General features: G+C 32.1%; 2 protein-coding genes across 2 annotated transcripts; one reads left to right on the top strand and one right to left on the bottom strand.

Moving 5' to 3' along the window:
- The first annotated feature begins 262 nt into the window (after window positions 1–262).
- On the top strand, window positions 263–12,980 carry LOC143048865 (fibrinogen-like protein A). The gene is made up of 5 exons (XM_076222734.1): window positions 263–269; window positions 552–863; window positions 7,978–8,105; window positions 9,562–9,658; window positions 12,075–12,980. Exons 1-5 carry the CDS (start codon window positions 263–265, stop codon window positions 12,311–12,313), a joined length of 783 nt encoding a protein of 260 aa, XP_076078849.1. The 3' UTR covers window positions 12,314–12,980.
- Window positions 12,981–15,085: 2,105 nt separating this feature from the next.
- On the bottom strand, window positions 15,086–35,496 carry LOC143048864 (uncharacterized). Its single transcript, XM_076222733.1, has 6 exons — window positions 35,251–35,496; window positions 25,647–25,746; window positions 24,446–24,514; window positions 19,232–19,303; window positions 18,098–18,169; window positions 15,086–15,153 (listed from the first exon to the last, which is right to left on the bottom strand). Exons 1-6 carry the CDS (start codon window positions 35,494–35,496, stop codon window positions 15,086–15,088), a joined length of 627 nt encoding a protein of 208 aa, XP_076078848.1.
- Between the last annotated feature and the right edge of the window lie 25,452 nt (window positions 35,497–60,948).

The following is a 60,948-nucleotide window of genomic DNA, read 5'->3' as shown; positions in this document are numbered from 1 at the left end:
TTTGTTCTGCTTCCAATAAAGTTGACACGAGAAGTAGCGGCGCCATTACACTAATTGTACACAGTAAGTAAATTTTCCTCCCTCAATTTTAACTTTAATATTTGGAATTGAAATAAACCGGCCATTATTCTTGAATCTGAACGAGAAATATTAAAACATCAAAGTAAATACCACTTTTTAGGCATTTGTGGTGCTTCTCTATAAGGGTCAAGGCAAGACAATGTTTAATTTTATTATTATTATTATTATTATTGGCTCCACAATGGAAAGTTTATTATTTTCAGTTGCTTTCGATCAAAACTCAATTTTGGTTGTCACTGATACATAAGTTAATGCGAAGGCAATATCATTAAAAAGTAAAAACACTGAATTGTAAGTATACATACATTGGTTCAATAAGCTGCTCATTATTTCAAATGCCAACTGACAATGTATGGGAAAATATGAAAAATGATCATCAGAAAACAGATAACAAAACTTAACACAGAAAACTAAAGACTGAGCAACGTGGATAATATGAATTCATAATAGTGTTTGTAATTTAATTTTAGGTGTCCCTACTGTTTTTGTACACCAACTGTCATATGATGCTACCTTTAGTAGTACAGTGACTTTGCAGTGTACGGTGAGCACAACGACCTCTGCTACAATAACCGACGTTTTCTGGCAGAAACAGAATGAGTGTCAGACAAAAAACATTTCATCTTCAACAACGCCTGCCAAGTACAGCGGAGGTACTGTGAATACACCATCCTTAACAATTTTCAACGCTGACGGACTTGATGTATCATCTTATACATGTTTTGCATCAAATATTGCTGGAACGGGTCAAAGCTCAGCTTCGTTTTTTAATGTATCAGAAGGTAAAATATCTTTACTGTGAAAGTACTATTATTCGTGGGTACCAATTTGCGTGGTTTGAACAAAGGGAATATGCTCATGGGTTCTTAAATTTGTAGAATTTAGTTATGCAAAACAAAAATATTTGGTTAAGAACTTGAAGCTATCAGAAAAGATGTTATTGAAATAATTAACTTTTGATTTATATTGATTTATGAAATATTGCAACATAAGGTGTTCATATCCTACTACTTGTTCGTGTTTCATTATCTTCGAAATAAAGAATATTAATTACAACATTCATTACATATTAAATAAAATAATTGATTTCGGATATAAGTGATTCTTACAAATTGTCGCGGTTGAAAGATATTGCAAAGTAAACATTTTAAATGTTGCATGCGTGAAATCAGACGGGATGGCACTATTCCACTTGAGTTCAACAGATGAACGATCATCAATGGTGTTTATTGGGCCATAAACATGTCACCTAAAGAAAACACGTTCTTAAAAAATAAGAAGCTGTTTTTTTTTTTTTATTGATTTGAGAACATTGCAAACTAAGGTATTCCTTTTTGATCACTTGTTCGTCTTTTATTAATGACAACATTCATTAAAAATTTAATAAAATAATTTCTTCCAGATATAAGCTATGCTTACAAATTGTCGATTGAAGGACATTGCGAAGTTAACATTTTAAATGTTGCATAATTATCTGAAATCAGAAAAGATTACACTAGTAACCTGAGATCAATACATAAATGATCAGCAAAGGTTAAAATTGAACCCAAGACATTTCACTTTAAGAAAACGGTTACATTGATATAATTTGGATTGCAGAATTTAATGTTTTGAATTTGAAATAAGAAAATCAAGCCCAACATGATATTTTGTTCGTATTAGAATTTTGATCATTTCATTTTATTACTCGGCAAATCTGACGTTAAAAGAAAACTATAATTAATTGGCACGAAGTCGGCAATTCATGTTTCCTTAATGAATAAATGATCGAATGGGTAAATCCTCTCTGAAGATTTGACTAAAGGCCATAGTGTGTTATTTTGTATGAGATGTATTTTCTTGATTTAACCAAACAATCCCCGGATCCATGTAGTCAAACCTACATTGGGATCTTTCCATATATACATGACTTTTGAATGTCTTGGTTTGGACAACAGTTGTAAAATTTTATTGACTCTTAATTCAATGGATAAAGCAATCCCACAAAACCACGAAAATATGTATCCCACGATCAAAAGTACTGTCACAGTATATACGTTAATGACTTTTTGGTATGGTATTTTTTATAACGTGTTAATGGACATTTATTCAACATATACAATTACAGATATAACTTGATACACTCATAATTGTTATTGACCATGTTCCTTGGTTAAGAGATACACAAACATATTTTTCTACATAATTTTCATAGGTAGATGTGCACAGATATAGCAAAACTAGTCCAGAAGAAACTCTAAGTTTTATGATATTTGTACCACTTATAACGAAAACAAAGTTGACAGTTAAACATAATTTGAATAATGGTCATGACCTTAATCATTGATAAGAAATAATTGAAGCATTTGAAAGCAATATTGCTTCTCCTGCCTTTCAAGACCATTTACATATCAACAGAATTTTAATATTTAACAATATCTACATGACATTCAAGTAGATGGATTAAAAAGAAACTGTTTTTCTTTTATTCTTTCTTTCTTTTGGTTAACATTATTAAATATATTGTTTTAAGTAACTGTTGATATCAACAGGGTTTCCGCTAACGGTCACCATTTCGCAATTTGCGAAAAAAAAAACAATAATTGTGGCGATTTATATTCCTCATTTGCGAAAAAAATAAAGGCATCAGTAGTATAAATCGATAGACAAAAACAAATCCGGATGACAAACTATAACTGACGGAAACGCATTAAATATAAGAAGAGAACAACGACACAACAATAAAATGTAACACACACAGAACCGAACTGAGTATTAGACAAAATCCGATGAGAATAACAAATATAACATCAAAACTAAATATATGAATTTGGGATAGAATAAGATGATTATCGACAACAAAGGACAAACCAATAAAGGTGTTGATTGTATTGTTTGACAAAATTATATTGTTAAATGGCGTCCGTCACATAACGGATTTATTTACCACTTTGCGACGTGTTTGAAGCAAACTTTTGACGTCTTCTCTCCTTCTTTTAATGATAGTTTAGCATTTCAGAAAAGAAAACTATTTCTATGATGACAAATGTTCAAAAGCAAGAAATATTTCCGATTTAAAATTTTATGCTTTGACTTTGATATAGATTATTGATTTGAGAGGGAACTTTAAAGTGGTTTGAGTGACACACGTTTTTCAAGCATAGTTTTACGAATCAACTTTTTCATTTACGATGGTCTAGAAACCAAACCTGTAGTTATTAAGAAATCGATTCAAAAGGTTGGGAACAACCGCACGAATGAAAGTTACTTCAATGTAATGATTTCACCTTAAATGAGGGATTAATTTCAACTGTACAACCTTTTGGTATTATATGGTCAAAACATGTCCAGGAAGTTTGCTATATCCCGGACTTATTTCTTCTTTATTATTAAAAGTAAGTTGGTTCCTCTTTTAGAAAAGTAATTAATAATATAATGAATTTTCCCCTTTTTAATTTAAAACAAAGCTCTTCTCTGTACACGTAAATGTTTAGTGTTTATTCGTTACAATGTAGACTCTAAAATAGGTTAAAGAGAAAGATATGATAGACACCAATGGGCAAACTCATACTATTTAAGGGGAGTGGGGAGAAAAAAAGGTAACTTTTAAACAAAAATATATCAATGTTTCTTGGCGAAAGAAATAATAATAAAGTGGCGAAAAAGGTGGTGAAAAAAAAAATTGACCCAGTGGAAACCCTGGATACCAACATGTATTAAATATCTGCAAAAAGAATCAAAGTTTGTTGATGGCCAACAAAGTAAATATCTTAACCTTTTACTTTGTATCTTTAGTTATAATTGTTTAGCCTTCATTGATCGGATTCATATAAAATGTTATACATATCTCATCTTTTGACAAACAAAGATATGCCAATAATTCCAGTAACTTTGATAATTATTAATGGATTCCCAATGATCGAATTATTGTTTTAATACATTTAATGCTTCCATATTTTTATAAAGAAAATTATAAAGGAGATCTTTAATTGCAAAGTTTCCGTCAGTTTTAGATATAGTTGTGTATGCCTATTTTGTACGGTAAATTTCAGGCAACTGAATGGACTCATAGATCGCAATATGGTGCTTTTAAGTGTCCAAGACTTTTTTGTATACTTTAAAATTCTCTATATACATGATATAGGTCTTCTGTTTTAATAGGTTATTTTATATCTTACCACAACTTAAACATATTGAGATGTAGTTCTATCGTGAAGTGACAATAAATAAATACTAAAACCTTGATTTAACAAAATATATAGTTAAATAAAAAAAAGTATGTCTGCCTTAAAACGGCATTACTTTATCATAAAAGTATAAAAGAGTCAACGATCAATCTAACAGATATCAAAACTGTTTCTTTTTTCTATGCAAGTGACAAACCAGCATGTCAGTGAACAAAAATTATGTAAAAGATCTATAATTATAACGTTATACATCTTCGTATTTATATTTACGTAAAACATTTTTGAAAGCATCAGACGAAAAAACGACACGTCTATAGTCTCTTTTAACTGCGAAGAATAACGGATCCCTTTGGAATATTACTATTAAGATTAGTAAAGTAACTTATTACTTAGGTTAATTAAAATCGAAAGAAACAATTTAAATGCAAGGTTATTAATCCCTTATTCTTTTGTGACATGAACCTTATAGAAAAACCAATACGTTAACCAATTTAGTACAGGTATGAACTCATAAACTAGCAATTTTGACATGTTTATAGAAGCAAAGACGTTTGTAAAGATTAATCAGAGAAGTGCGTCACACACGTAACAATAATGACATAATACTGTTGTCCACTAAGTATGCCTTTTTTACATAAATAATCTTTGAAAGCATCAGACTAAAGAATGAAAGGCTTTACTTTCGATTCACATAAATGAGAATCATATCCCTTTGGAATAATAGTATTAAGACATTTAAAGAAATTTTTGAAAAATAGGTATTACCTTGGAAAATAAAAAACGAAAAAAAAACAATTCAATTTCATGCTTGTCAGTTAGATCTACTTTAATGACATAAATTTTATGGGAAAAACCAATACGTTCGTTAACCAATATGTTAGAAGTATGCAAAATAAACTATAAAAATACAAGAATGTGTCCATAGTAAACAGATGCCCCACACGATCATTTTCTATGTTTAATGGACCGTGGAATTGGTTAAAAACTTTAATTTGGCATTTAAATTAGAAAGATCGTTTCATAGGGAATATTTATACTAAGTTTCAATTTGATTCGACTTCAGCTTCATCAAAAACTACCTTGACCAAACACTTTAACCTGAAATTTGTACTATCATTTTCTATGTGCAGGGAACCGTGAAATTGAGATCAAAACTCTAAATTGGCATTAAAATTAGAAAAGTCATAGGTGACATGTGTACTAAGTTTTAATTTGATTGGATTTCAACTTCATTAAAAACTATCTTGACCAAAAAACGTTAACCTTAAGCGGGACAAACGGACGAAAGTACGAACGGACAAACGGACCCACAGACCAGAAAACATAATGCCGCTTTACTATCGTAGGTGGGGCATACAAATGTGGTATGATTGTCAATGAGTCAAAACAAATACAGGTTTCAAACTAAAACGAAGACAACATATCAACTATAAGAGGAAAATTTAGAAACAACAGGGACACTAAACTTAAACAAAAACAAACGACAAAATACAAAATACAATGAAACGAACTATTTGATAACAAGTATATAATAATATTTCATTACCAATGATTATATAAAAAAGAAGATGAGGTATGATTGTCAATTGAGTTTTTAATTAGGTATGTTATGTCACTTCTTAAATACAACCATGATCTGTATTTGAACCTTTTGAATCAAGAAGGTTAAATTTGGACTTAACGAGAAAAACCTGAACCGTTCATAGTGACTACAAATTCTGCGAATCCTGTGAATCGTTGATGGAAATTAAAAGTTGTAAACAAAAAAATAATAATAATCACGACAACAATCAGATATTGTTCAGAAAGTGTCGATATTCAACCGTTTCCAAGCGAATTTGTCCCGATAATCGCGTTCCCAATCCCCTTCTGATCAGATTTGTATCTTTCGCATGGTGGAATTCGACCGAGTCTGTCACGACTGCGTCCTGATTCTACCGAATGTAATCCTACAGAGATCAGACAGTGGCCAGACAGTGAACCGACGCTGACGGAAGTTATCCGTTCGGAAATCGACAAGATCTGGATGCAATCTGGACTCAATCGGCCAAAAAACAGCAATGAAAAATTTTTCCAGATCATTCCCGTTCCACCGGACACTGTCCAGATAACACTGAACATTGTTAGGATTTTGATCCGATACATCAGAATCTGCCACGACATAGTCACACTTGTAATCCGACTAGACAAAATCGGCTGAGTTTTCCCGAATGTAACTGTCTGGGTACTTCGCCGAACTATCCGGACCATTCCCGACCCGTATGAATCTGTTACGAACTTAAATGACTGCGTTCAGACAATGATAGGACATTCCAGATAATCGAGGATAGTAGTCCGACTTTTTCACTTTTCGTGTCTTATTGCTGCCTGATCTCAAACGGGGACATTAATCGGCAATGTGTGAACCCCGCATTACAAATCCTTTCTGGTCGGGATGAATAAAATTAGAAAGAACTACTTTTATTCATTTCGGAAGTTTTTTTGCTAAAATTATGCAATCAAAAATCAACACTGTAAGCGGACACCAGTTGTATTTATTTTCACGTCCCTGACCCTTAAATAGCAATACTGTAACTCCCTTATGAATTAGCCAGACGTTTTTTTTTAATAATTCTTGCAATAACGTACGTTATTATTATTAAAAAATATTCCCGAATATTATATAAAGCTCAGATATAATCCCGTCATCCCCTTTTGGTTTATTTGTTTTTATCAAATCTCTTTCTTTCCATCGATGTTATATTAGGGTTTTGTATTTTTCTGTCGTCTTCATTTATCTGGTTTTATATGTGACTTGTTGAAACTTAAATAATTTGCAAATGCCAACCCTCAAAGCTAAATTTTAAAAACAACTAAATTGTTCATTCATCATTTCATCTCTATCGTATTTGTAACGGCTATTTTGTCTGTTTGTATTCGACTTCATAATTTCTGTTGTCCGCTTTGCTTTTTCTGATCGAAAAAGTAGCTTCACGACTTTGTCACTCTTCTGGTTCATCTGACAGGCATTATAATTTTTGATGCATCTGATTTTATCTCATACGCGTATTTAAATTGTTGATTCTATTCTTGAAATGTATTTTTAACGTCCAATCAATTTTAACTTTTTTTAAACATAATGTTTTTATTTTTCCAAGTTCACTTCCAAATTTTGAAACATTTCTCAATTGTTCACTTTTTCTTGTTTTTATATATGTATTCATTAACCACATAACCAGTCCTCTTTGCATTTTAGTAAGCTTTTAGTTTGCACAATACAAGAACGTGTTCGCTTAAGGAACAATAGCATATGAATGAAAAGGGTTTCTATTCATTGTTTTGTCAAGTGTACAGTTAAAATTCCCAACCAAAGTATTGCACAGTGTAGTAATCAGTCCCAGCATGATTATATCGTTTTCGCTTTATGATAGTCAAACAAAACATCAGCGAGAATCTTTTTGATTTGTAAAATATCAATTCCACATCAATGTATTTCAGTATTTCAGCACTTCATCAATGAAACTCAATTTGTCAAATAGTTATTCACATTTTTTGCTGTTTCAAGTACTATTTGAAGATTGTTACTGTTTCCCTGTGATAATCCAAGAAATAATATCCGCATATGCAATTACATGTTTTAATTACTTTAGCATGAATTATGTTGCCAAAAACACAAAATGTTACACTTCATCTAACGTTAAATACAATTTAATCAATTTATTAATCAATATTTTTTTTACTTTTGACGCAGCGGATGTTCCCCGAGATTGCAGTGCTCTGCATCCTCTATCGGGATCAGGAGTATACAGAATATATCCGACAGCATCCGTGAATTTCAATGTGTATTGTGACATGGATACTCTGTGCGGAGGATGGACGGTAAGATAAATGAAAGGAAATTTTGTGCAATATATCCAAGGCATATCCGTATTAAGGACTATGCGGTATGGGCTTTGCTCATTGTTGAAGGCCGGAAGGTGACCTATAGTTGTTTATGTCTGTGTCATTTTGGTCTCTTGTGGACAGTTGTCTCATTGGCAATTATACCACATCTTCTTTTTTATATTCAGCACAACTTTTTTGAATTTTAGGTCCTCCTGCAGACGAAACGCGCGTCTGGTGTATTAAGGATGTTCGATACTCTGTTTCAAAATAACAAGCTTTTTAAAAGACTCTTATAAATTGAAAGTATATAATTAAAGAAACTAAAAGAGCAGAAAAAAATGAAGGGTCCGTGTGCTTGTTTTTGAGATACAATGTATAAGCAATTGAAAATGTGGCGGGAAATATTCTCTAGATTTTTTATATATTTAACATAGACACCTTTCTTCTTTCAAAAAAAATGAAAATAAGAAGGATTTTATAAGATCTTTAAAGATGACATTTTAAACTATATGTATTAGTGGGCATAATTTCTAATGGCACTAGATGGATAAAACCAGAAGATTCCGAATATCTGGCAACATTTCATAAACCTGAGGAGCAAACATCCTTTAATTATAATCCTGGTACCTATTTTTTACTATGTTACATGTACTATTTGGTGTTATTTAAGCATTTCACCTCATAGCTATTCATCCCATTAAAAAATTCGTTTGACATTATCATAAAACAATATTTTAATTGTATATTCTTTTGCGTTCACTTTTTAAAACAATTCAAAGAATTTAAATCAAATGGTAAAATAAATAGCTTAAACACATCCAAACGTCAAACGAATTGACAACAACGGTTATATTTCTGACTTTGTATACATGGTATGTGCACTTTTATGTATACATTTGAGGATTAAACCTGGTTTTATAGCTATCAAAACATCTTACTTGTATGATAGTCGTATAAGATTCCGCTCTATTAACAACGACGTGTGATAAAAACAAACACATACAATTGGTTAAATTGTCAAAATTAGGGATACAACAGTCAACGTTATGTTAGTATCTTAATCAATGTAAAAACAAACAGATATATAAAGAAACATTAACAATGACACAATAATGTCATTGATATTTGAACTCTTTGATTACTTATTATTTTTAATACATTGGCAAATGATTTTTTCATGAAAGTAAAGTAGAAAATGTAAGAGCTATATCTGTTTTCTACGCATTCACAATTTGTTTTGATCCGGCGTCATTGACAACATCTTGACAACGACTATTGGTATATGACGTCAGAGGAGTGAAATAACAACGTTTATTTCCAAGTGAAATTGTCGGTTTTTATTTTCTCAGGAAATCAATGTAATTCTTTGCAACCAATGTTATAATGTCCTATCAAGCTGATTGAATTGATAAATACATTTAACTTATTGTAGATATCTACATTATTGCAGGTGTTCCAAAAGAGATTCGACGGAACCTGTGATTTCTATAGAGTTTGGAATGACTATAAAACAGGTTTTGGAGATCTGAACGCGGAATTCTGGCTTGGTATGTTTTGATCGGATTTGATAAAAGTGAATTGAAAAACAAGATCCAACCCTTATACCGATTTATGAATGTGTCTTTTTATATAGAAGAAAAGTGTATTTAAGTAAAGCAAGCGAGTCACAAGAATACAAGAATCATACAGATAATAAGTTTTTAGAAAACTAAGGTTTTCTACCTCAGGAATAGATTACCTTAGCTGTATTTGGCAAAACTTTTAGTAATGTTGGTCCTCAATGCTCTTCAACTTCGTACTTTATTTGGCCTTTTTAACTTTTTGGATTCGAGCGTCACTGATGAGTCTTTTGTAGAAGAAACACGTGTCTGGCGTATAAACAAAATTTAGTCCTGGTATATATGATGAGTTTATTTAATGATAACCAATGGTTGATTGATTTGTTGGTTCGTTATTCATTGCTGCTTTTCATGTTTAAACGCACCTTTCTATACACTGTAATGCTTTAGATAAAGACTTGCAAGTGAATAATTCGTGTTATTTGAACACGTCTTCAGGTGACATTCAATTCTTCCCCTAATCCAGATAAAGTTAATGCATGCATTAGGCGTGCTCAGTTATTTAAAGAAATATAATGTCAACATTGAAACTACTCCAAGGGTACACCTTTCGATTGACTGATTTAAAAATTTGAAATCAAACATAAGTAGACAAATCTCATAACACGAGCTCACAATCTATTCATATCTATATCTATATTAATGACCGTCGATAGTCTTCGGTGGTTACTTTGATTGTTAATAAGATGACATCTATAAAACAATCAATACGACGTTTAATTGAGTTCATGTACCGTTTATTGCCGACAATTTATTATTTGAAAATACGTTTTAGTATGTTTTAAATTAACTATGAGGCTTACTTGAGTCATATCGGTGAACAAAGTTTTACAGATAATGCCCTTCAATTATTGAGCAATTTCATTATTTTTTCAATTCGTAGCTTATGTCTCTCTAAATAAAGGCAACAGTAGTATACCGCTGTTCAAAACTCATAAATCCATGGACAAAAAAACAAAATCGGGTTAACAAACTAAAACCGAGGGAAACGCATTAAATATAAGAGGAGAACAACGACACAACACTAAAATGTAACACACACAGAAACGGACTAAGCATCAGACAAACTCCCACGAGAATAAGGTTATCTACGCTCAGTTTCTAATTATACACTAAGCAGAGTTTCAAAGTCAATAAATCAGTAATCAAGGGTGTAAGCTGCCTAATTTCTATAGTTAAATGCAACATTTACAGGACAGAAACATCTGATGTGATAAACTATACTTTTTGAGATCAGAAACTTTTATTGACATGATAAACTTGAGGTATCTTTACAATAAAGATATTTTGTGCTACATTGTACAACAGAATTAATATATGATTTGTGTGCTAATGAAATATGTCGTATATCAATATGTGTACACGTATGTTTATCTTTCAATAGGGAATGACTATTTACATTACATTACGTCATCTGGAGAAAACAGACTATATGTAGATCTGGAGGCATATGACGGTTTAACTGCATATGCTGAATATGCCATATTTAGCGTCGGTAACTCGCTTTCGGACTATATTCTGAATGTCAGTGGATATTCAGGAATCGCCGGTAAGTTAAAGAACGTACAATAATGATTGCAATGGCAACCCAGTTTTGTCTGACTATAAAATTTGTAATGAAGGATTTGTTTGCTTTAAATTAACCAAGAATGTTAGAGAAGAACAATTTGGCACTAAAAAAAATATTTTCCTCTCACCAATACAACTATTTTCTATACGATGTGACAGCGCACAATCCGATCAAAACATACCAATATTGTATTGCCATATCATCATAATACATTGCATGTTTAAGTGTACACCTTGAGCAGGATCTGCTTACCCTTCCGGAGCATATGTCTGTCTCAAATGTTTTACGAATAAACAGGTCAAAAGGGAAACAGGTTAGCAATTTGAATATCCCAGTGTTATTTTTATTTAATTACGTAGTACTACTTGCCCGTCAAAATCTTTGTCAATGGAAGCTTATAAATTATAAACCATAAGAAATAAGAAGATGTGGTATTTGTGTTACTATTCATCGAATCAGAAAGTAACAAGGAAATAATTATATGCCAAAGAACGGATTTCAAGATTTTGCTCTGACCAACATTGCTATTAATTTTAAATCCTAAAATTGACAAGCAAATATTGACATGCTCCCACAAACATAAATCTTCTTAATATTCTCCTATATTCTTTAACTTGGAAATTGTTGAGATTGAAGTATTATTCATCGATTTCTTAATATCTACCAGTGAATTTTGCATTCAGTGTGCATTTAGAATCTCACATTAACATTATAAATACATAAGTAGTAAAAACTGCCGACACTCTAATTAAAAGTAATATTTATTTTATTTAGGAGACAGTTTATATGACCACAATGGGATGAAGTTTTCTACTTGGGACAAAGATAACAGTAAAGCGTCCTGGAATTGCGCAATTGATAACCATGGTGCTTGGTGGTACAATAAGTGTTACAGTTCAAATCTAAACGGGCCTCATGGAGTTGGTGATGACAACAAGGGTATTGTGTGGCGAGGATTTAAAAATTGGATTTCTCTGAAAGCGTCTAAGATGATGATGAAACGATACTATTGATATCTCAGAGCAGTTCTACTGATCGTTTATTTCCTACATATAACATGTATGTGTAAGCAATATTACTTGTGGAAGTTTTGATATATATGTAACACTCCCAAACGTGTCCTTCCCCCCAAACGTGTCCGATTCCCCCAAACGTGTCTATTTTCCCCAAACGTGTCCGTAATATTCAATTTCCCCCAAACGTGTCCGATTTCATAACCCCCAAACGTGTCCGATAATTGTTTTTCAACAAAACGTGTCCACGTATTTCAGCGCTAATACATGTACATGTATGTCCTAAATGAAATCGATAACGTTTACGGCAAAACGGGGAAACAGTTGATGAGCTACAGCCATTTATTAGCATTAGTTTGTTCAATGCCGGTTTTTATAATGTTTATCATAATTGCAAATTTAATCTGTATCATATGAATTCAATTTTGACTGACATTGCTCATTGTCCAGTTGCAAATATTTCATGCTTATTAAGAGCGAACATACAAAAAAATATAGTGTAGTTGAATTAATCGTTTACTGTGTAAATTATTTGTTTATTAAGAACTCCAGCGAGGTCTTTTATATAAGTCCGACGGCGATCTTTCAGCAAAATGTACTTATTACATTTTTTCAACAGTTCTGATATTTTAAAAGCTCATCAAATCATTAACTGTTCGTCAGGTATTTTTTTAATAAATTTTAGGTTTCGAGCATCACTTAAAAAAGTATTATTATTAAGACACACAATCAAGAACATAACGTTCAGTGCCAAATATTTCATGCATTATTTGAACGACATCATATACTGTAAATAGGTTCTATAAATGTATTATCATACCGGATATAAACAGACGCCAGATAAGAATGGCACAATAAAAATGTATTTTAACTAGCAATGGTTTTATAGCTTCATTTTATCAATATGATTATTATGTGATCCACACCGGTTGTTAATTATCGTAATTGCAAATTTGATTTGTACTGTATCTATTAACCGTTTAGATTGTTGCGTATTGTTCAGTTGCAAGTACTTCGTGCATGATTAGAGGGAACATACAAGTTTGAATGTTTTTAGATTTGTACTGTAAAAATTAACTTTAAACTGATGTCTGCGTATTGTCCAGTTGCAAGTATTTCATGCATCTTTAGAGAAAACATACAAGTTTTAATGATTTTACATTTCTAGTGTATACATTAACTTAAGACTGTTGACTACGTATTGTCCAGTTGCAATTGTTTCATGCATGATATTTAGAGAGAAAATAAAACTGAGTTTTAATGCGCAGAGAAAGGGACATTTTGACCAGGTATATGTATAAATAAAAAGTAGAGCTTACAATTTACATACGACATAGCCGAAATGACGCCCCAACTTTTACCCAGTTTATACTACCGGTTTAAAAAAGACCTTACGATTTTATCTAACATGTATATCTTTAATGAAATGGTAAAATTATTACACGTTAATGAAATAGCAAAAAAACGAATAACGCTTGATATGAACACGTTTGGGGATTGGACACGTTTGGGGGGGGGGGGTAGTTGAAAAAATGTATACGTTTGGGCGTTTATACAATTGGCACGCTGTGGCGCCCATACATGTTTTGCAGTTCAGTGACGTCGATGTTGGACACGTTTGGGGGAATTGGACACGTTTGGGGGGAAGGACACGTTTCTGAGTGTTACATATACAATCAGACATTGACAATAATGTATAAACTAAAGGAACATATGTAGATATTATTGTGTTGTCAAAGAATATGTTTCAAAGATAGCAGTTTCATTTAATGACAGTGTTCAACAAACGTACAAAAACTTCACACTTCTATTAAGACTGAATCTTAGCTTGAATCCTTGTAGTTAATAGGTTATTGCATAATTCGGTAGCTTTTAGATACATTTATATTTCACTGGTATTTCTGTATTTTGTTAATTATCTTTTTTTTTAATTGTGTCTGATGATAATATGATATTGATATGTAATTGTGAAATAAGGGAACAATGTGTTCATGGATCATAACTGTTAACGCTTATAAAACTACAAGAGTCATTGGACAAATTCAAACTTTTTATCATAGAAATGAAATGTTCGATCTTCAAATACACCAGTTCTTATGAAGACAAAAAGTAAAGTTTTCAAGTTAAAGTTATTGGTTATTAAAATTGAGAATGGAAATTGGAAATGTGTCAAAGAGACAACAACCCGACCATATGTATAGAACAGACAACAGCAGTATGTCACCAATAGGTATTTAATGCAGCAATAAATACCCGCGTCTGGAGGCGTCCTCAAGTGTCTATATACAAAGAAACATGAAACCAAAATAATGAAAGTGATGCTATCAAAATTCAAACTTGAGAGCGGGATAGAAATACGTATTTGATTGTGGCAAAATAACATAACTGAGCACAAACCCGTTTGAACATTTAAATATTAGACTCAATAGCGTTAATTTCAAACTCGCATTTGAAAAATAGTATCAATTTAATATGAACATGATGACGGTGTGTTTCATTAAGTTTCCTAATTTATAGAGTCTAATACCAAATATATATGAGAATGTACAGTATGTACGTTTATTCTGTTTTATTTTATTAAATGATACGCTTGTTTCCACATGTGTGTGTATGCATTTGTTTTTTTTAATCTCAATTTGCTCAAAATCCTGTGGTCACTGCAAGCTTGCGTATCGCACATGAATAGATTGCGAAAGTGTAAATTCTAATTGACCAATCCAAATCAAGTATTTATAGATATGCAAATTATATCAGAATTATTTGCAAATACATTTACTCACGGGTTATGTCCTGTTTCAGGAGATCGGTTATTCTCGAAACTTCTCTATGTCCTTTTGATTCTATAGTGATGACAGTAAAGTTAAGTCTTGCTTTTTAATATTGCTATCGTTGTTGATTTTTTTTTAAATTAAAAAAAGTTAAATTATTGTTTTTGCTGTTGGGGTATTGGTGCCAGTAAGGTATGTTTGGCTTCTTTTGGTGCATTTGAGAGGTTAAAAGCAAATGGTATGTCGCTAATCACATTTATGTGTTGCATATTTGTTTTTCATTCATTCTTTTTTTACATAAATAAGGCCGTTAGTTTTCTCGTTTGAATTTTTTTACATTGTCTCATCGGGCCTTTTATAGCTGACTATGCGGCATGGGCTTTGCTCATTGTTGAAGGCCGTACGGTGACCTATAGTTGTTTTAAAATGTCTGTGTCATTTTGGTCTTTTGTGGATAGTTGTCTCATTGGCAATCATACCACATCTTCTTTTTTAGATGTTTAATAATTTACCAGTAATACATAGGTTGTGTTCGTTAAAATCAAACACGTCACAACAGACACGGGCATAGCAAACAAGTTGTGAAATATAAACACCGTAATATGGTGCCACAGGAACATCACCATCTAAAAATGAAAAATTAACAATAGGGAACGAAAAATCGTCTCTTTTGTCGTAAATTTTAGTGTGGAGTTTCCCATTTAAAACCGAAATATCTAAATCCAGGAAAGGACAGTTATTACCGAATAAATTTGATTTATTTAAAGTAAGTTCCTTGGGGTAAATTTCAGCAGTATATTGAGAAAATTCTTGATTATCTAACGAAAAAATATCATCAAGATAACGGTAAGTGTTGTTGAATTTATCAATTAAATGCAATTCCTATAAATGCAATATTTACTGAGTTTAGTCATAAACTGTGATTCGTAACAGTACAAAACAAGTCTGCTATTAAAGGGGCACAATAAGTGCCCATGGGGATATCTACAACATGTCGATAAACTTTGTTGCCGAAACGTACATAAATATTATCAAGGAGAAAGTTAACAGCTTCAATCATCTCATCACACCTCCAGTAAGTATATCTAGCATATTTATCTTTCTCATTAGAGAAGAAGGCTTTAAATGAGTTGCAGCAAATATATCTACATTCAGCTTTACCAAACGACCATTTAATTAAAAAGGAAAACTTTTCTTTAATAAGATAGTGTGGAAGTGTAGTATAAAGAGTAGAAAAATCAAAACTATTAACAGAATCAAACGGACCATCAAAAGCCCGTAATTTATCTAAAACATCCAAAGAATTTGTTACACTCCAAAAATGGTTTAGACCACTATGTTCATATATTTTATTACAATAGTTTATGATACTAGTAAGCTCTTTAATAGTAGTTAATGAACTAGTTACGAGCACTGACAGTTGTAGAACACTTACTAGAGGCCGAGATGAAACGATATTTAAATGTTTTTTTGTGTAGTTTAGGTAGACAATACATACTAGGGACCTTCAAATGTTCAGAAGAAGCCTTAAGCTTTGATGTGGTTGTGATATGCTTGTTTACTATATGACTCTCTGTGAAGCGGATGGACTTGAATGTAGATGAATTTAAAATTTCATTCTTAAGAACGTCCGTGTTGTATTTACGGCATACTACCACCACATTGTTGGCTGCTTTGTCGGCTGGTACAAACACAAACCACTTTGAAAGTATTTGACGTTTATTTCTTATTCTGGAAATAGGTGTATTATGTACTCTATTATTTACTTCTAAATTATTTTCAAAATGTGATATTCTCTTATCTACCATATTCATACATTTATTTAAATAAGAATCGAGAGATTTTTTATCAGATTTTTCCCGTTTACACCATTTTTTACAAAACGAGGAAAGAGCATCTTTGGTGACTTGACGACATTCTTTCCAATCTATTTTAGATGGAGGACGATATTTTGGTCCTTTTTTACAAAAAGTGTTTAACCTCTCTGTCCTTGACGATATTGAGGTCCCCTGTAATACCATGGCCATAGGGAACATATCTAAACCTAGACGATTCACAGTGTCAAGTTAAGGGAGTATTACTATCGATATTCACGTCTAATGTAACCGACGTATAATTAAAAATTAAACTTCTGCTTGTTTTTTTGTATGTGTATGAAATTGTAGGTGGTTCTATATTATCAAAATAGGGAGGTATAAAGTTTTGAACGGTAGAGTCATTAAATATACTAGATAAGTTGATAAAATCAAAACCTCTGCTAATATATTTAATTCATATTCAAAAAATGACGTTTATGATCTTCAGGTTTGTCGATACGGGGGAACAGCCTATGGTGGCAAAAAGCTGTAATGATACGAGAATATTCATACAGTGGGCTGAAGAATGAGATGGTTTCACACTCTTTGAAAATATCCTTATAAATGATTCTTTAAACAAACTTAAGAGGGTGTCCATGGAAAAACCAGGCAGTGGATGGCACATGGCATATTTTTTTTTCAAAATTTTTTCATCTATTTCATATCACAAATTCATCCCTTCTCAAAGTTAAATTGTGTTTTTATATTTACTGCAACACATAAAGAGAAAAAAAATGCATAGAAAGCACTGAAAATTCATTGAAAAGGGGAGATAACTCTTCATTTTGTACAAAATTTTGTTGCATTGTTAGTGAACTTTAAAATCATTTTCTGAGCCATCCACTGTTGATTCAAAAATATCTTTGACATATATATCCTTTGTATGATATAAACATTGCATTGCAACCAAAAATTCAGTGGGAAAAAAATTATGTTGTGCCACCCATATCATAGGATTTGCCCGATATTTACTTGGACAGCCTCTTAAATGCATGATTTCTTAAATATGTCTTATGAACATTAGTTGATAGATGGACTACGTCATGTCATATATAAGAGTGTGAGATTGAATCAAAAATTAACAAATAACTGTTATGCAATATGAGTCTGTTTAACATTGTAAATAAATATGTTTTACTCATTAAAGAAAAATTACATACCTTCAATTATCCACTTGATTTCCTTTTTTAATATTTTGTTCCTTTTGACGACCTCTTTATAAATTTCAATATCTACAAACATATCATCAGTTATTAAACGAACAATACTGAATTCGTTATATATATCATTTTTGTCAATAGTTGTAAGTAAAAACAGTAATATCCAGGTAAAAAAAAAGCTGAAAAATATATCAGATTATCTCACTCATTTGATGTTATGTACCAATTTATGTTATAAAGGCGTTAGCAACCAGGTTGTCTCAAAATTAAAATGAGAACGCATAGAAAACCAAATAATTACATATTTACATTGCATGTTCATTAAATACAAATATTAATGATTGTGATATAAGAAACCTGTAGTCTTTACTTTTTACAAATTGTCAGTTTATTATCTATAATTATCACACTATTTTGTTTGTGATTTGCTACCATTTTAATAAACATCATTATTTGTTCGTATTAAGGCCATATTGTACCTGTCAGGTGATTTGTTTTCAAAATTTGCATAAAAAGCTGTTTTACGAAAAAAAAAATGAAATATGTAAAAAATAAAATACATATTTTTGAGCTAACTTTAGAGATTAATGGGGTCGAAATTGTAGACATTTACTTTAAATTTCGGTCTTTTGAACGTTTTCATCCTTAGAACAGATCTAGAAATACTTCATTGTTTTCTTCAATAAATAAACACATGCTGCTTTTTGTTAAACGATTTCGAATATTTGTTTTACAAAGGTATGCTCTTAACTTGTGTATCAAGCCTTGGATATTGCTTTAATTTCATGTTATTTGTGAAAAATGGCATATGTGAATGATTTCAAAGACAGTTATCGGTGCCTTTGTCAATAAAAATTAACTCAAATGTTCTTCATACATTACAATGTATAAAGAAATTTGTCATTTTGAAAATAAAAGTTCATGTACTCGTTTTTAAGCGAATGACTAAAATCACTCGAAAATTTCTACTCTTTCCGATAAGTCGCAGTCTGACGTGACGAAAAATAGTATATAGTGTTAGCGATGGCATCCCCCCTCTCTAACTATCATATGCCCTCAATATATGAAATTGTTTCATTTCGAATAATATTTCGTGAACCTGATGTTTTTCAATCAAATTTGCATTCTACTTACTTCGTATAATGGCATTTGTATCCTTTAGTAGTTGTTGTACAGTTTTATCGGGTCTTTCATATATACAGACATCTTTAATGGTACAAATAACTATCATTTAAAACAGTGAAATGACAAAATATTGAACTCAAATGACAATTTGAAATGTTCTGTATCAAAAAAGTAAAATCACAAAAATACTGAACTTAGAGGAAGATCAATTGGGAAAGTCCATAATCACATGGCAAATTCAAATAACAAAACGCATCAAAAACGAATGGACAAAAACTGTCATATTCCTGACTTGGTACAGGCATTTTCAAATGTAGAAAATGGTGGATTAAACCTGGTTCTATAGCGCTAACCCTCTCACTTTAATGACAGTCTCATCAATTTCCGATATTTTTACATTGATGCGTTAAATAAACAGACACAATAAATATAATAGTCAAAATATGGGTACATCAGTCATCATCGTTTAACAATTTTAAAAGGAACAATTTAACAGAACACAAAAACATCTACTATCTACGAACACATTTATTGAGTGTCTGACGTCAGAAAATTTTATACGTCACATAAATTTGTCGTTCAATGTGCGTACAAACAATTTTAAAATTTTCATGGGAATGTTAGCATACAGGGTTAAAAAATCAAAAGTATGTAAGAATAAATTTAAGAAATAGACCGAGATTTAAACTAGTCCAAAAGTTATATATAGAATTTATAAGAATCCAAAAATAGTTAATACCACTGCGCGATTGAATGATTTTGACGTTTGTGGTTCAACGTTTATTGTAATTCATAATAGAAATATATCATAATGACATATAATAGAACAATATCATACTGACGGGATCTTTTAAAGTACAGAGTCACGTTATAAGAACAAAAGAAATACAAAAAGTCGCAAATATAAAACAAACCACAAAAAAATGAAAGCCAATACAAACACATTGACGAGATGTATAAGTACCGAGCCACGTGAAACGGATATCACATGAAACCATTCAACAGTAAAAGACAAAGACAAATGAAAGAACTATAAAACACGTTGTTAAGATGATAAACAACATCAGTAAGAAGAATCTATACATCAAGACCATCGTGTATTATTTGAGAAGTTGATACGGAATATTTATCAACAAGGTCTTGGTACCTTCCGATGAACTTTTTTAGAAAAAGAACGAGACGTTCTTTGACATACCCCTGTTTCATCAACTTTCTACTCAGACACTGATGACGTATTACAAAGTCTGAGTAGGAGCTGCAAGCTCTTGAATATCGAATAAGTTGGGAAATATATATCCCATATGCAGGTGAAGTTGGTATATTGCTACTAAGGTGGGGGAAATTTATTATTTCAAAATTAAAATCGTCTCGTTTGTCATAGATTCTGGTACTGAGATGACTGTGTAAGTCGAATTCGAGATATAAGTCTAAAAATGAGGCGGAGGAAGCCGTGTCTGTTGTTTCTTTAATCTCTAGTTCTGGGGGATATATTAATGGAACCCAATCAGAAAAGTTCGGATTGTTTATGGAAAGAACATCATCAATATATCTGAGAGGGAAATTAAATAATCTGGCTTCTTTGATTCTCTTGTTTTTTACAAGTGTCTGGAGGAACTCCGATTCATATGAAAATAAGAAGAGGTCGGCAAGAAGAGGCGCACAGTTTGTTTCCATAGGAATGCCGACAATTTGTTGGAAAAGTCTACCTCCAAACTCAACAAATATGTTGTCGATAAGAAACTCCAGCATACTGACCACTTGTTCTTCTGTGTCAATATCAAAATGTCAAACACGTTTTTTTCCATTGTTAACTAAATTAACTTACAAAAATAATGGTTCCAATTTACGTTTTTATAACACTTGCTTTTCATGAAATTATACATACAGTGTACCTGACCTTCATTGTTCTGGTTTTTGACGGTCATCATCAAGTAAATCAAGCAAAAGTATTTCGAACGCAGCAAGTTTCTGGGTTTTTTTTATTAGGTCTTTCCACTTTCCTGACCCATTGTATTTGTGTTGATTATTTTTATCTACATCCACCAAATTTGTTACATGCTTTTTTTGGCGGTTTTCCAAGATCTTGCCTAGATTTTTTTCATATAATAGCGAACAGTTATTGCACGTTTAAGAATGACCCTGTTAAGTCAAAATCTTTTTATTGTAAGAGCTTTCTCCGAATAAAAACACTGTTTTCTTTGTTCCGACATCTCCGAGTAACCGTAAAACGTGACATATTCATTTTATCAAATTGCTCGCTATATCCCCAGGATTTTTTGTCCAATTTGACGGAAGCGATTAGAAGACTCCATATTAGAGTTATTTGCCCATATTCATATGAAATAAGTGATATACATTTTTATCGCATCGCGGGTACATTTTACGTTGTGATTGGTTTAACGCCGTCACATGGTGACACCCTATGAGACCGTAGGGGGTTAGTAAATTTCATAGAGGTTCATTACGCGTTAATAGTGACGTCATCTGTTAATGTTGTCGTGTTTCATTGGTTTTTTTCAACAAAACGCAGCAGAAAAAGTCTAGCGTGCGATAAATTCGTTATACGATTAACTACTGACCCCCTACGGATCCATAGAGCGTGAATAAAATCCATAGGGGACTCGGCCTCCAACCTCACCCCCTATTGATTTTACTAACCCTCTATGGATCCATAGGGGGTCAGTAGCGAACCATATAACTTATAATAACTGGTAGACCATAAGTGATAAAGACCTCGGGTCTGTTGATTTGAGGTGCTAGGTACAAAGAGGAAGAAAAATGTCAAGGTCAAAGGTCAAGGTTAAATTTTAAAAAATCCCTGTTCCTTGATCTCCTCTGTCAAATTTAAAGATATATATTACATGTATTAATGAACAAGTGCAAAATGTTTTCCTAATTCTGATTAAGATATGACACATTTGGTCTGAAACAATCCACTGACATATTATAAAAGTTAGTGGACCTGAAAGAATCAATTCAAGGCTAATTGATTATTACTACGACTTGGCAAATGATAAAACCATTCGGTCTTTTGTAAACTGTTGGTTAAAAAATATCAACCGGAAGTTACCTTGGGTAAACCAGAGGCAGCTATTTTTGCTTTTATTTCATGGAAAAGTACCTAGAAATTATTATTCTTATTTAAATATGCATACATAAACCTATCATTTGAGACAGGAAGTACCGACCTAGCAATGGCTGCATAGCATGTCAAGGTCGTTAATAACTTCTATTTGTTATTAACAGGATGTGAATTTCACAAAAAGGAAGAACTTATATCTCCCTTATTACAGGCAAAGCTATAAAGAGACCATATATTGTTGGAATCAGTGTAAATAAAGTTATTATGTGAGACCGGAAGTGACATTTTCTAAACCGGAAGTTATCTCTCTTATTTTAGACAAATATATATATATATATATCTTTTAAATCAGTATGAAGAAACCTATGCTTGGACGCCCAAAGTAGCTTTGAGTAATCCGAAAGAATCAGTTCTCAAAATGATAAATTTGTTATGTTTGTGTAGGAATTAAGGTAACAATCTTCAAGGAAATGTTATTCAAGCGAGGTTTACGTAATTAACTACTGCACATAATTTTATTAAGGCAAAGTTTGCGTAATTAACTACTGCACAGATTTCATTTTTAATTTTACATTTGAATTCTGCTTGTAAAACAAAATTGAAAATTAAATAAAACAGGGGGTAATCTTTTTTTTTTTTTTAAGATACGAGCTGTTGAAATTTAAGTATCTGCACACAGGCAATTCATTATAGTTTATGATAGTATTTTGTGAAGAATTCAACGTTTGTTATACCATGGTTCAATTGAACATACTTGTTTACATTACCACTTAATTTTTCAGAACGAAATTTTTTCGAATTTTAAGAAATTTATTTGCTATGTCTTAAGGGCATACGATACAGTTTTGATCCCGTATTTACATTTTGATAAAAAATTTCATATATACTATATTTTACCTGATTACATCAAATATGTCATAAAAAATATACCTTCATGTGCTACTTTTTTGAGTAAAATGAGATCGAAATTTTGTATATTTAAGTGTTTATTTTGTATTTAAATATTAACTATAGTTTTGTGCACTTATTTTAGTACAATGTCCGCCATGTTGGATTTTACCGGAAGTAGGGTTTTCAAAGACATCTAATCTATATCCAAAAGTAGTACATAACAAAGGTTTGTACCAAATATTATTATAGCAGCATGATAAAAACACCTTTTCACACACTAGCCTCTGATATTGGGCTGATTCAAGTATGATGTCCGCCATTTTGGATTTTACCGGAAGTGAGACATTTTTTTCAAATGCCTCCCTATTTGAAATAAAAGAGTTATAGTTGAGTAAGGTCTATGTCAAATTTCATGCTTGTAGCAGGATGTGCGCAATTTTTCACAAAGCTGCCGTACTATTTTTTAAATGTTTTCGGAGACGAGGCGATTTCTTAACTTTGTTAGGTGAGAATATATGCTCTGATGGTAAGAGGGTAGGTGCAATGATTAAGACTCGATAAGTTTAAAGTGTAAGACTTGTAAAAGTGTTGTTGTTCATAGCCTACTTATGTTTGGAGGAATTTTATATGACAGCTTAACGCCCAAATTCGAATCGTATTTTAAATTTTATTCATTTTGATTTATATTGAATTCCCGGGAGACGCTCTCAATTAAACTGTTTTTTGATGTAAGCTTTAAGAAGCAACAAAATTATAACATGATACTGATTAGTCGAGTTCATGTTACTAAACATGTATGCCACCATTATTTTGTACTTTTAGAATATTGTACTGTTCACCTCAACTATTGTATTTGTATTTATATTGTATGTTTCTCTGTAAGTTTGTATTTAGTTTTTAGAAATAAAGTATCTGTTTGTTTGTCTGTCTGTCTGTCAGTATCATTTTGGTAATCGATACTCGGTACCACCGAGCGATACTCGAGTACTCGTTGACTTCCCCATACTATTAATGAATTATGATACTCAAATGCAACGTGTAAAATTTATAATAAAAAATATATCCCTGTTAGAAATGAATTTTGAAATACAGAAAGTCTAAATAGTTGTTTTTGGGACAGATTATTTGATAACTGGCCATAATGTGTAGCAAAATGTTCATCTTTTGTATAGCAGTATGCAAACGATAGGGAATAAAACTCTATTTGGAGATCAATATAGAGAATAGTTAGCAAACTAAACGTAGCTTACCTTGCAGAGTATTCATTATTTTGTCTACTCCTTTATCGTCTTCCTCTAACTCGTTGTCGCTCCGTACAACTATAGAATATGCAATAAGTTAGATATTTTAAACAATAATTATATGAAAAGTCTTCATGTTTTGTTTATTTGGAATCGTTATTGGAATCACATTTATAATATGTGTTGTCCCCGTATGATAACTGATTGTAGGATACATTGTGTACTGTTATGATAATGGTTTTTGATAATCTGTTGACAAAAATCGTGATATCTATTGGTGTAATACCACCATTGATTTTCCCCTGTAAGTCCTTGTTAAATTTGCGCTTTTCAAAAAAATGTGTAGAATTTATCTTTGTTTCAAATAAAGAAATACAATGTACTTGGCATGAGTGAAGTTTTATCCTGTCCAGTAGTATAGAAAAAAAAATTACATTACATTTCATTATAAACAAGAAAATAACCATCACTGGAAGTTAACCAATCAAATGTATCCCCTTATTTAACCTGTGTACAAGATTAAGTAACCATGTAACCTCAAGCTTACATAATGTTCTATAGAAACCCCAAAATAAAATAAAAAATAATGGGGCTTTGAAATACACAATACATAAGTTTATGACACAGAAATGTTTTATTGCAATAAAATATAGAATTAATTACCTACAACTGTCAAATTCAAAAATTTTTTCGACCTATTTTCGTATACAACCGGATTTGACGTACCATGATTTGGTGGTATTCCACCTATTGCTGTTTGCGATAAAGGGATCATAAAATATTCGGTATATCCAATGTCAAATAAAATTGTGCTATTCGGATTGAATTGGTGATTTTTGGGTTCATTAAAGTGTTTAAGCAAGCTAACTAATTTGTCATTTTGCTCAAAAACCAAGGCAATAGTACTATAATGCTGTTCAATAGTCATAACTGAAACAAATCAGGGTCACAAACCAAAACCTAGGGAAGCACATCAAATATATGGGGATAATAACGATCAACAGAAAAACTGAACTGCTAAAAAAAATATACAAAAAAGGCATCAAAATGAGATATAAATTTGAAAGGTATCATGATATTTTAACTACTCTATCTTTGCTTCATTGAAACCTAGTGTAAATACAATCCTACACGTGCAATATACATATTATCGGTGTGTTAGGTATTTTAAGAATAGCATTATAATACAAGAGTCTTAGTTTGTGCTTACCCCTTATATCTACGTCCTTTGAACCTTTTGTCATTCCTGTTCTACATAAAACAGCAAAAATTGTAAACATAAACATGCTGAATAACTGGATACTGTTCTTCTGAAAATAACCATATGAAATAAAAACAAAATATAATGTTACTTTAGTTGCGTGCCATAAACATGCAACACTCAGCTGTTACATATAGTAAAGAAATAGATACTTCCAAATTGTTTGTTTTTTAAATGTCAACTTTTAATCCCAAATAACATCTTATCAGTCATTGTTGTTCAACATAAATTACTTTTCATTAGAATTTTTTTTTATCTCGAAATATCTAAAGGACAAGCAAAAATGACAAAACAAAGCAAAAAAAAAAGACTACTAACATGGGGCAATGCTCTATATCATAAAACATCAGTATTTATTAGACTAGTTGAATGCAAATTATCATATATTTTTTTGCTATTTGCTTCTCTATTCTTACGGTAAATGTTATAATCAAACAAAGTTGGTTGATAAGAATATTGTAGCAAATAATGATATTTGATTAGTTGATTGATTGAACATTATTATGCTATTTCGAGGCGGTCAATTTTTTTTTTTTTTTTTGTGTTTTTTTGTTGTTGTTGAGGGAAGCCGGAGTGCCCGAAGAAAACCACCGACCTTCGATAGGAAACCTGCCAACCTAAGTCAAATAAGAATGGAGTATTGGTTGACTGGCTAGTGATTACAGTAAGAACAAGTTAGAAACCTTGACCACCAAGGCCCCTTAAGATATTTGAATCATAAATATTTTCAATTCAACTTAAATTGAGAATGGAAATGGGGAATGTATCAAAGAGACAACAACCCAACTAAAGAGCAGGCAACAGTCTAAGGCCACCAATAGGTCTTCAATGCAGCGAGAAACTCCCACACACGGAGGAGTCCTTCAGTTTGTACCTAAATAAATATTTTACTAGTTCAGCGATAATGGACGTCATATTAAACTCCAAATTATACACAAGAAACTAAAATTAAAAATCATACAAGACTAACTAAGGCCAGAGGCTCCTGACTTCTAAAGGCGTAAATATGTGGCGGGGTTGAACATGTTTTTTGGTATCTCAACCCGCCGCCTATACCTCTAGCCAATGTAGAAAAACAAACGTTTAACCAGTCAGAGTCCAATGTCAGAATAGGCAGCTTTAAAAAATGACAATTATACATAAATAAACAAAGGACTACTAGCAGTTACTGAAATGTCAGCTCCAAACCTCAATTTAACTGATTGAAAGATTATGTCTTCATCATATGAATATCAAGCACAATCCTTCCTATTAGGGGTTTGGTATTATACCATCATAAAATATAGGAGAAGGACATAACCCTTGTCATGCCAATATAGGTATTAGACTAAATATGTGTATTTCCGATGCAAAGACCCTTTAAGTGAATCAATATTATAGCCCAAATATACAATCTTTATTGATCTAACAACAGTATCGTAACTATATACCTTCAAAAAATGGTCTGTTCAAAGATATTGTTAGCTTTTGATTTGAATACTGACATGTTTGTGCTTTGTAAAGAATAGTACCATAAAAGATTGGATGTGAAATACCAGAACGTAAAAGATGTCTACATGTTGAGTTATATTCAAGAATGATGTCCTTGTACCGATGATAAATATTTTGACTAGTTTGTGATATCGAAAACCCTGTTGTAATATGTTTTCAGTAATACATAAACGTCTTTCGCTAAAATATAATATGTTGTTGCATACACGAGCGAATCGTACAAGTTGGGGTATATAAACACCATAAGATGGTGACAAGAGACCTCCTAAAAAAAAATAATTAACGATAGGAAATAAAATAATCATCTCTTTTATCATATATTTTTTGTATTGAGCCTTCCGTAAATGGTATTCATATCAAGATCGAGTTAAGGAATAAAATAAAGAAATACCCATTTCTTGAATATCATATTGGAAAGAAAAAGTTCAAGCTTGTGAAACATTTTGGTCTCATTTACATGTAATAGTTCACTCAGTAATGTTATCATATTATCTATGTTTAGTTAAATTTAGTCTCGAACTAACAAAAGGACAAGAAACTGACAAATCTAAGAAAGAAAAAGACTACTATTATGGGGCAACGCTCTATTTTATAAAACATCAGTATTTATTAATTAGTTCATTGCAAATTGCCATTATTTTTATTATTTGCTTCTCTATTCATGCTATTCTTACGGTAATGCTATAATCAAACAACATTGGTTGGTTGATCAGAATATTGTACCAAATAAAGATATTTGATAAATCAATTGATTGAACATGATTGACGGTCAGTTTGTTTTTGTTTTTTGTTTTTGGTGGAGGAGGAGGAAGCCGGAGAGCCCAGAGAACACCACCGACCTTCCAAACCTGAGAAAACTGACAACCCTTGTCAATTAAGATTGGAGTCTTGGTTGACTGGCTAGTGATAACAGAAGTAACTACTTAGACCACTCGGCCTACAATTAAGGCCCCTTAAGATGTTTGAATTATCAAAGATTTTGACATTAAAATAATTTATAAAATACATTTTTTTAGATATTTGAAATCGTGAAAAATTTATATTATATCCAAATGCAAAATTCTTATTTCATTTCAGCATTTATCTATAAGTAAGGTCCTTTGTTTGGTACGACCAGCTCTTTCATAAGTTTGTTAGGTTTGAATTATCAAAATGCGCAACCGGTGTAATATTAATAGTATTTGTGAAATTATCTTTGATAAATGTAGAAATTATAATGAAATCATGGTTTCAACTTATTAAGCCTAACATAGATGACGATTTTGCGCCTCGTTATAAATGTTATGTGATTTGTCCGGTTGATCCTACAACTCCTCATGTTTTTAATGTTATTAATTGAAAACAACACGTTTAATAACTTCATGCGTCCGAGGCGCTTTTCTGGATTTACCTTCATCAGGAACGCTCAAAGCAAAACATTTGAAATCAGAGGATGTATAAGTACCGAAACCGTTGAAGAGCAATATCACAAAATTACCGAAAATAAATAGCCAACTTCATCTGCAAGCTTGATCATAATATAAGAGTAAGTATGGGATTAGTCAATTCCAAATTATTCATGATTAAAAATCTGAACATCAGAGTCGTTTTCTTTGAATGTTTGAAAAAATGATACGTTTGGAACAAGGGACTTTTTACTCCTTTCAACTACTTTTTAAAAAGTGTTTTGCAATCCAAATTACAACAACTAATACAATAATAGAGTTGGTGTGTCTCTTATAAAAGGCATTATCATCTTTTTTGGAAACCCTATCCAGACCCCTTACATGCCTTATAAGCATATAAATATTGCGACTTAGTTTGCTTAGTTCAAATAAGCAACTTCATAATGTACAGGTCTATAAGAATCTTTATCTTATTTCAATTTTTATCAAACCTTTTCCTTTCATTGTTATTATGTTTTATTGGGAAAGAAAATGAACACAAGTGTGCATTAGATAAAAGTGCATGCGTGTTGTGATGGAATCAAGAAGCAAGAATACATCATTAGCGCTTACCGCTTAAATTGTGTCATAAAGGTGGTTGAAGTATCAGTATACAGATGAATGATTTATAATTCGCAATTTTTTTCGTTTGAACGTGGTATTGTTTTCATAGGGGATATTTGTAAAATAAGAAATGGGTTGTTTCTGCAGGCAGTTGTAGAAGTTACAAGTCATTTAACAAATGAATTGTATGCTAATTCATGTTAATTTTTACAGGATTCCAATTCATGACGTAACGTATCAACCTTTTTAAAATCGTTCATTCGAGAATGGAAATGGGGAATGTGTCAAAGGGACAACAACCCGACCAATGAGCAGACAAAAGCCGAAGGCCACCGATGGGTCTTCAATCAGCGAGAAACTCCCGCACCCGGAGGCGTGGTTAAGCTTGCCCCTAAACAAAAATGTATACTAGTTCATTGATAATGGACATACTAAATTATTCAAATTGTAATAATTTAATTAGAAGCCTTCATATAAATAAACCAGGTTTGTATGTGTTCCCTGAAAAGATACCTATCTTTTATGTAAATAAAAAAAACACTCACAATTTAATTACCTTGACTCATCGAAAAGTAGTTGTTATTTGTAGTGACGTGTAACTATTACCAATGGATCAATGTAAAAGTATGAATCTTTCCAAAATTAATGTCCCTTTTATTGAATATTTTGTTGTACTTTTATATTAAAAAACAAATCTGGTCCTCTCTTCACTTCTCACTTGTGCGTTTTATTAAAAAGTTGTATTGTTCTGTTCAACAGGAAGATCTCTTAAGAATTCATTAATTTCTATATTCTTGGCGAAAGCAAACTTATTAAATGTTCTCCTCATGCTGCATTCAATTTAAATGACTTTTCACGGAAATTTTATCAAAATAATACAAAAAGAATCAAAACACCCTGGTTAACTATATTAGATCATTCGATAGACTTTGCCTTTGCTTTGTATAAATAAAATCATCATAGATATTATGAAAAAAACTTGTATTTACGCAAGACGCGCGTTTCCTCTACAAAAGACTCATCAGTGACTCTCGAATCCAAATAAGTGTAAAAGGCCAAATAAAGTACGAAGTTGAAGAGCATTGAGGACTTAACTCCCTAAAAGTTTTTTTTCCAAATACAGCTAAGGTTATCTATTCCTAAGGTAGAAATGCCTTAGTATTTCAAAAATTCAAAAGTTATGAAATGTGACAAATGAACAGGAATTGCCAGTTCATTTTCACAAAATCGAGATCCTCGAACTGGCCTGCTGAAATCTTAATAGAAGAAATCCGTCAAAATCCTTCAAAACGTATTTTGCTAGATCCTGTAGATAGCAAATCGGATCCATTGGGAGATAATCCCCTCGAATGGAGACTTTCTTTCTCTCAAGCTGAAAAAATATTGATTCATTCTTGGAATCATACACAGTTTGTTTGCTATGCTTTACTTGAGCTTTTTGTAATAGAAGAGGTTAAGAAAGCTGGAAATATTGACAAGTTAATCTGCTCTTACTTTTTGAAATCAACTATACTGTGGATATCCGAAGAACTTCCATATTCAATTTGGACTCCAAATATTCTTATAAAATACTTTATGTTGTGTTTTCAACGTTTGAACTATTGGAGTATTCATGAATACATTCCTAATTATTTTATTTCGGAACACAACATAATCGACAGGAAACTCGAAGGGCAACCAAGGGAAGCCTTAGTTGCAATTTAATAAACAATAATCTGACATTGGACGGTTAAGTGTGTTAGAATGTCAGTCACTGAAAGTCTTTTATTGCTGTTATACTGCGAAAGTCGCTCATAGTAGACATTAGTTTAATATAGCGACAATGCCAATGGTTTGTATGTTTGAGTATGATTCGAACGGACATACCTGACAAACTAATTAACACAAATAGAATAGGATATCTGAACTTTTACAGTGATCGATGTTGTTAAGAAAACCTGTAAATCAAGATACGACCCGGGTAAACTTATCGCTCCTGAAGATAAAAATATTTTTGTTATAGATCTGATTTTGTAGTTTATATTTGAATATTGTTTTTTTATTGGTATTGATTTGTTGGATTGCTTTACACATCTATAATTTTTATACATTTACCGTCCTTCTTTTCAGTCGATACCACTATTTGGCTTTACACAAGATTATGTTTTTCTCTGACTTTTTAATCACGTCTTTACACTAAATATATAGACTGTTGTGTGTTCTGACAAATAGTAAATTCTTCTATACTTATTATTTTCATAAGTTGTTACATTTGTATTAGCTCTGACTCAGCTTTCAGTAACTGTTTATACTCTCAGATCAGTACTTTGTGCATTTGGTGTTTTCTCAGTTTTGATGTGCACTGTATCGGTTTGATGAATTTAGTGGAATTTAAACGAAAAGAAACAATTACCACTGTAATCAACACCAACTTTTTTCTAAATATTCATAAAAAAGAATTGTTAAAACCAAATGGATATTATCATAATTGCCAAACAATCTAAACCCAAATTTAGTTTTAGTAAAATACATTATAGGCTTGATTCTTTCAAGGACATCTAATAATTCGACATATCTGTTCAATCTTTTTTTATTTTTTAGGACACTTTTACCAAGACTACATAATGCTGATAGATCATCAATATTATGATAGCAATGGCGACAGTTTCATATCTATTTCATTCTATATTTATCGTTAACACACACAAGTTGACTAAATAATTGAAAGTGAATTTGCTTGACGTTCAGTGACAACATTTCAGGCAATTTAATGCCGTTTGTAGATTTTTCAAAGTGATTCGACCGAGATGGCCGCTGAGACATTTTATTTCCGCTGGAAAATGAGGGTATTTTTGGAGAAAGGGGCAGCTATTTTGACTTGCAATAGGGAATACGTATATACGGATACATGCTAAAGTTAATGAAGGGTGATTCTTTGAAGAGCATAGATTGAATGACTTTTCTTAACACCAGGCATCAGATAAAAACTTCATAATTCCAATCAATTGTGGATGTGTATTTAAACTTCAAACATAGCCAACCAGACGTCTAAATTAAGCAAGATGATCACTGCCGGACAGGAGAGGTCCATGAAATCCAATTAGGAGAAAACAAAACTACTGTTTCATGAGCTTAAAGGGAACATTGATTCACCATATGTTAAGCAGTTTAGAAGAGAAAAGCAGCAACATGATTTATTCTTAAATCATTTACAGAAAACCAATGATATATACTGTCTTTCATGCAACTGACTTGATATATGCATATACAGAATGTTCAAACATGTTTGTTTGAAAAGCTCTATGGTACCTCTACCATGTTACTTTGGTGTAACAATACAACTTACAGTAAAACAATCTTAAGATGAAAAAAACGGAACTCATCAGATGTTTTCTAAGCACACAAACTACTATCAAAGTATCAATCTAAATATTCTGAAAACTAGACCAAATTTCCCTTTTCCCCTTTCTGAAATATCAATCGATTTATCTTAACCGGATTTAGAAACATGAAGAAGATCATAACGGCAAAGTAAGGTCATAGTTACTGAAATGTCACACTCGTTACCATGACTTGGTAGAGCATAAAAAAAAACTTTCGTGTGCATCCGTTGAAGTCGCAAAGTGGTCCTCGTTTTCTTGATCCTGGCTTATAAGTTCAGGTGTAAGTTTAATTTGCCCGTAGGAATACGAGCGCGGTTGAATTGCATATCCTTCAGAAAAACCTGTGTCAGCTTCGGTGTTTTGTTTGTGTTCCGTATCGTGCTTTTGTACTCAATCTTCATTTTCCGCATGTGACTTTTTGTTCGCTATTATTTTTGTCTAATGTACCTAATGTATTTTCCTAGATCTGCACGTTATTAAATGTACAATATATAAAAGTTGTATTAATTTTCCAGAACACTACATAAAATCTCATATTTTTCGATCTATCGACATGTTTCTCCAATAACTTATTAATTAAATAAATGTATTTGAACTTTTTCTAAGATGAACTATTTATAGTCCAACAATATTTGTTTCATTTTAATCCAAAACTGACAAAGATATCATACATAAATTGAATGCACAATTAAGCATGTGATACATACATTTAGAAGAAAACGATAACCCTTCTTAAAAGATTAAATGGTAAATAAAATTAAATGATGCAACGCATATTGTCGTGAAGTGTCATTCCCCTCTGATTTCAAGATGCACGTTCAAATGAAGTATAGTTTGTTGTAACAGAAGTCAATGGGGTTTTACGCAAAAATGAGGAAGAATAAACTCTTGCGGATAAAGAATTTGTATTTTTATTTTAGATAGTCTGCATAGACATTCTGCGTTAATTCCGCCTGAAAAAGTCTTTGAATCTGTATGCAATGAATATTTTGTAAATAAGTATGACATGATATTTATATATAATGCTGTCAATCAGTCCATACGGGTAGAGTCCACCTAGTGGACTGTCGGAGGCTGGACATTCTGTCATCCTATAAATTTAGGTGGAATTTGTTCTGGCAAAGAAAAAAGGATTCGTTTTCGATCTTAAATGGACCTTATTTTGCTCAGAGTTAGTTTGGAATCATGGCTTCTCTTGATAACGACTAGAAACGCGTCCTCAAACTAAGAATTTTATTAGGATATAATTGGTTTCCAATCAACATCAAAAAGTTATACTATTAGTTAGCAATATCTCTTAACGATTTATTACTTATATACAAACTCTTTTTACAATAGGATTGTCCATATAGATTAGTATTTCGGTCCCAATAATAACTGTTCAATACAGGTATGATTTTTTCTTTTTGCGAAAGCTAGTAGTGTCAGTCCTTTCCATGTTAGGGAACGATCAGCTTCATTTGTTATTAACAGTTCAACGATGTCTATGTGACCATTATAGCAAGCTATCAACATAGGAAATTCTCCTGTTTTAAGGCACTTGTTAACTTCTGCTTTATTGCTTACTAACATCTGGACGACTTCAGTATGTCCTTCTGCACAAGCAACGTACAAGGGGGATTCTCCTGTATTCTTACATATGTTGATATCCGCGTTATGGTCAATTAATAACTTAACGACTTTCGAATGCCCATTTTGGCAAGCAATGTACAACGGTGAAATGTTCTCATTATTACATTTATTAGTGTTCGCCATTATGTTGGTCAACATACTAACTACCTCGGTATGACCGTTGTGACAGTTAATGAATAGTGGTGATTCTCCAGTATCTCTACATTTTTCAATATCTGCTTGATTCTGTAATAACATATGAACTATCTTAGTGTGTCCTTCTTGACAAGCAATATATAATGGGGATGCTCCAGAAACTCTACACGTATTAATGTTCGCCTTTTTGTTAACCAACAATTGAACTATTTCATCGTATCCATTTTGGCAAGCAATGCTAACAGGTGATGCTCTATTATGATTGTGCTCATTAATGTTTGCATTATTGTTTATTAGTACAGGAACTACTTCAATATGTCCCCTCTCACAGGCAATGAAAAGAGGTGATTCCCCAGTATATCTACACTTATTTACAAGTGCCTTATTTTCAATTAGAATCAAAACTACTTCAGTGTGTCCATTTTGACAAGCAATGTAAACAGGAGATACTTCTATCTCATTGAACTTATTAATATCTGCTTTATTTTTTATTAATAACTTAGCTACCTCAGCATGTCCTTTCTCGCAGGCAATGAACAGTGGTGTTTCTCCGGTATAAATGCACTTATTAATGTCTGCCTTAGTATGGTTTAGTAAAATTTCAACCACTTTTGTATATCCTTTCTGACATGCAATAAACAGAGGTGATACGTCTTTATCATTACCACTATTGTCAACCTTATTGTTTATTAGTATTTGAACTATTTCACTATGTCCTTGGGCACACTCAATAAATAGAGGTGACCTTCCAGTATATCTACACTTATTTATATATGCATTGCTTTTTATAAATATCTGAAGTATTTTATTTTGTCCTTTCTGACATGCAATATCTAGAGGTGAGACTCCTTCATTATTGCATTTGGTGATGTCTGCTTCATTATCTATTAACATTTCAACTATTTGAGAATGTCCTTGAAGACAGGCAACATACAGAGGCGATACTCCAGTATCACTACACATATTGGGGTCTGCTCCGTTGATTATTAACATCTTGACTACTTCAGTATGTCCTTCCCAACATGCTGCATACAAAGGGGATATACCTCCTTGACTACACTTTTTAGTGTCTGCATTATTAATAATTAACATCTGAACTATACCAATATGACCTTGGTCACAAGCAACGTACAGAGGTGATGATCCGGTATATTTACACACATTGATGTCTGCCTTATTGTCTATCAACATCCTAACTATTTCGGTATGACCCTGATGACAGGCAACATATAGGGGTGATTCTCCTGTATTTCTACGCATGGTAAAGTCTGCATTATTTTCAAGTAAAATCCTAACTACATCGGTATGGCCATTTTGACAAGCCATAAACAGAGCTGAAACTCTATCATCAGTACGACAATGGTTTACGTTACTGATACAATGATGCAAACACCATTCAACTAGACAAAAGTCTCCTATAAAACTACACTGTATCAGAGGAGTGCTCTTGTTTTGTGCGTTATATGAACTGGCTAAGTGTTTCTGTTTAGATAATTCTATGACTGTTAAATATACAAAGAATAACTCTCTGAAACGTTGATTATCCATATTGATATTGCAGAAGACATCTACTAATTTCCCCCTTGACCAGTCATCTAACATTCTATTTATATACATTTCCCTATAACGTTCTGGTATAAAAATCGTAAACTCTTCACTTAAAGTATTTTTTTCAAATAAAAATCTTTCACGAATGAAACGGCTAGTCACATTTTTTATTAAACAGTTAATCATTGTCTTGCCAAAGTAAAATGCAAGGAAGTCAAACAGTCTGTCATGAATAGTTCGGTAAATATTACCATCTTTTTTAATAAATGTATGAATGAGAGAATCCAGCTCATCACGTAGAACCAATCGCGACGTCCCTTCAACCACTTTACAGGCTTCATATGTGTTCTTAATGATTGTTTTGATATTGAAATCCACATCTTCTGAGAGCCATTCTTCTTTTAAAGAATTGTTAAACATTACACAGAGTGCAAGTGCACAGTATTTTCCTTGTGCTCCTTCTGTTTGTAACTGGTCAATTTCGTCTTTATAAACTGTAAATGGATTCTTAAAAAAATCTATGATATCCAGTTTCATGTTTTTGCTGTATAATTGACACAAAAGAGGAAAGCAATCGAACATGTCATACAGTTCACTGATCTTAAAAGCGTTTGTTTTCAGGTAAAATTCAGCTATAGATTGTTTTTCTGCTTGCAATAAACACATGTCTTCAGACAACAGATTACATTCAAAAGATTGAAAAAACGACAACAACTTTAATTTTTCATCTTGATAAACTTGCAATCTGCACGACATGATTAATTTAACTTGTTTTGTTTCTAAAAAGGTATTGATTGTATCCATCAGATATTTCCAGTTTTGATGTTTAAAAGGATTCAATGTATATGTCCCACAAAAATCGTCAACTACAAACAAGATCTTCTTATTTGGTTTGTACCATTTCTTTATTTCATTTGGTTTTGATACTGGAAGAATATCATAGCCTTCTCTTTGAATTTGTAGAGCTACGTGACGCACTAATGATGATTTCCCCATTCCCGAACTGCCAGTTACAACAACACAGCTATGTTTTTTAATACACTTCAGTACACGTTTTCCTCTTTTAGTTTCTATAAACCCTTCATCCTCTTTTTCCCAGGTTTCTATCTGCTTTTTAATTCCCACTACAAAACATAACAAGAAGATACTAAAAATTAGTCTAAGACCAATTAAAAGCAAAGATTTGTTTAATTTTTTTTTGAAAAGACATAAAGTTGCTACTCGTAACAATTTAAAGCATACCATGAACATGAAAGAGTGAACTTCTAGAATTATATATAATGGATTACAGATATGAGGTCTCATAAGAAAACATAAATGCCAAATTCCATTGTTCAAAAAGAGGCAATAGATATAAAAAGATGTTGTATGAGTGACAATAAAACATCTCTCCATTCATGTCTTAATTTATGAACGTAAACCATTATAGGTCAGAGTACGGTTTTGTGACATTTTGGACGTGGGAGATAACAACATTTGTCTTGAACGCAGTTGAAAGGGAGACAGCTTCGTTTTATATGTTAAAATTCAATCAGAAAATGATGCAAAGGATTACGATTTTCTAAGTTGGTTATGTTTATTCATTTTTGAATTCGTTCATGTCATTTGAAATACAAATGTATTGTTTAATCTATTAGAAATGCATATTTTTAAATGTTAATTCTCGTTGTCCCGATATACGTTATAATGTATAATCCATGACCCTATTTGTGCATTTTTTGTGAAAAGAACATACTGGGTATTGTATATTTTAACCAAAGAAAAATTGTTATTGAGTTTTTTTGTCGATAATATATAAATTGTTATCTTCCCTTTGTTTCTTATCTGAAAAAACTCTACTACGCTTTTTTTGAGAAACTGTATCGATTTTTTTATCTTTATTTGAATGTTGTGTTCAGCATTTAAATGTTGAGTTCAGTATTTAAATGTTGAGTTCAGCATTTAAATGTTGAGTTCAGTATTTAAATGTTGAGGTCAGCATTTAAATGTTGAGTTCAACATTTTAATGTTGAGTTTAGTATTTAAATGTTGAGTTCAGCATTTAAATGTTTAGTTCAGTATGTAAATGTTGAGGTCAGCATTTAAATGTTGAGTTCAGTATTTAAATGTTGAGGTCAACATTTAAATGTTGAGTTCAACATTTTAATGTTGAGTTTAGTATTTAAATGTTGAGTTCAGCATTTAAATGTTTAGTTCAGTATGTAAATGTTGAGGTCAGCATTTAAATGTTGAGTTCAGTATTTAAATGTTGGGGTCAGCATTTAAATTTTGAGTTCAGTATTTAAATGTTGAGGTCAGCATTTAAATGTTGAGTTCAACATTTTAATGTTGAGTTTAGTATTTAAATGTTGAGTTCAGTATTTAAATGTTGAGGTCAGCATTTAAATGTTTAGTTCAGTATTTAAATGTTGAGTTCAGCATTTAAATGTTTAGTTCAGCATTTAAATGTTGAGGTCAGCATTTAAATGTTGAGTTCAGTATTTGATTGTAGAGTGTTGTAGTGTCGATTCTGTGATGATGTTTGCATAATATTATATTGAAAAATAGGCTTTTTCGTCATCCTTTCATTTCTAGATAATAACGGAAAAGTATATTTTTTATACCAAAATGTATTATGTTTATTCGTAGTTTATCGCAAAGCAAATCCTCACTTTCATTATGTGTCACTGTATATTGAGAAAAAATAACAATTATCACTGCAGTAATTTCTTTTTAAATAATTCAGTGCTTTTAAGAAGAACATATAACGACCCAATGCTTAAGATGAACTTTAAAACTTCATTCGCACATTATACAAAGTCACAGAAAAATGATTTTTTTTAAACTCTGTAAATCTAGTTTGAAAATCTAACATTAGGAGTTTAAAAATGATAACAAGGATAACAATTAATCGAATCAAATTATGCCAATAGCATGTGTGCAATGCAGCTGAACATTTCTATGCGATTGATGCAGATCCCATATTATAACGCTGACAATCCATACAGTTGAATAATTATGCTTTGCATCATATAAAGTTACTGATTTCTAAATTGTAGACATATCCTATCTGATAAAGAAAAACAAATACACTAAACGCTTAAACAAAATAATTTTAAGGCATTAAACACATTAATTAAGAGTTGGTTCTCATTGTTTTGTAATCATTCTGTAACAGCAAAGTGTCCATAATATTTCATCAGCATACGTTTGTAAGGAGAACATCTTCGAACTTTACATATAAAATTTATAAAACTATGGGTTGAATTCAAATTAATTGCAACAATGACTGTTTTTGGTAATAGCACTAGGGAAGTTAAACATATTTGGCTAATAACCTAAAAAATGATTGCACTCAGCACAAATTGATCGTTTACAATTTGTTCACTATTGTTACAGTTAAGTTGTAAGATATGTGTACATTCAAATGCGTATTATGTGCATACATGGCATATTTCTACATGCATTTGTCAGATATTGATATTTGACAAAAAGTGTCAAACAATTTTATACTGAGGTTCAAGGTAATGCAGCATAAAACTGAAATATGTTAACTCAATTCAGTTACATCAATTCAAATCATATATTAAGGAATTTCAGGGTGTCTCTTTAGACAATCACACCTCATGTTATCACTTACGGACTTCTGCCAGAACACACTATCTTTATCAAATGGATCATACAATCTACTTAAATAACAGAGCTAATAATGTAATGTGTATAATTTATCTGTAAAGATCAGCTCAAAATTAAACAAAAAACAGTTCTGCCATATCGGGTTGTGTGTGAGGGTGTTTTGGAAAAAAAGGGGGGGACATTTTCTGTCTTTCTAGATTACGAGTAAAGCATGCAATCATTTGTATATGATACGGTAACATGTTTTGTTTAATCAATATAATGTTTCATCTCTGTTACATATTTGGATTTCATTCATGTCAATTAAATATAGAGATTTTAATACTTCCCAGCAATTTACGATAAAAAAAAAAATATATTAGACATAGTAATCAAACAAGAAGAAATAAACGACGACTTCTTTTAAACAAGGGACCCATATATTATTCGTTCTACGTGTGTATTTTAACTGTTAAGCAAAACACAAATGAGAAAACATTTGAAAAAATTATGTAACTTAACCTTTTCAAAAAAAGTCACTTGATATTAATCATATGAAAATTGTAAATACAATTGTCTTTGGCATTTATCTGTGTTTGTAAGTAGTTTTATATAAAGGCAACTACTGAGAGTGATGTACTTCCTGATCATTTAAGAAAATGTACTAATAAAAAGTGACTCAGTTCTAAGGCTTAATGTAAGAGAAAATCGGGTCCGTTCTATAGAGTAGTAAGATATACTATATTGGAATAGCATTTGAAGATATACAACAAGTCATGATGCATGACTCAAAAGGTTTTTACTTAAAATGTAAATAACGTGCATGTATCTTAATAGCAATAAGTCTACACACATTGTTTATAGTCGATTATAATTCAATACGCCAGACACGCGTTTCGTCTACATAAGACTCATCAGTGACGCTCAGATCAAAATAGTTATAAAGCCAAACAAGTACAAAGTAGTAAGTTATTGAGGACCAAAATTAAAAAAAAAGTGACTGGTATTATAAAATTCTTAGTTTTCCAAAAATTAAAAGTTTTGAAAACATGAAATTCATAAAAAAAGAAATATCATATAATTGATATTCATGTCAACCAGGAAGGGCGTACTACTGAACTGGTGATATCCTCGAAAACGACACGCCCACCAGCAGTGGCATCGGACCCAGTGTGGTTAATAGTTTAAATAGTTTAAAGACAAATTGAAAGGGCTGGTATTGCTTTGTTTCATAAAAAAGAATGGCCAACGTAAATACAAGTATCTTGTCTTGAGGAGGGATAAATCCTACTTTGTAAAGGATCACTCTGATTAAAACCAAAAATTCTGTGAAACTGAAATTATCAAGATGTTTGATTTTTTTTTATTGACAACATATTTGTTACGTTCGGAGGATGTGTTTTTCAAAAGTCTGTTGGCATTCCAATAGGAACCAATGTGTGCCCTCTTCTTGCCTATTGTTTCTTTATTATTATGAGGCTGACTTCATACAGAAACTTCTCAGGAAGAAAGATAAGAAGTTAGCAATATCCTTTAAGTCTACTTTCCGCTATAAAGATGGCGTTCTTTCTCTAAATAATTGAAAATTTGCTTATTCTTTAGTTTTTTATGTTGTGTCATGTGTTCTATTGTTTGTCTGTTTGTCCTCTTTGATTTTTACCCAGGCGTTGTCAGTTTATTTTCGATTTATGAGTTTGACCGTCCCTCTGGTATCTTTCATCCCTCTTTTATCAAAGGTACAAGGATATGATTTAATACGCCAGACGCGTGTTTCGTCTACATAAGACTTATCAGTGACACTCAGATAAAAAAAGTTATAAAGCCAAGCAAGTACAAAGTTGAAGGGCATTGAGGACCCAAAATTCCAAAAAAGTTGTGACTGGGATAGAAAAAATTCTCATTTTTTTCGAAAAATTCAAACTTTTGAAAACAATGTATTTAAAAAATGACAATATAATTGATGTTCATATCAACACGGAAGGACTTACAACTGGGGTGGTGATACCTTCGTGGACGACACGTTCACCAGCAGCAGCATTGACCCATTGGTGTAAAATGTTATTGAAGGTACCAGGTTTATGATTTATGACTACAGACGCGCGTTTTGTCTAAATAAGACACCTCATTGACGCTCAGATGTACATAGCTATAAAGCCAAACAAAGTACAGAGTTGAAGGGCATTGAGGACCCAAAATTCAAAAAAAGTTGTGACTGGGATAGCAAAAATTCTCATTTTTTTCGAAAAATTCAAAGTTTTGAAAACAATGTGTTTAAAAAATGACAATATAATTGATGTTCATATCAACACTGAATGACTTACAACTGGGCTGGTGATACCTTCGTGGACGACACGTTCACCAGCAGCATTGACCCATTGGTGTAAAAAGTTATTGAAGGTACCAGGTTTATGATTTATGACTACAGACGCGCGTTTTGTCTAAATAAGACACCTCATTGACGCTCAGATGAACATAGCTATAAAACCAAACAAAGTACAGAGTTGAAGGGGATTGAAGACCCAAAATTCCAGAAAGTTGTGCGAAATAGGGCTAAGATAATCTCTGCCTGGGAAAATCCTTAGTTTTTCAAACAATTCAAAGTTTTGAAAACAGGAATTTTATAAAAATAACTAATATATAATTGATATTCATGTTATAAGTGTTTTTATAGTTTGCAAGTGACTTATTATTAGTGATAATTATTCAATGAAGCCATATGTTTGGAGATAAGTTACTAATGCGACAGTAGACCAACAAATCAAACAATACAATAAAAACAAAGTAAAAAAGAAAGGCAACAGTAGTATACCGCTGTTCAAAACTCATAAATGTATGGACAAAAAACAAAATCGGGGTAACAAACTAAAACTGAGGGAAACGAATTAAATATTAGAGGGGAACAACGACACAACATTAAAATGTAACACACACAGCAACGGACTAAGCATTAGACAAAATCCGATGAGAATAACCAATATAACATCAAAACCAAATACATGAATTTGGGATAGAAAAGTACCTTGACACGTCTTATAGTAATGTGAACTCACACTCAAATATAGGAGAAAACAAACGACACAACGAAACACAACGTAAAAATGTTACACACACGGAAACGAACTATGATATAACAATGGCCATTTTTCTGACTTGGTACAGGACATTATTAAAGAAAAAAATGGTGGGTTGAACCTGGTTTTGTGGCAAGCCAAGCCTTGCACTTTGATGGCATTGTTCAATATAACATTAAAATGACAACATAATAATACAGGACTACAATACAAATAAATAGGAGAACGTATTAGGTAAAGAAACACATGAATAATAGATAACAAAAGGCATCAGGTTTAAAATTCATTACGTCAAAAACGCGCCTCGTTCAAACAAGACTTATCAGTGACGCCCAGATATAAGAGTTCGAAGGTCAAAAAAAAGGGTACAAAGTTGTACAGCTCTGAGAATCAAAAGTTGAAAAAGTTGTGCCAAATACGGCTAGGGTTTTTTGCTTGTGATAAGAACATCCTTATTATATAGAACAATTTGTGCTATTGCAAACAGTAAATTTTATCAGATGAATATAAAAGATTTACATGATAAAACTGACGTCTTAACTAATTATAGAAAACAAAAACCGAATACATAATACATTGAAGACCAACACAGAAAATAGACACACTCGACGAAGTGACAAACCAGGCCTGAACGCAAAAAGTCATAATAATGACGTCACATACGAAGTGGTGAAAAGGACCAATATTACGTCAAGCAGACATTTGAATTTCTGAAACAGCACAAATATGACGTGATATTTGAAAAATTATGTCTAAAAACAAGATAGAAATAGGATTGATTTAAGTTTATAATAGAACTAAATACTGATATTACATTTAAACACAATGCACATTGTTATACTAATCAATAGCAATTAACTATATTATATATATGTCCAGTTTGTTTTGAATCTAACTTCAAACATAAAAATCGTACAGATTACGTTAAACAAAATCAAAACTAATAAATGAAGGCGGTGATTAATTTTCTTTACAAGAATTTAATAGAAAAGACGTCAACCAATTTGACAAAATCCGATGAAAATTACAAATATAACATCAAACTAAATACATGAATTTGGGATATATAAGTACCGTAACACGTCTTATAGTAATGCGAATTCACACTCAGCAAAACAGTCACAATCAGAAATAAGTCACGTTCGGTAATTAAAAGATTAGACGACGTAATGACAAACGACAATCTACCATGTGGTAAAAATGTCCTTAGCTAGTTTGGTCAAAGACACATCATATGGATCAACTAATTCGTGATGGTGTCCATAAAATTTACGGAGTGTCAATTTTAATCTGTCCTCCTCATAACTTTGTTGAAGCAGTTTCTGTATAAGCAGCACACTTCTGTATATGAAGTCCGTATAGTGTGAACATGCACGAGAATAACGTATCAATTGTGATATGTAAACACCATACGAAGGGGCAGAGGGTATGTTACTGCTGGGAAATAGGAAATTGATAATTGGGAAGTTGAAATCGTCCCGTTTATCATAGATTTTTGTGAGAAGTCGTCCATCTGCGTCAATATTGAGGAAAAGATCAATGTATGAAGCAGTCCTTCTAGTATCAGTAGTATCCCTAATTTTAAGTTCGCTGGGATATATGAGATGTAAGTATTGGCTGAAATATTGGTTATTCAATGATAGAACATCATCAATATATCGGAAAGTAAAATTAAAGAATTTCGCAAGGTGCTTTTTCTTTTGGTCTTTTAGAAGTTTCTGAATGAATTCTGCTTCATACGAATACAAAAACAAATCGGCCAGTAGGTGTTGCACAATTAGTACCCATTGGAATACCGACTCTCTGTTGAAATATAAATCATCCAAACTCAACAAATATATTGTCGATCAAAAAGTCCAGCATTTTGATAAGATTGTGTAACCCATTCATTAAAGATGTTTAAATATATTTAGAAAGACGAGATGGACAAATTACTCATCATAATATTTTGAGAAGATAAAACATAAGATATAGATTTCACTGCTCATCAACATGTAACTTTACTGCATGAAAAAGATTTTTCATAGTAATTAGTGCTATTCATAAATATAAAAAATTGATATGACTTTGCTAAATTGTAGCACTTTCGATTCATTTTCCAAAACGTTTCCTCCTTGGCAAACACAGATAATTGGAAAGAATCAATTCTTCATGTTCTCTGCAAAGACGTTAGAGTGGGGTGCTCATTTTCGCCACATCTTTCCATGTTTTCTACAGTTTATGTTCAGGTCTAAATGTTTTTGAAGTATACTGATATTTCTATATGAAGATAACTTCAAATGCAAAATATACTTTAGCTTGAAAACCGGTTTGTTTTAAGAAAATCATCTGAAAAGTTAGATTAAAGGGTGTTTGAAATTTCCGGATGTTTTGTCAATGGGGGACACATATTCGCCGTTTTTACACATCTATTTAAAACCAAATAACCGCAGCTTTTAACAATTTTTATCAAATCAATTGCATTATAGATGAATAGCAGACATTTCAAAGGTATAAAGAATTCAAAATTAGGGCATTCAGTCAAATATTTATTTAGAAATACTTCTATGAAATCGTGTTTTTTTATTCAGGAAATTGTCCGAAAATCGTTGTCCGTTTTCGGTCATTTTCGGAAGAGCCGCAATTTTGTCTCAGTTTATAAAAATATTATATTTGTTATAAAAATATAATTTACGGGTACATTTCTGAGGCCCCTCATGGGGGGTCCTAGTAATCACATAATCACCATTTTTTTGCCAATATAATCACATAATCATTAAATATTTGCTTATCTTTAGTAATCAAATAATCATAAACTAAAAATACAGTCCTATATAATCAAATAATCATGAAATATTTGGCTTAATCATCAAATAATCATTAAAAAAACGGCCAAGTAATCACATAATCAAAAACCCCATGAGGGCCCTCATTTCTTCCATTTCAGCCATCCTTTGAAGTTTTTACACCTCAAAATCCTTAAACGGCGAAATTGTGTCCCCGGCGAAAATGAGCACCCCACTCTACTAATTATAAGCTCATAATGAAAAAATCTGTAAAATAGTACGATGATAAAAAAAAGACTAAGATAAAATCCAAATTACTGTGGAGAGATACTCCTCAAAATTTGGATTCCATTTTTACATGCTGTTTATTCGGAACACACCGATACTTCAGAAATATTTTTTTCGAGAGAGATTAACAGAAATATCAACATCGACATGAGAACGTGTATATTTACGCCAAAGATATTTCATGTTGGTTGTCAATATAAAAACTTTATTATTTAAAATAACTAAGATTTTCTCGTTTGAATATCAACTAGAAGATTTGAAAAATCGAACAGTTATATTTACTTTTGAAAGATTAAGATAAACTAATGTTTGAAATTTTGTAACAAATCATTTCATATTTGATTATTTTCACAGCAAATTACAAAATCCTTCTAAAAAAACTAAGATGTTTGGTTTTTCAATACTTTTGTTGTCAAAATACGTAAAAAGTCACCAACACACAATGCAATATACATGAACTTTAAAAAAGTTTGTAAAAAATTGAATCGAAATGGAAAAAAAGCAATACATATAACTATCTAAATGAAAAACTTTTGAGAAAAAAACATTCAAAAAAATCCTCAAAATATGAAGAATCAATAAACGAATACTGAATATATATATATTTTATGGTGATTATTAAATAAAATCTTTTACTGGAATGAACAGTAAGGCAGGAGTAATCCGTGATATATGTGTAATTGAGGTTTCGGACAGGGTATATAATGTGACATTCCCGGTTAAAGGTTAATATCAACTTCGCCGACAGCTAAGGGAATATAAAATTTAAGCCAAGAATATTGGATTATATACTTTGTCTGATACCTGAATAGCATATCTCGAGCAGATTTACAGATGCTTAATTCAATTTATATTAAAGATAATTAGAAGCCTTATTTAAAAAAATATTTTACTCATTATATCTGACAATGTTCTGGCTTGTCGTGGTTTATTCGGGCATCATTCGATTCCTATAACGTAACATTTCAAGGATGGTATATAATTTTGAATCTTAAAGAAAGCTTTGTTTCCATACCCGGAATTTGCTTTACTTTTGGTCACTGTTTTGTATTGTCAGCTTGTCGACGTGTGAAATAGGTTTCAGATGTTCAAATAGTTAAGCATCTCTTTTCATTCAGTGAAAAAAAATGCTCTCCCGATGATTGTATTACCTTTTTTATACCTGCAAATGTTGATGCCATTTTGTCGAGTAATTTTGAATTTTAGTTTAGGGGGAATTGTGCTTCAAAAGTTTGCCACTTTCGCAATTAGATCAAAAGTCAAAAAAGCGTTTGTCGTCTAATCCTCAATACCTCAATAATCTAGTTACTAAATAGTTGCCACCTAGATAAAAAAAAAAAAAGTCATTTTAATATGACGTGCTTCTCTAGCTTTGTAAACAACACTGTGATAAAATTCTCGATAAAATATTATTAGCGCAGACTCAGAGATAAACATAAATTCCTACGTAAATCTACATGTATTGGAACCTATTTGCAGACCCTTTGCCGATTTTATTGTTTTAAAAAGTACAATTAAAAAAGACAAAATAACTTGTATTCTTATTCGTATGCATAATAAAAAGAAGTAATGCACAAGAGCTCGGAGAAATCAACAAAATAAAAATTAAATAAAATTCCGCGAAAGTCTATTAATCTTTTTGGCGTATTTAAGTTATTTCAAAACATGACGTCATACAAATGAAACCGCTAAAGTTGAAAGTTTTCTGTTACGTGAACCATCGGAGTTCGTATGATATTGTATTAAAACTGATTTTTTTAGTTAGATTTTGTTTTATTTTCTATTCTATTGCATTTTTCGCATATTTACTCTTTTCAGCAAGTCAACATGGCGGCTCCTTAGTTACAAAATGTCAACTTTGGATTTAACGGAAGCTTACGAGAAAAACATGTAAATTAAAAATGGCAATTGTTTGGTGTGAGAATTTAAAGAATTAAAACGGTTTTTTTCTAGCAGTTATTCTCGAAATAACCTACGCAAGCTACATATTTATAAAGATATTTGAGCTTTATCTAACAGGGAGTAAAAACGAACAGCCACACACACAGCATACCCACTCTCGCTTCATTTTTTAATGACCGTATTTGTCCTATTAGAATCGAAATAATTCATGGAAGCCATTATATTGTTGGAAATTTACACATGGCCTGGTTCGTGATATTCGTTAATTTTATCCCTCGCTAACGCTCAGGATAAATTTCGAATATCACGGACCAGGCCATGTGTAAATTTCCAACAATCTATGGCTCCCATGAATTATTCCTTAATTTGTCTCAAGAAGCTTAAACTTTTACATTCAGAGAAGGGTTTGCCAATTTTCAAATTACAACCAATAATGCCCTAGTACAGGTTTGTTTTTAAACTGATCGCATACTAATAAAGACTTTTTAAAAGAATGCCTGTCATAAACCTTTTCTGTTCATTTTGGTTTCAACTGAATGACACGGTTTCAGAAGAATGTGAATTGAAAAAATATAGCAAATGTTCAAGCAAGCATTGTCCCGGCAAGGTCGTATGAGATAAAAAAAAAAATAGTAGTAGAAGACGTCCTGCCAAACAATTAAAAAGTATATATTTTATACCAAAAATTTCAGACATTCATGTGAAGAAAAAAACATCGTATAAACCGTTGTTCAAAAGATGAAACAAACATCTTTAAATGCATTAACCAAAAAGAAAGCTGATATATTTTCTTATGAGCAGCAAATCGAAAGGAAAAAAAATTGTAAAATTATTATGGATTTTCAAAATACTATAAAGTATTACTTTCAATCACAAGTACATTACATACCTTTGATGTTCCATGGTATTGTATCTTTTAAAATCTCTATTTCTGTTGAGTGTTTAATTTGGAAAGTCTTCTGGGAATCTTGCATATATTTTAGGGTGTCCGAAACTGTTGAGTGTCCAGCCTGTAAAGTTCGATTGGAATTTTGCAATTCTCTCAGATTTTTCGTGAATATTGAATGTTCGGTTCCTAAAGTATCTATTGTTTTTCGTAGCTCGTTTATCTCTTCCTGTGATTGCTTGATTTCGAATATAATTTCCTGATTTGATTGATCTAAAAATTTTACCTTCAAATCTTGACACTCTTGATTCATAGTTTGACCTCCCAATCGACCAACCGCCTACAAATGAAAAACAAATCTCATTGCTTACCAAACTACATATATTTTGAAAATAATAAATGTGTATATAGCATGTTAAAAAGACATAATTCAAGACTAGCATGTTTTAAAAACAACAAGAAAATCCACGATTGATATGATGCTGGAAACTGGTCATATTCCTAATATGAGGTCCAAGACCTTACCTGTCGACCGGGAGAGTGAAGATATTTATGACTTTTGCGGATAGAAAACACGACTAGGCCTTGAAGGCATAAAACTTTGCTCAGTGCTCGGAGCATAAAAATCATGCTCGAAACATGAAATCCAACATTTTGACTGGTTGATTTTCGAGTCTGAGTACAAAAATCATACTCGAAAGTTTTATGACCGTGAGGCCTGGTTGACGACAGGTACAATGAATTGAAAGTGATTCAAAATGAATGTGCATGATCAATTCAAATGAATCAATTAAAGAATAAAACAAAAACTAATATTACTAAAAACCTATAAAAACATGACATATGTTCGAATACATTTAGTACCAAACCTTTCTTATCAAATTCAAAAACCAGTAGTATCAATAAAGCAATCAATAAACTGAAGTTACTAGCCATTGATAATTCAGAAAATTCAAGATAATCAATAACATTTTCAAATAGTTATCAAAAGTACCATTCCTATAACCTATTACTTAAGACGCGCGTTTCGTCTACATAGGACTCATCAGTGATGCTCAGCTAAAAAAAAATATAAAGCCAAACAAGTGCCTATAAGAAAGCATTGTGATTCAAAAAACCCAAAAAATGTGAAAAATACGTTTAAGGTTATTCTATGCCTGGAATTAGAAAAATCGTAGAATTTCGAAAAATTCTACTTATGTAAACATGATTACTTATCTAAACATGAAATAAAAAAGAATGACTATAATTGATATTAATGTCTACAGCGAAGTGCTGACTACTGGGCTGAGAATACCATCGGCGACGAACGCCCTTAATCGACATTCAATTATCATCGACAAAAAAAAAGAAACATTACAATATGTATATTCAGTTTAGATTTTTGTCGATTTTTTTTTTTTTTTTTTGGATCCTAGAATAACTTAGACCTTTAATGAACATCATACATTGTTCAACCCATATCATAGAAAAACCAACAATTTTTGTAAAATTTCTACTTAGAAAAAGTATATAAAAATCATAGACACAAAAAGCATAATCACATTTCGACAGTCATTAATTTCAAACCTGGTATCTTTTATGTTTTTTTTGTTTTGTTCGGATCATTTATGCTAGACGAGTCTTTGTCCATTTCAGTTCAAATGAAGGTTACTAGTGTGTTCAAAGAACAACTCTTGTAAGAAGTCAAAGGGTAATTATAATCCAACCAACGTATACAAACAGCTTGATTAAAAAAAAAGAATATAAATATTCAGAGTCGGCTGATCGTTTCAACAATGACATCACACTTTAGTAGACTGTTTCTTGCTAATCTTTTTTTAACATTTTCATCTCCAATTATTTTCATGATAATCGACAAAAAAAGCAGTTAAGGGCAATTTCATCTTATAAGAATTTACAACCGCTACAGACAACAGTAGGCTCAGAAAACCATTGATTATCGCACCAAGACATACTTACAAATGATACATCTGCCCATGCTGTATTAAAATAAGCTGTGGTTATTTTGTTACTGTCATGATGAGCTAATATATTTCTGTACCATTTTATCCTGGCTAGATCAGATCCTATAGTTGTCTCCATTGATTGTGGTAATTTGTCGAATCCGTGTATTGGAGGAATGACATTTGTCAAGTTCCTGATTAAACAGATCATCAAGGTGACATCAAACGTTTTCGAATCTGGTACAACTAAAACAGCACAGTAAGTAATGGAACAGTTATGAAAGCTTTAGAATTGAAGAGATATGCGAAGCGCTCATCAGAAACCATAGAACATACATGTAAGTTAACAGTCATTTTATCTCACCATAAATTGTCATGAAAAGTACTTGTATTTAATTCTTAAATCATTGATGACAATTTAGGTTGATTTTTCCTACGGTTTGTTTTTGAACAAATATGCGTTTTTCCCTTTCAGTAGATGGGCGGTCTTATTTTAAATTCAAAGAGTTTATTGACAATTTGACAAAATGAAGTTGATATCATGCTTTTTTCAAAAATATGATAAAAAGTATGGGTTACCGTGCGTTTTGCCACGCTACGGGTTGAATAAAAATAGTCAGATTTTGTATAGATTATGTATGGAAAACCCTAATTTTGGGATAAAAAAAAACCACACAATAGAATTTTAAGACAAAATATGAGAATTTAGCTCGAATTATATGCTTTCAGATAAGAAAAAGAAATAATGGGTTCACGGCACTTGTTTCTTGCTACATAATCAACTGGTTAAATTCAAACACATACTATTACATATGTTACTTTATCGAGTTATCTTCCCCTTGTATCTTTTTTGTAAACTAAAGTCGTAAATATGATAAAACACATAATTTTTATATTTACGATGAAAAGTCTTAAACATGAATTATATACTATTCTCGAAATTTGCCTATTACATTAAAGATCTAAACCGGTTGTTATCTGCTTTTTCAAACACTAAGATGGAGGAAGACACTCTATCTACCTTAAACCTTGAAGCTTGAAGAACATTTTGAAAGTCTATTACATTATGTTATCAATGACACTGTTCAAGTATCACCCAGTTAGTTAAGCTTATGTATTCGTGTGTTTTGTGAAAGTAAGTTTGATAAAAACAAGGACCTATGAATATTTACCATCAAATGCTTTTATACATGTTTTCAAAGTAAATAAAACAATCGTCTTGTTTCTTTTAACCGTTTATTAAATTTAACAACATTATCACAATCCAGTATGCCTTGATTAACAGTTATACCATCTAATACTAAAAATAGTCTTACAGGGGTAAGTTTGCCTATCGCACAAACATTTATAGATTACAGGATGAAAAGAAGTGAAATTACTTACAAAAGGTAATTGTAAGGTTTCCGATAATGATTAAACGCCTTCAGTATCTAGGTTTCAGTCACGGCGAGTACTCTCTAAGATTGTTTTTTTTTTTTTTTTTTTTTTTTTTGTTAGTATGTGCATTTTATTATCCGACAAGCTAAGCCATTGTCAACTTACATTAACAGTGTGTTCTTGTGTCGTACTGTTACACAACTTTTCAGGGTTAGAGAGGGGTTTGGTGCTAGCCAACATTTGAATGTGCCTGTTCCAAGTATGGAGCCTGTAATTCAGTGGTTGTTGTTTGTTGTTGTATATAATTGGCTTTTTTTAATCAATCATAAATCAGGTCGTAAGTTTTCTTGTTTGAATTATTTGATATTTATCATTTTAGGGCCTTTTAAAACTGACTATTCTGTATGGGTTTTGCTCATGTTATGGGTTAAGGACATACAGATAGAAATATAGGTGAGATGTTTAGCAATTAAAACAATGTCTTCTTAAAATAGAATATTTATATAACGCTTGGTAGGTTGTACGATCGAGTCCCGCAAGTCGCAGGTGTTTGACCTCAATCGTAATTTACGAGGATTGTCAGTTTCCTTTCCTTTTTATTTTCGACGCTCTTTTCCGGACCTAGCGTACTCTAACATGAGTTCCTGATAGAGGGTTGCTGTTTACGAGGAGGGTAATGAATAGTACAGTTAAATCGATCCGTTAGAAATTGTACTGACGTCATCGCGATTTGTTTTAAACATTGCTGAATATCAGTGTCAAAACCTCGTTGTGAACGAATGTTTATTTTCATGAGCAACACGAACTCCATTATCAATTATGGTTGACATCAGGTGCTTATGAAGGGTAAGAAGATCCTGCCCATCATGTGGCACCTGGCATATTGCTCATCGAACATAATCGCTATCATCTGTGAAAGGAATATTTTATAACGGTCAACCAACTCGTGGCGTCTTCCGATAAATTGACACAGGGATGATTTCAACTTTATCATTTGTGACTCTTGGTTTACTTGCTTCCTAGTGAGCAGCAACCTTCTTTCGGGGAAATCTTGATATGCATTACAAATCCGGGAGTATCGTATCAATTAGCAGATGTATACGCGTAATGCAGGTGCTGCTGGAATGATGCTACACAGAAATGGAAATTTCACGATCGGGAACCTAGAATCATCTCTTCTGTCGGAAATTTGTGTTTTTAACCTTATGGTTAGTTTTTAGATGTATGTCAAAATATGAGGCAAACTCAACTGTTTCTGTTGTATCAATTTTCTCGAGTTCGAAGGGATAGATGCGTTCAACATTGTCATAAAATTTTGAATTATTTAGTGAGAGAACATCATATAGTGGAAAGTAAAGTTTAATGATACTGTTAACTTCGTTACTTTCTTCCTGAAAGTTCTTGTATGAAATCAGCCTGATAAGAATAACGGAACAAGTCGACAAGAAGAGGGGCATAGTTAGTTCCGATGGGAATGTCAATAGTTTGTTGAAAAACATGTCCTTCAAACGTCATAAATATGTTGTAAATGTTATAAATGATACACTGTGTATCACCTGTCGAGTAACAAGTTCTGCCGAATTTCTTGCAAACAAAGTGGGTTATTTTACTCGAAGTCAGATCTCAAATCCTCATATACGGTTTACTTTGATGTTATTTCAGTTTTGAGGAAATAGAAGTTGAAGTTATTCAATTAAACAGAGACCATTACCAAATTTTAATATAAATCAAACAGAATCATAACTTTCATACCGATTAGTATAAAAAAGAAGATGTGGTATGATTGCCAATGAGACAACTATCCACAAAAGACCAAAATGACACAGACATTAACAACTATAGGTCACCGTACGGCCTTCAATAATGAGCAAAGCCCATACCGCATAGTGAGCCATAAAAGGCCCCGATAAGACAATGTAAAACAGTTCAAACGAGAAAACTAACGGCCTTATTTATGTAAATAAATGAACGAAAAACAAATATGTAATACATAAACAAACGACAACCACTGAATTACAGGCTCCTGACTCGGAACAGGCACATACATAAATAATGTGGCGGGGTTAAACATGTTAGCGGGATCCCAACCTTCCCCCTAACATGGGACAGTGGTATAACAGTACAACATAAGAACGAACTATAAAAATCAGTTGAAAAAGGCTTAACTCATTAGATGGACAAAAATACAAGTGGACGTGGCCCGGTACTTATGCATCCCGACACAAAAAGACACAATGAACAGATCTGAAAGTACTCGTACTAGTAGCATGCATAACTACAAAACTCTTGTAGAAACATAAAAAACATACTTTTCTTTGGGAACAAAAGATCCCACTGTACTTGATTCAAGATTCTCTTTAAATACAAGTCGTTGAGAGTATTGTAGTTTCTATTCAATATTGATGGTAGATAGGTTGGTGGAAATTCTTTGTCAAAGTTAGAACGAACTGCTCTCGGTGACACTCCTTTTAGTAGCAACGCTAATCGGACATAATTTTCTTCTTCCTCAGAGAGTGGTGCCATTATTCTCCAAACTCCCTGTTGTGCAATTAGATACTAAAGCATTCTTACTTCATGATTCTATATTTCTGTAAAATAAATGTATTCTATACACAGAAAGATAAGTACAGAGTTAAACTGAAGTCTTCATTTTGTAAAAAAAAAGACACTGCATTGTTAACAAGCCATAATGGTATAAGCTGGTACAATTTTGTGGAATTTCGACGATCGATATTCTTCAACTTCATAATTTATTGCCGTTTAACGATTTTGATTTGAGCCCACTGATCAATCTTGTGTGAGTGAAATGTTCAAACAATTAGCCCTGTTTCTTTGATGATGTTTACATATGTGGGACTACAGCTCTTGGATGGTGTAAACTTCCCAAAAAAGCGTGTATGGTGTAATGGTGTATGGCATATGGTGCAATGGTGTAAGGTATATGGTGCTATGGTGTATGGTGTAAGGGAGATGGTGTAATGGTGTATGAGGAATGATATGATTGTGTAACGTGCGATCGGGAATGGTGTAAATGATGGTGGACGACATTTCATTGGTTAAAAACGAAGTTCTTTTTATTCTATTTTTTTCAAATTGTAAACATAAACAATAATAATAATCTTACTATATGAAATTTAATTGCATTATGAGTAATTTTTGGATCTTGTAGATAGAATCGGAAATGGTGTATGGTACAAAGGTGTATGGTGTAATGGTGTATGGTGTTTGTGGGAAGTTTACACCATCCAAGGACTGTAAGGGGGCTGGGGCGTATTATTCAAAACCCATTGATTTTTTTTAATAATTTGTCATAATGTAGTTTTTATTTATATGCTTATTTAAAAAATAAAATAAAACATTTTGTCCCCGGAACTTTTTCGCGATACAGGCAAACATATTACAAAACCATAAGATTTTGAAAGAAAATTAGAAATATACCTAAAGTCTTTTATCATATTATACACAGATGACACGATGTTGTTGGCCGAAAGAGCACAGGATCTGAAGACGCAACTCAATGTTTTTCATGATTATTGTAAGGAACGGAAACTAAAAGTTAACGTTGATAAGATCTAAACGCTAGTGTTTGGTTTAGGACGTTTGCCGAAAAACCTCCAATTTACTTATAATGGCATACGTATTGAGATAGTAGAGCAGTGTAACTGTTTGGGTATTTGTTTTACAAAAACAGGAAACTTTAACATACTAAATATGTAAAAAGTAAAATCACAGAAATACTGAACTTAGAGGAAAATCTAATCGGAAAGTCCATAATCACACGGCAAAATCAAATAACAAAAACACATAAAAAACGAATGGACAAGAACTGTCATATTCCTGACTTGGTACAGGCCTTTTCAGATGTAGAAAATGGTGGATTTAACCTGGTTTTTATAGCATTTACCCTCTCACTATGATGACAGTATCATCAAATTCCGTTATATTTACAATGATGCGTGAACTAAACTAAGGCATTTAAAGCTATGTTCGAAGTCCTGAAAATGGGAAGGATTTATTAGCTTTCTGTAAAAATCAACTTGAACTTTTTGACAAAATGATCGATTCTGTTATATGGGTGGGAAGTATGGGCTTTCCCAACAATGATATCTTGAAAAGGTACATTTAAAATTTTGTAAAATTCTCTTGAACCTGAAATCATCAATGCTTGTATTTTATAGCATTTACCCTCTCACTTTGATGACAGTATCATCAAATTCCGTTATATTTACAATGATGCGTGAACTAAAATAAGGCATTTAAAGCCATGTACGAAGTCCTAAAAATGGGAAGGAATTATATGGTTACGGGGAGGTAGGTCGTCATCCGATAGAAATAAATATCAAAGTTAGTACTTTTCGGGGCATCCGGTAACAAGTTTGGAACAAGTTTGGAACAATGGAAATGTCGCAATACTTTTTCCAGGTGTATAGGGTCAATTTGTATTCGATGCAGTTCTTAATGTTTAATAGTATTTTCTCAAAAACTGTCTCCTTTGAATGTCCCTTTGGTATCTTTCGTCCCTCTTTTAAAAAAAATGCGTCTTCAAATTTACAGATATTACATTGCATGGCTGTTATTCAGACGAATTATATGAACAGAATGTGATTTCTGCCTCGTATCATCATGACTGGTGACCCGATTGATAAACTCTGTCGTAGAGTTGTCACTTGTTCAGACAGACTTATGTCATTTATTTATTGTGTACATGTATTGACTAATATTCAGACGTGATATATATATAATTTTCAGATCTAACATTTTTGGACGAATTATATGTGTACAAATAAAACAAAAATGGTAATCCTTACAGAATATATGTCAATCACATAAAAACATCGATATCAAAACTGAAGAATGTTCCATTTTTAAAAAGAAATCGTTGGACAGGTTTCTGCAATTGCATTGTCAGTTTCTCTTTAACTTATGAGTTTTGTGTGATCCTTTGATATCTTTCGCATTTTTTGTTCTCATGTCATTCGCATGCAGTTGCTGATCATTCATTAAAAGTTTGACATAATTACAAACGGGACAATAGAAATGAATACTTATGTATCTCACAAATGTCTGAAAAGAAAGTTTGACTCTAAAATTGGGTGTAATAATTTGTGTAGTAGGGATCAAGCGATACATTGTTTTTTTTTTCATTTTTGAAACGTTTGTTTTCCTTCTAAGGAATACACGTGTACAGTTTTAATCTTTTGCTTCTGCTTTCAAATGTTTTGAAAGCACATTAGGTTGGATTTTCCAGAAGGGGCTTTATGGCCAATATTGGCCTCAATTTCAAGAATTTTTCAAGTTTTACTTATTCTAGTGTGTATGGCTTTCTTTTTGCGTTGCACATATTCATTTTATGAAAAAAATGTTTGGTTTTTTTTGTAGTTATGACGTCACAATGCCGTGTTTTGAAATCACTTCACGTGCATATTTGCTGTCTTTTTGAAATTTTTTACTCATTTTCATTTAGTTATTTTAAGACAAAAGTACCAGCGCATTCTTGCTCTTACAAAATATTTTGTCAGAGCAATAATATCTACAAAAAGCATCTTATGTTATACTATGTTCATGGGGCAAAGCAGTGCTCATACTGAATTTTAATTATAAAAAAAACTTGCTCAAACCGACAAGTTGTGAACACAAATCTAAAATTATCGTCCATTTTCATATAACGTCACGGTACCCAAATTGCACATATTTAGCAAAAGTAGCAACGGACATCTTTCAAGACTTCTTATAAAGTAAACAATTTGTATTTTTGTTATATGATACTATGCACGTCTTTTATCATAGGTAAACATATTTTGATGTACACAAAACGTTCACAGTATTTTTCCTCAGATGACGTGTTATCTGAAAAAGTAAAATGTACGGAAACGTCGTCATGCAACGTCATCAAAACTCCATCCTTTTAAAATTAGCAAATACAATTTTTTGCAAATTTTGAAATAAAATTAACACATATATATTGAACAAAACCAGATTACAATGACATTGTTTACAAGTTGAATATATTTTGCAATTGTATGTACCGAATATAAATTGTATCCTCTTATGTCTTATTTTTAGAACGGACAACATAAGAAAGGGACGAAAAAATTAAAATTGTATATTGTGTGAAAACAGAACAAAACCCGGAAAAAGAAGAACTTTGTGTGGAGAAGCAAATAAAAATCTTCGCAATTTTCTCATTAACAGTTTCCTTGTTTTTCCTAATGATGATGACGTTATCTGTGAGACTTGTCGACGGAACTACTACAGAGAAGAGCAGGCGCAAATTAATACACCTACTGAACTAATAACTGATACAAATAGTAATGCTCCTGATTTTATGCCACCATCCGTACCTAAAAGAGCAAAATTAAGTTCTCCTTTATTTATATCGCTTTCTACAGAAAATGTATTTCTTCAACAATTAAAAGTCATGCACTATGTTGTCTTTGCAAAAAGCGTGGTCCAAAACTTATGGTGGTTCCCCAAGAAGCAAGTTTTTACACATTTTTTGAAAAGAATATAATTGTTCCTGCCGGATCACGGTGCTGTCATTGTCATTTATGTACTAAAGGATTTACAAAAGAAGCTAACGAAGACATAACAAGTGTGTATACTATTTCTTACTTTAATCGCAGCGGACTACTTGAATTGATAGATATAATAAGGGAACATGAATTAAAAAATAAAAACGCTAGAATTGATTTTGGTAAATCTTTTTCTTTCAATGACACAAACTCAACTACCAGCGGTACACGAGTACGAAGCATGAGACCATGCATTGGTATATTTTTTAAGAAACTTCGTTCGGGGATGTCTAATAATATATTATCAACTCTGTTTAATATAATCAAATAGTATATCATGCAAGCTATATCATCCGCAAGAGTTGCAGTTAAACAGCACTTTACACCAACCTTTTTAGGTTTTTATCATGTGTCCCGAGAAGGTGTTATACAAAATCGTCTGTCCACGGTCATAAACCCAACTGCTATACTCGGAATTCATGGTACTTATTATACAAACAACAGAATGGACAATTGTTAATCTCAACGTAGTACGTATATCATGCACAAATACCTCAACCAGATTATCAATACATTTTCATAAAATTCGTTAAAAAACAATCGTTTGAAATCGAACGTTTTCATCATCCCCTTTGATGTTTTGTCTACTACTTTTGCAAATTCACTGCAAATGTAACATTTTGAAATGTCTTTCAATCTTTCATAACGTAAAAATCTGAATTGTTTAGAACAACTGTCTAACACAAATATTCACGTACCTTGCAAATTGTAAATGACCCTACGGTAAAAAAGAGTTGATAATATTGGCAGGTTCTTTTTGTCACTATTAGATACCAATGGTATAGGGACACTAAACACAGTGAGTAGTTGATCTTGTATTGTTAACATATATGTAGCTCCTTAAGGATGCAAAGAAAAAGAGTAAAATCCCCAAAAAATCCGAGGAAAATTCATAACGGAAGGGTTCTAATCAAATGGCAACATTAAAAGCTCATACACATCAAACGAATGGATAACAACTGTCAGAATCCTTCCATATTCTTCATTAATTCACATGTTTTGTCAAATATATCGGTCTTTATTTAAGATATTGATATTTTGATAGTCCCAAAAGATCAATCGTTGATCTAGCAGCGTCGATTTGAAGTATACGTGCGTAAGAAAGGCATTCAAAGTTTCAGGAGGATAAGTTTTTATATTCATTGGGAAAATAACAAGATGATTGTAAAAATTTGGTATAGCTAGTTAAATCTTTATGAATGGACACCTATGAAAATAATATTTATAAAAGTTACTTCTATGAAGGATATTTAAAATAGCCTCGTTTACAAAATTACTTGTATAGTATTTTTTTTAAATAGTTGTTTTAGAAATGCCCCTGATTGACAATAGCACATTTGATACTGATTTCACTGATCATGAATATATTTCTTGTAAAGATGAAATATATGTTTTTGGTAAGACAATTGAAATTTCTGGTCCTCAATGCTCTTCAACTTTATACTTGTTTGGCATTTTAACTTTTTTGATCTGAGCGTCACTGATGAGTTTTATGTAGACGAAACTCACGTCTTGCGTATTAAAAAAATATAAGTCTGGAACCTTTGATAACTCTTCACATCACTGGGTCGATTCCACTGCTGGTGGCCGTTGTTTCGTCCCCGATGGTCAACTGTCAGAATCCTTCCATATTCTTCATTAAATCAATTGTTTTATCAAACATATCGGTCTTTATTCAAGATATTGATATTTAGCACAGCACTAATGTGTTGACATGATTATAAATTGTGGTCATTGCTTATAAATTTACTGTTTGCAAAAATATGAATTATTCGAAAAACTAAGGATTTTTTTAGCCCATGAATAGATTACTTTAGCCGTATGTGAAACAAATCTAAGAACATTTTGAGTCCTCAATGCTCTTCAACTTTGAACTTGTTTGACTTTCTTAATATTTGTCTGCGCGTCATCGATGAGTCTTATATAGTAGAAACGCGCATCTAGCGTATTAAAAAATGATAAGCCTTGTACTAATTTCACAACTTGGTCGACGCCACTGATGGTGGTCGTGTTGTCCCCGAGGGTTACCAGCCCAGTAGTCAGCACTTCGGTGTTGACATGAATATCAATTATATGGTCATTTCTAAAAATTTCCTGTTTGCAAAAATATGCATTATTCCAAATAGTAAGTATGTTCTTATACCAGGCAGCCATTACATTAGCCGTATGTGGCACAACGATTTGGAATTTAGGGTCATCAATGCTCTCTTCTTCTTATACTTGTTTTGCTTCCCACAATGTAACTATCATTGTTGATAAGACATTTATGATTCGTTAATTCTGAGTCAATGGTGCCAACATAACTTTTAGTAAATATTCATTTGTAACAAGAATCCTTAAATGCAGAGTTCCTGTTTACAATACTTTGGAATTACTGTACTAAACAAGTACAGTCCGTGTAACGTAAAAGTTAACAATACGAACGATGCCCGAACCATGTACGGACGATGCCCGAACCATGTACGTACGCTTACCGAACGGTGTACGAATGCAAACGAAACGCTGACCGAGCGTTGTACGGTCGCTGAACGAACGATGTACGAACGAAACCATGTACCATAAACTATTCCATAAACGATAACATAAGCGCCCTTTTATCGTATATCTTATGGTTTTGCGTAAATCGTTTCATTTAGCGTATACCGTATCGTTTAGCGTACATCGTTTCGTTTAGCGTACATCGTTTCGTTTAGC

The sequence above is a fragment of the Mytilus galloprovincialis genome, chromosome 10, assembly GCF_965363235.1.
Source record: "Mytilus galloprovincialis chromosome 10, xbMytGall1.hap1.1, whole genome shotgun sequence".
In the NCBI taxonomy this organism is placed as follows: domain Eukaryota; kingdom Metazoa; phylum Mollusca; class Bivalvia; order Mytilida; family Mytilidae; genus Mytilus; species Mytilus galloprovincialis.
The sequence above is the reverse complement of the archived record's forward strand: the minus strand, read 5'-3'. Positions and strand labels throughout refer to the sequence as shown.

Excerpts from the sequence above, each read along its gene's own strand:
- LOC143048864 (XM_076222733.1), bottom strand. The coding sequence starts at position 35,496 with ATGTTGATAGACAATAAGGCAGACATCAATGTGTGTAAATATACCGGA. Across the intron at positions 24,515-25,646 it reads AAAGGACGTAGATATAAGGG|TTGTACGGAGCGACAACGAG; the intron begins GTAAGCACAAAC and ends CATATTCTATAG. Across the intron at positions 18,170-19,231 it reads TACAAATGCCATTATACGAA|ATATTGAAATTTATAAAGAG; the intron begins GTAAGTAGAATG and ends ATATGTTTGTAG.
- LOC143048865 (XM_076222734.1), top strand. Across the intron at positions 864-7,977 it reads GTTTTTTAATGTATCAGAAG|CGGATGTTCCCCGAGATTGC; the intron begins GTAAAATATCTT and ends CTTTTGACGCAG. Across the intron at positions 9,659-12,074 it reads GAACGCGGAATTCTGGCTTG|GAGACAGTTTATATGACCAC; the intron begins GTATGTTTTGAT and ends TATTTTATTTAG.